General features: G+C 39.8%; 3 protein-coding genes, 1 non-coding gene and 1 pseudogene across 17 annotated transcripts in view; all 5 read right to left on the minus strand.

Moving 5' to 3' along the window:
* SNRPE (small nuclear ribonucleoprotein polypeptide E) overlaps positions 1–3,709 on the minus strand; it is a 5,465-nt gene extending 1,756 nt beyond the window's left edge. The window contains exons 1-4 of the mRNA XM_033092059.1: positions 3,556–3,709; positions 3,025–3,051; positions 1,865–1,927; positions 878–956 (exon numbers count right to left, since the gene is read on the minus strand). Coding sequence (XP_032947950.1) covers positions 878–956; positions 1,865–1,927; positions 3,025–3,051; positions 3,556–3,609 — 223 coding nt within the window. The 5' untranslated portion in view covers positions 3,610–3,709. The remainder of the gene's footprint in view (positions 1–877; positions 957–1,864; positions 1,928–3,024; positions 3,052–3,555) is intronic.
* Positions 3,710–13,047: 9,338 nt separating this feature from the next.
* Positions 13,048–45,652, minus strand: ZC3H11A (zinc finger CCCH-type containing 11A). 11 transcript variants are annotated; one of them, XM_033093706.1, is made up of 19 exons: positions 45,503–45,652; positions 39,621–39,674; positions 38,220–38,277; positions 32,498–32,695; positions 31,313–31,432; positions 28,472–28,595; positions 27,649–27,852; positions 27,411–27,527; positions 27,066–27,146; positions 26,128–26,238; positions 25,124–25,186; positions 23,670–23,762; positions 22,917–22,985; positions 19,090–19,593; positions 18,663–18,742; positions 17,056–17,368; positions 16,390–16,556; positions 15,936–16,003; positions 13,048–15,037 (listed from the first exon to the last, which is right to left on the minus strand). In XM_033093706.1, the coding sequence occupies exons 4-19, from the start codon at positions 32,549–32,551 to the stop codon at positions 14,779–14,781; spliced, it is 2,427 nt and encodes an 808-aa protein (XP_032949597.1). In that variant the 5' UTR covers positions 32,552–32,695; positions 38,220–38,277; positions 39,621–39,674; positions 45,503–45,652; the 3' UTR covers positions 13,048–14,778. The 11 variants fall into 11 exon arrangements, with proteins under 11 accessions (XP_032949597.1, XP_032949592.1, XP_032949594.1 ...); XM_033093701.1 differs by having other exon boundaries at positions 38,220–38,679; XM_033093703.1 differs by having other exon boundaries at positions 45,484–45,652.
* ZBED6 (zinc finger BED-type containing 6) lies at positions 40,355–45,629 on the minus strand. 4 transcript variants are annotated; one of them, XM_033093698.1, is made up of 2 exons: positions 45,503–45,629; positions 40,355–44,854 (listed from the first exon to the last, which is right to left on the minus strand). In XM_033093698.1, the coding sequence occupies exon 2, from the start codon at positions 43,768–43,770 to the stop codon at positions 40,831–40,833; it is 2,940 nt and encodes a 979-aa protein (XP_032949589.1). In that variant the 5' UTR covers positions 43,771–44,854; positions 45,503–45,629; the 3' UTR covers positions 40,355–40,830. The 4 variants fall into 4 exon arrangements, with proteins under 4 accessions (XP_032949589.1, XP_032949587.1, XP_032949586.1 ...); XM_033093696.1 differs by having other exon boundaries at positions 40,355–45,005; XM_033093695.1 differs by having other exon boundaries at positions 40,355–45,005; positions 45,484–45,618.
* A 4,731-nt stretch (positions 45,653–50,383) lies between the features above and the next one.
* On the minus strand, positions 50,384–50,487 carry LOC117015520 (small nucleolar RNA U13). Its single transcript, XR_004421752.1, has one exon. It is a non-coding gene; the product is annotated as a small nucleolar RNA U13 (small nucleolar RNA).
* A 20,880-nt stretch (positions 50,488–71,367) lies between these two features.
* The window catches only part of LOC117014898 (prohibitin-like), a 1,029-nt pseudogene continuing 307 nt past the window's right edge, over positions 71,368–72,089 (minus strand).

Here is a 72,089-nt window from a genome sequence, read left to right on the forward strand (position 1 = left end):
TAGTTGCAGAGAAATAAATTAGTCAACTGAATATTTGTGCCATTCAGTAAGGCAGGGAACACTAAAATAGCTCTAAAAGTGTGAGGCGTCGAGATGGAGTTTGATTTCAGACATGCTAACTTTTGAGAAGCCACTGAGACATTCAAGTATTCAAGTGTATTCAGAGATATAGGGCTAGACGCAAATTTGGGAGTCACTACAGTCATGCATAGCTTAACAATGGAGATACATTCTGAGATATGCGTCAATTAGGTGATTTCATAGTTGTGCAAACATAAAGAACACGTCCACAAATCTTGACAGTATACAGCCTACCACATACCTAAGCTATATGGTATACCATTATGGTTTATGCAGTCTGTTGTTAACTGAAATGTCATTGTGAGGCACATGACTATATATATATAGATGGTAACCGAAGATGTAGTCTTGAGTGCCTAATAATACTGAGTGACAGGGGGGCCTACAACCAAGCCTTGAGCAATTCAAACATTTAATGGTTGTGTCCCAAAGAATTAATATATGAAGAAAAGTCTGAAAGGAGTAACTGGAAATTAAAAATGAAAACTTAGTATCACAGAGCCAAGGGAACAAATTGGTTTAAGGCAGGAGTGGCCAACAATCCCAAATGCTGTTGAGAGTTCAGTAAAGTGAGGACTAATATTGACCATTACATTTAATACCATTAGTCTTTGGTGACCTTGGTGAGAGCTGTCTGAGTGGAGAGACAGAAGTAGAAATGGAGTGGGGTAAGGAGTAAGCGGCAGAGGATTTCACGAGTGTAACCCCCACCCAAAATAACTTCTCAAGGGGAAACTAAAATTAACATAAAGTGAATAAATTTCTAAAATTCTGTTAAGACCATCTATATCCTTACCCAGCTGTTTTCTTGACTTTGTTTTAGAATGAATCTCTTCTGCATCATCTAATACGAGGTTCATATACTCATCAAAACCCTAGAAAAACAAGCCATTGACTGTCATCTTCAAGTAAGATCACATCCAAACCATTCTAAATAAATATACCTATCTAGATACAGAAATGCCAACTAACTTCAGAGATTCACCCCTTCACTGCTCTTCCTGCTACACCGCCACCTCCCACCTTAAGCCTCCTTTTAAACAATAAAGCAAGCCAAATTTACTCCAAATTACTTCTGGAACCTTCTGGACTTAAGATTTTATTAGCTATGCCAAAGAGCCACTCTCCCCAAGATTTTATTAGCTATGCCAAAGAGCCACTCTCCCCAAGATTTTATTAGCTATGCCAAAGAGCCACTCTCCCCATCTTTTATAACCTGCCAATGTAAAGTATGTGTGTAGATATATGAATTAACTTCTGCTACCACTTGTCCCATGTTCCTCACAAAATACTATCACCACTAACCATCACTCTTGTTTTCCAACTAGTAAACAGGGATTTACTGAGGAAATCTATGATATCTAAAGCCATACCAAAATATCCTAACAATACTTTCGGCCATATTTCATCTTTCTTTAAAACATTATTTAGGGTATTCTGCCATCCTGGAAGTCTTATTTCACTAACCCCTCCCAGCTTTATCAGGTATCAACCCAGAACTAACAATCCATTAATCTTCATCCCATTCTAATTTTATTTGTTTTTCACCTCCTTTTAATATTAACATTGTTGTTTAAATAATTTTTAAAAATTAATTTCCCCTCTATTTTAAGAATTACCCAGTCTCTATTAAGTAGAACAATGAGACAAGGACAGTGGACCCTGAAAAACTTTCCTCGGGTTGTGATCTTTGACTTTTTTATACACTGCTCTGGCTGGCCATTTTTTGTGAAATCTTTTTCTATAAGAAACTGCTTTGAGATAAAATATCCTGGGTACTCACAATGATACAGCCCTCTATCCGCATATTCACTTGCTCATATAGCCACACCTGAATCCGAGATCTCTGAAATAATCATAAAAATAGAAATATTAAAAAATAAGTACACAAAATCCAATCACTTTGGTCAAACAACAGAAAAATATGGCTCCTAAAAAAAAACTTTAAAAATAAAAGCCAAGAGTTTTAACCATTTGATTCATATCTTAGAATTAGTAACGAAGACTAGTTACTTGCGAAGAAACATTCTCATCAATAAATGCTACATTGAGACTATCTAATTTGATCTCCCTGTGATCTTGGGCCTCAATCATATTTCTTATTGCTTCTAGTTTCAATCATTTAGAGTGAAAATTGATGACATAGCACAAAGTAGTAACTTCTGAAGACCAAGGGCTTCTTTCTTATCTGCTATAGCAAAATCCAGCTCTAAAACAGCTTTCTCTAGTTTCTCAGTTTTCCATATCTCACACCTACCAACTAGGGAGAGACCCTCAATTCTGGTGATTAAAAATTACAATGCTTGAGATTAATCTGTTTTTCAATTGTGTTGTCACACACTAAAATTTGTCAGAACAAGAACTACGTTTTCTTTCAGAGATAAACACTCTGCCCTGCCAACTCAGAATTTCAGCTGCCAAAAATCCCCCTCTAGGAAAGCAGGCTGCCACTAAATCCTCTGAACCTATCTTTCCCCCTTTAGTGTCTTTTCTATATTTAAGTTTTGGGAGAAAACTATTTAAGTACTTGGGAGAAGTACTAAACCCACCACCTTATTACGTGGTTTAAAGCTAATTGGATTTTTCTTCCAATGTTTTATCGTAGGGAGAAGACGGAACAGTTCCAATGTTCTGGCCATAATCACTACCGACAAAAGTACCAATACCCAAACACCAGTCCTGTCTACCAATAATTACTTTTTGAAATTACTAATTTTGGTCTTGCAAAGTAACAACACAATTCTTCACATACTTGCAGTTGGCATGGTTACATATCATTTTATTACGTTAGAGCCTTCCTTGCACTCTTTCCCTTCAAATACTCCTTCATCTCCACAATTTCATCTACTCTTAACTCTAGAACACAGTGATCAAACAGGACAAAACAACCAAATAAATTAACTTTTTACTTAAAAAGTACGAAACAACAAACAACTTACGTACATTTTGCAAGTATCTGAAGATGAGGTTCTGCACCAATGGTTAAGGAAAAAAAAACACGCATAGACTCTGCTTCCTGAAACTGGTCAATCCTACCGCCATCGCACTTTGATTTCGGAACGCAAAGTCTGGAGCCTGCACCACGAAAATGGCCTAACTAGGGACTCATCAAGGGACCTCTAAATACTCTGGAGGAATTCCCTCTCACTCTTATTCTCTCGGAGTTTCCCTGGCGCCGCCATCTTCCTCCTCCCCGAGACCGATACCTCCCGATCGCACTCGGTATCTAATTAGGGTAGTGCCCCTCCGCTCCCCACCCCCTCGCCGCCCTCGCCCATTCCCCAGGCAGGAGGCCTCAGCCCGCCTCCCACCCATCCCCGCCTCAACGGTCCGCGTTTTGTCCCAGCCTCGGATGCCCCGGGGGCTCACGGGATGTGGGTCCGCACTGTGCTCCCTCAGGCCTGCTCTCTGTTCGCTACTTAGCCCCCCTTTTCTAGCCCGAACCTCCGGGTCCAAACTCCACGCGTAGGATACGATGGGCTGCACCATCACCTTCTGCACTTTTTGGCCCTGGCCACGGTACGCCATGGTGGAAGCTGACAAAGACCACAGTAACCCGCACGCTACCTCAGAAAGCTACTTCCGGAAAAAGAAACGGAAGCGGAAGTGTGCGGTGCTCGCGTGGCGACCTGGGAGCCTCCTGGTAAATGCTTCTCTAGCCACGGGGGTACAATTTTTCTTGGTGTTCTGTAGCCTCCGGGGGAGGCCAAATTGAGGGGACTGCACTTTGGAATGGGGGTCGGTCCTACAACGCCACCTGGAGGGAGGCGGCGGAGATGCCGCGGCACCTTTGCGTCTCCATTTCCTGAGCTGGCTTTAAGAACCAAGTCGTCCCGTTGCGTACCTCTGTCTGTGAAATGTTTAATGCTTTTGTAACTCTTGCTTTCCTGGAATTGAGGCTTGATGGCAGCGTTGTGGTGGAGAGTAGGGCGGCAAGAAGCCCAAACGCAGGACTCTCACTCCGGGTACCGTCACCCACAACGTATCTGAATTCAAAAGCCAGCCTCTGTGGTTTGCTCCGTTAACGATTTAACTCTCATGTTTGTGGAGGTTACTGTAAGGTGGCGACAGAGCATAGCTATTTAGAGTGAAAGCCCTGAAATCTGATTGCTGGGCTCAAATCCAGCTCGCTTATGATCAAGGATAAGTTCGTAAGCCTTGCTACATCTCGGCTTAGTTGTCACCAAAATGGAAATAAAAACATTCCTTCCTCATTGGCCTGCAGTTTCAGTAAAATAGTACTATACAGTATGTGTGTGTACACATCAAGTCCGGAGTGTTTTAACAGATCGTTTCCTGGGTAACACAGTTGAAAGGGGAGAAGCTGGAATTTGTTCGGTTATGTCATGGGCTCTTGGCTTCGCAGAAATTTAATTTAATTGGAATACCCATTTTATATATGAGGAAACTGAAGGTCACAGTTGAAGGAACTTGTATAAAGGGGACAAGTGGCAAGTGGCAGAAACATAACTTGAGGTCTTCTGTTTAAGGAGGATAATGCTAATGCCACCTCATAAAGGTGTTGAGATCAAAGAATATGAAAGTGATTTTTAAACTATAGAGAGCTAGAAAATGCATAGGATAATTATTTGTTTTAAGAAATTTCCCTGCCCCAAACCTAATAGAATATCATGTGCACAGAGGAAACTCGAGTTAGATTTGCTGAATTTAAAGATAGCATGGATAGAGCTGGTATACCTACCCCATCTCAGATGCAGAAATGCTTAGCTCCTTGCTTTTGCATTTTCCTGTTTCTGAAATGATTTCTAAACTTTGGGGGATTGATCTCTATAACCGATTTTGACTGATTTGATACATCGCATCAGAAGTGATTTACTTTTTAAAAAAATGATTTTGCTTTTTTACATTGAAGTCTTTTAATGAGATTTAATCTACAATATATCCCAGTGTATGCTAGAACTGATACAGCTTTTAGAAATGATGGCTGCCCAGTTTCCCATCATTACTAAAAAAATATAACTCTTTGTTCCCATTCAATTTAAAATGTTACATTTATAAATATACCAAGTATACGTAGGTGTGTGTATGTATACAGTGCATATTTTGTTCAATTGATCTTTGTGTATCACTGTTGTAAGTATTGTAGATTTATAATGTTTTGTTATTTGGTAGGACTAGAAGTAATAAACATTCATAATACACTAGAAGTAGTCCTACCAAATGGAATTTTCCTAGCTATTCTTGGTTATTTTTCTTATGAACTTTAGAATTAGCTTATCTCATTAAAAAATCCTTTTGGTATTTTTATTGTGATTATGTTAAACTCTAGAACCTTAGAATTAATTTTTTAAAATCTAAATACATGATGTCTTTCTACTTGTTCAAATTTTCCTTTAAGTCTTCGAGAAATTTTTTATATATACATATATTTTTTAATGGCTATTCTTTTTTCTTTTTTCTTTTTTTTTTAAGGGGAACAGAACTTTACTGGGGAACAGTGTGTACTTCCAGGACTTTTTTTTTTTTTTTTTCCAAGTCAAGTTGTCCTTTCAATCTTAGTTGTGGAGGGTGCTGTTCAGCTTCAAGTTATTGTCCTTTCAGTCTTAGCTGTGGAGGGCGCAGCTCAGCTCCAGGTCTAGTTGCCGTTGCTAGTTGCAGGGAGCGCAGCCCACTATCCCTTGTGGGAGTCGAACCGGCAGCCTTGTGGTTGAGAGCCCACTGGCCCATGTGGGAATCGAACCAGCAGCCTTCGGAGTTAGGAGCATGGAGCTCCAACCGCCTGAGCCACCGGGCCGGCCCCAAGAGAAATTTTTGTTTATGTTTTAGTTTCTTTTTTCTCATTTATCTAGTTTAATCATAGATATTTCATCTCTTGTCCTTAAAAATTATCTTTTCCTCAATTGTAATAGCTGTTTTTAGAAGAAAATGATAAATTCAATTATATAAAAGTTATAGTTTTGCATGTCTAAAAAGCCACCATAATAAGCAAAGTCAAAAGATATAGGAAAAACATATTTGCCCTATATAAAATATATTTGCACTACTATAGCAAACAAATGGCTAATTTTACTAATATATAAAGAACTCAAAAAAAAAAATGCTGTTCTGATTCTCTATTGCTGTGTAAGAAATATTCCAAAACTTAGTTTAAAACAACTGGTTTCTTGTAATTCATGATTTTGTGAGTCAAGAATTTGGGCAGGTTCAGCTGGGTGATTTTGCTGCTCCAGAAGATATATCTAAGGCTTTGGTGTGTGTATTTGGAAGGCTGGCCTCAGTTGGGACCCTCTCCATGTCTGTCTAGCCTCTGGCCCTCACCACATGGTCTCTCTGGAGTAGTATGCTTTTTCATATGGGGGCCCAGGGCTCTAAGAAACCAAGGCTGAAGTTACCCTTAAAGGCCAGGCCTAGAACTAGTATAGTATTCACACCCCAGATTCAAGGGCTAGAAAAACAGAGCCCACCTCTTGACAGAACGTGTGTTAAAAAATTTGTAGCTATTTTTAATCTGACACAAAGACCCAAAATAAAAATTGGCAGTGTATATGAACAATCAATTTACATCAAATGAAATACAAACGTTCTTCAAACATATGAAAAGTTGCCCAACTTCACTCGTAAGACAAATGCAAACTACACTACACTGAGAAAGCATTTTCCCCCATTAGATTGGCAAAGATCAAAAAATAGTGGTAATGTCAATTATTAAACTCTACTTGTAGGTATTTAGTTCTACAGATAAACTTACGTGTGATATAACTTAATAATTGCAGCATTGTTTAAAATAGCAAGACAGGAAACAACCTAAATGTCCATCAATAGGGATTTGCTCAGTTATTGTATAGTCAGTGTAATACCATAGACAACTATAACCAAGATTGAAGAAGCTCTTTGTGTCCTGATATGAAATTATATCCAATATACAGTAAGACAAAAAGCAAGCTGTGATATGTCTGAGACTTACTTCAAAATAATCTAGTGGAGCCAGCAGGGCTGGATATCAAATGGGATGAGCCTAAGGAACAAAATTTAAGGAGTCACACTCATATCTGTGAATACAACCCCAAGAGTGAGCACCTCCTTGAATTGCGCCCAGGCACCTTGCTTACTTTACCCTAGTCTCAGCCTTGGGGGCCAGATAAAGGGATGGATAAGTTGGTACGGTGTGGGGACAGAGCCCCAAAAAGCAGTTTCCAGGCTCTCGGCCTCACAAAGGTGCTGGCTCAGGTAGTAAATGGCCATCGACTGTGATCAAATGGCCATCAGCTGTGGCTAGTTGGCCGTCAGCTGTAACCAGTGAGCCATTAGCCATGAATATAACTGCCGTGGCTAGGCTAGCAAAAAAAGGGGGAGCTAGCAAGAAGATGGTGGCTGAGTCTGCAAGCGGCACAGTGAGGGTTGAGAATTGTGTTGCTCCTGGTTCCTGTGTCTCCAACCCAGCTGCCAGCGAGAGTGTAGTAGTGTGACTCCCCTGCCTATGGCTCCATGGGTGTTCCTTTTTGGCCTCTCCATGTCCTGCGTTCTTGTGTGGGGAGTGGGAGCAGAGACCCCGCCAGACACCCCTCACGACACATGGCGAAGTCGGCAGGATCCCCTGCACTACATACGGGTACAGATGAAACAGGATTTGTAATGAATTTGTAATTCACAATTTAAAACTATTCAGAATAAAAACATAATAAACATTCGTAATAAACAAATAAGGTGCAGAATATCATGTGTTTTATACATGATATTGTATGGAAATATATTTGCTTATATAGCAGATACTCAGATAACATAATTTCTTTCAGCATCATTTCATTATAACATTGATGAGATGTATAAGAACTTAATTTTTGTTTATATCAATTAGCTTATGGTAAAATTGGTTTCGTTTTACATTGTTTTGCTTGAAGTGCAGACCCTATTGATGATGTTAAATAAGGACTTACTGTATATATGCCTAAAATATCTGTGGAAGAGTATATGAACAACTGATAACGTTGGTTTTGGACAACTGGGTAGCTGGGGCAGGAGTAGGAGGGAGGAGGAATACCATTATATACATTTTGAATCTTGAAACTTTTGAATGAATATATCACTAATTGAATGAATTCATTGATAGTGGAAAATACTATGAAACATTTGTTTCCTTTCTTTATTGCAACTAATCAATGTTCTTGTAAAATTTGAGATTTTCATGTCATTCCCAAGGTATCTGCAAAATAAGCTTGAGAATTACTGGTCCAAAGAGATACACCCTGAGAAGGGGCACCTCCAGGCTTCGCAAACATTGAAGAAAATCCTTCCTCTCAGCTTGCAGTTCCTTCCATCTCAACCAGAAGCCTCATAATTTGCTGAATAGCTGCGATTTAGAAGCACACCAAAGAATGGGGATGAGAAAAGACAGGGGCAGTCCAGCAAAGATCAACAGTCCCTAAGTGGGTCAACTTTTTCATTTATTCAGCAAATATTTATTGAATGCCTTCTGTTATGGGTGAAGTGTGCCCCCATGAAGCTTGTATGTTGAAGCTCTAAGCCCCAGTACCTCAGAAAGTGACTATATTTGGAGATGGGCCCTTAAGAGGTAATTAAGGTTAAATGAGGTCATGTGAGTGGGCCCTAATCCAAGGTAACTGGTGTGTGGGGACAGATCCCCAAAAAGCAGTTTCCAGGCTCTCGGCCTCACATAGAAAGGTGCTGGCTCAGGTAGTAAATGGCCATCGACTGTGATCAAATGGCCATCAGCTGTGGCTAGTTGGCCGTCAGCTGTAACCAGTGAGCCATTGGGCACTAATATAACTGCCGTGGTTGGCTAGCTAGCAGAAAAATGAGGGCTAGCAAGAGGATGGTGGCTGAGTCTGCAAGCGGCACAGTGAGGGTTGAGAATTGTGTTGCTCCTGGTTCCTGTGTCTCCAACCCAGCCGCCAGTGAGAGTATAGTGGTATGACTCCCCTACCTATGGCTTGGTGGGTGTTCCTTTTTGGCTTCACCATGTACTGCGTTCTTATGTGGGGAGTGGGACCAGAGACCCCGCCTGACACCCCGCACGACATGGTGTCTTTATAAAACAGATTAATACCGGTGTCTTTATAAGAAATTCCTGTGCATGCAGAGGAAAGACCATGCGAGGGTATAATGAGAAGGTGGCCATATGCAAGCCAAAGAGAGAGACCTCAGGAGAAACCAAATTTGCCAACACCTTGATCTTGAACTTCGTCTTCTGAACTGTGAAAAAATAAACATCTGTTGTTTAAGCCACCAGTCTGTTGTATTTTGTTATGGCAGCCCTAGCAAACTAATACACGCAAACTAATACACCTTCTATGTGCCAGGTCTGTACCAGGTGATGAGAATATATAGGTTAGTAAGAATATCTGTCTCAATGAGTTTATACTCTGCCAAGGAAAATGTACAGGTAAACGATTTTAAAACAGAGTATATGCCTAGGGGACAGGCACCAAATCAATTTGGAGACAGAAAGCAGAGTGTTGGGAGAGGTAGCCTGGAAGTCATAGAATGTGTAAGGAGTTAGCCAAAAGAAAAGAGAAGAAAGAGATTTAGAAGACAGACAGCATTAACAAAGGCAGAGGGCTAGAGAGAGGTTAGTGTGAGAGAAGTCAACAGCGAGAAGTGTTGCTGGAGTGGAGAGCGTGAAGGGTGAGTGGCAGGAGACGAGGCTGGTAGTAGGGTCTTACAAGTTATGCTGAAACCTGAATTTAATTTTTAAGGGAAGGGGAAGTCATTGGAGGATTTTAGGAAGCAGAATGACTCAGATTTGCATTTAAAGTCTGCACCTTTAAAAAAAAAATCAGTTTATACCTTAGCCAAGAATAGTTGACAGCAAACTGAAAGAATGACACAAGGCAAACTCTGAGTACTAACAGGATGGTCAGAGATCACTAAAAACAAACCTTCTAAATACCTGCTAAATTTGGCCTTCTTTGCAGCTCAAATCATCTCCTTTGCTAAGCTACACAAAACTCCAGCTGTGACACTTCAAGGAAGCTTTCCCTGGCATCTCAAACACATTTTCATTCATCCCCTCTATAGCATCATCCACTTAATACCTGCACCTACTTTCACTCCTGTTACTTTCCTCTTTAAAGTATGAGGTGTGATCAAACAATACAGTGAATGTGTAAATTTAAAAATTTTATTACAGTAAAAGACATTGCCATTAATCTCCCTCAAAATACCCTCGCTTCAAACACTTACCCATCATTCTTGCCACGTCCTGAAGCAGTTTTGGAAGTCCTCTTTCACGAGTGTCTCTAGTTGCACTGTCATTGCTGCCTCAATATCCTGAATCATTTTGACTTTGGGGAAGAGCCAGAAGTCACATGGCACCATATCCAGTAAGGTGGATGAGGACACACCGTAGTGTTTTTATTTGACAAAAATTGCCATATACCAGAAGCGGTATGTGACACGGAGCGTCCTGATGGAGGATGATTTACGGCACACTTTAAAACATACCTTCTCTCAACCATAGCTCACACCCGACTGACTGCACCAAACAAGTTGGAATTTGTCACAGTTACTAAGGGTTCGACGTGCAGTTTCCCGTATTGAAGATCCCTGCCTTCAGTCGGCAGCAGCATTCACTGTATTTGTTTATCACACCAGAAAGGCTGTCACACATCGCTTCTGGTGTGGCAATTTCTGTCAAATAAATAAATTACGGTGTGTTCTCATCACCTTATTCACTGGATCTGGCACCATACGACTTCTGGCTCTTCCCTAAAGTCAAAATGACCATGAAAGGTAAACGTTTTGAATCGAGTCAGGACATCTAGGCAGCCACGGCAGCACAACTGAACACACTCATGAAAAAGGATTTCCAAAACTGCTTCCGAACGTGGCAAGAACAATGGGATGTGTTCTAAGCGAGGGGGAGTATTTTGAGGGAGATTAATGGCAATGTGTCTTTTACTGTAATTTTTAAAAATTTAAACATTCACCATGTTTTGATCGCACCTCATATTTCCTCTGTTATTTCAAGGGGAGGGGGGTTTGCCTTATTCCTATTTATCCCTAGTTGTCAGTGGTGTTTCATGGTTAGAATTCCTAATGCTCTACGGTAAGCCTCTTCAAGGAATGGCAGCAGAAAATACTGTGGCAGGTTTGTTTTCTTTCACATTTCCTCACAGTAGCTTGTCTAGACTTGACCACTCTTCTTGAGCTCCTAACCCAAATAAGTGACCATTCACACCTATTGGGTAAGGGTTCCTTTCATTGTTTCTTCCCCTTGACATTTCTTTTTGAGTGCTCTCAATCCATCCAATTTCCTATTTCATTTCTACTTACTTATTCAACAGAGAGGAGTCTTGAGCATTTTTCCTTCTCTGCCTTTTTCTGTCTGAATCTTGGCTGTTTACCCTTATTCTTAACTCTGTAGGACGTTACTTTACTCCTGAGGACAAACCAGTCAGTCTAAAGGCAAAAAACCCCTAAGGACAAGCAATACCAAGTTTTAATAAACTGTTTTTTGCTCATCACCATAGATTCAAACTCAGTAATACCTTAGCAGTTAAACCCAACCAAACCTAAATACTTTAATAGGCCCACTCAATCTTGTGACTTCCTGATTTTTTTAAAAATAAAGTTAAAACCTGAATTGCTGTTATTTAGGGTCATTGCTATTCTTTGCCTACTTTATTTTACAATATTAAGAAAATGGTTGAGTATATTCTTTGTGCTCATGCCCTTAACTAATACCATTCTGTAAATTCAAATAAATTGAAGCGGAGTTTGAATAAATTGTTAATGCAGTCAGAACTGTGGGCTGTAGAAACTTGCATAGATTTATTGAGCAGCTTCTAAAGATGATTTAAGGCTCTTGAAAGTTTCAATGAATCAAAATCAATTACACATAATATACCTGTACTTTCTTGTTAAATCTGAACACACACTGACTTTGACACTACAGTGAAGATAAAAAGCAGTGATCTTTAATGCGATGTTAAGATTTAGTGTCAAAATGATTATGTGAATTAAGAGTACACACTAAGTACCCAATAAATGTTAGCTAGTTTAAAAGTGTTACTTTTTAAAGTAGCAACTGGAGACCACACAGTTCTTGTTGTTAAACTGACAAATTCAAAGCAAGTATTTTCAAGAATTGCAGAAATATTCTGGCAAAATGAAGCCAATTTTAGAAAAGGATCCTAAAACTTTAATCAATATAGAATGACCTTTATTTCTGAATCTATAATTATTAAACATCACTCTCAACTCTATGGTGGTTTCAAAGATTGGTCAAAATGAAAAATAAATTTTGCTCCAGGCATACGAAAGAGAAAACCCATTGGAATTTGAGGTTAAGGTCACAATTTTAGGGATTACTTGAGACAAATACATGAATCACAATCTATCTCAAAATTTCTGGCGTGAGACAAATACATGAATCACAAACTATCTCAAAATTTCTGGCTAAGGCCAAACTCTGAAACATGTGGGCCCCTTTTCTTACTGTTAAAATTGAAAGCCATCACTCAAAACTAAATACATAATGTTTTGCTTTTTGTGAAAAGTTGATTCAACTTGTCGGGAGTACTGTTTGGAAGAAAAAATATCTACGTTCTTTGGTGGCTAACAAATTTATATGTAATACCATAACAAAAAAATGGCACACTACTGAAAAAAACCTGGACTTTCCTAAATTAAAAATTTTATATGCCTTCATGCTTGAAAATTCTAAATTGTTGTTATCCATCTGAGATCACTTCTAAATCCTTTTAAAAAAATTAATAGCACTACTTGAGTAACAATGATAATGGCTAAGTGTCAGTGTCAGAAAAAAATCCTCACATATAACAATAACATTCACTCTTACCTAAAGCATATGTGGCTAAAACTAAGCATACTTGTGGGTAAGTCTGGAAATATACCTTCTAACAGGTTTCTAAAGCCAAATAACATCTGTGAAATTGGAGCACAAAAGACCAACAACATTCTGAATGGGGCCTCTACTGAGGCAGATCCTAGGCTGAAGTGATGTATGACTACTTAACTCACGTCAAGACTTTCCTACACCAGTTTTATTTAAAACACAAATAAGTATTTCTCTTTGTGTAATGGCAAATGGTTCAAATAATGCTGAGCATGAATCACTGACGAATACAACCGCTTTAAATATGAAAACAAAATTATTTTTTAAAAAGCAAAAGAATAAGGTTATATACAAACAAGACCTGGAATCTATAAGCTGATTCCAAAAATGAAATGAGTCAAAAATCTGTGGTGAAACCAGAACATTCCACCCCTGCTTTGGAGAAGGGCTATTATACAACATTCAGTCAGCTGTAGATGGATTGGTAGAGAGGTGTCTATACATAAATTTCAAGTCATTTTTGCTCGTGCACAATCATGAAATCTTCCCAAGACCAAATGGGCAGTCCTGTGGCTTTTTTCCTTTTTCATATTCCCAACAAGGCGACATGACGTTCAACTCTGGATGAGCCGCTTACAACAGCAGTTCCTTAGGAGCCAACATGACAGGTGGGTCAGATTTCCCTGTGAGAAACAACTGGCCACCTACAGCAAAATATAAAAACGGACAGTCCTTCTTTCGTCTTCCTTTTGATTATGTACAATGTCTCCTTTCAAGACTATTATCCCCAACATACTTGTTCCTTCAGTCTAAACCTTGAGGTGATATGAAGGAGACCAACATCAAGAAAAGAAAATTCAATTCAGAAATGACGAAAACTGGAAGGTATACAATACACCCCCAGAACATCTCAAATAATCCCTTCCACAGTACAATTCATTGTACCGCTAGTCCATAGATAAATATTGGCAGCTTGAATGAATGCATTTTTTCCCCCTCAGGTGGTTAAAGAACACCAAACAAATACTGGGCAAGAGGAGTTTGCTGGGAGAGTCAGAAATAGAAAATTAATCCAATTTTTATCCCTGTAATAATTCAATGCTAGTAGGAGGCAAGTACTAAATAAGAGACGGGACAACTTTCATACCAAAAAAAAAAAAAGAATTCCTTAATCATTATGTCACCATCTCTTATTAAGAATCCAGGGAATCCCAGAAATAGAAAATTAGTTTCAGAGGACCCCTGAGGCACTTTAAAGCCTTAAAAAATTACAGTAATAATAAATTAGCTATTGCTCTTCAGAGGCTTACACAGCAGCAGAAACATGAAAATCAGGTCTAAAAAGTTATGTCCAGATTACAGGCTTCCTGAGCTGCTCAGCTCTCTCTAAAGCTTAGTTTAATCTCCAAATACTTTTAAAAAGACATACAATTGAACACAGACTGAGTAGACTTGTTGTTGTTTAGTGGAAGTGTGGAATTTGGTCCTTAACGGTGGCAGCTGTCTTCATCTTTTTTAAACTCGGGTAACATTAAGCACATTAAGACAATACATAAAAGAAATAATACAACAAAGGGGAAAAAACGCCAAAACTGACAAACACCTCAAGGAGTCAGTCACTAAGTTCTCTTGCACCCTTCACTTGGATCTCTGTTTTTTTGTGGAGAGAGGGCTAAGACAGAACTTTTTCTTGAAGATGCTAAATAATGGCATCAAATGGACGAAATGGTTATTAAAGGGACTTTAAAAATCTGACCCCAAGGAATCCAGGACACATACAGATAATTCAGAGGTATACTTCTGATTTGGAGCAAATTCTAGACTAAAGAAATGAACATCTTGGGTAAATGTTATAATAGATGAAACTAAGTCCAGGTTTTGGCAAGTTTCCCCCCCCGCCAAATGTTCCACTACCACCTTCAGCTATCAATCATTTCTGACAGCTCAAGCAGAAGGTCATCTTCATCCTTCCCAGGATCCAGGTCGATCTCAGCTTCTAATTTGCCTCCTGAAATCTCCCATATTAGTTTCTCAAAGTCATCCTCCACCGACAGCGGGGGCTTTCCTGTTGAGGCAGAGCTGAGTCGGCGAGTTTTTGTGGCCATTTGGGATGAGGAAGGGCCAGATACTTCTGGTGGGGAGGGATCTGAAGAAGACTGGGTTGGAGGCAGCACAAGACTGTAAGAAAGAAAAGCCCCCAAAAGATTATTAGAAAACTGCCTTGTGTCACTGGTTGGCTGGACCACCTAGTCTCAGGGACACAAAGAGTTTGCAGCAAAGAGTTGTTTCTGAGAACACACAAAAGGAATTGTTTTACTAATTTAGGATAAAGCATTTTCATCCTTTTAAAGCAGAATTCAGATAGGTGTTTAAAACATTTTTTAAATAAAACAGGCAAAATAGAAACAGTGGCACCTAAGGAAAGCAGCAACCCTGAGCATCATGTTTTATTGCAATTAATTTGAAGTTTAGCAGATTTATTTAGATGTGGCTAAATTGTAAATGTTTATGTTATTCCCTAGAAAGCATAAACAATAGTGGTCTAAAGTTGATTTAAAAAAATTGCAAGGGGCCGGCTCGGTGGCTCAGGTGGTTAGAGCTCCATGCTCCTAACTCTGAAGGCTGCCAGTTTGATTCCCACATGGGCCAGTGGGCTCTCAACCACAAGGCTGCCCGTTCAATTCCTCGAGTCCCGCAAGGATTGGTGGGCAGTGCCCCCTGCAACTAAGATTGAACACGGCACCTGGAGCTGAGCTGCCGCTGAGCTCCCGAATGGCTCAGTTGGTTGGAGCGCGTCCTCTCAACCATAAGGTTGCCGGTTCGACTCTTGCAAGGGATGGTGGGCTGCGCCCCCTGCAACTAGTAATGGCAACTGGACCTGGAGCTGAGCTGTGCCCTCCACAACTAAGACTAAAAGGACAACTTGAAGCTGAATGGCACCCTCCACAACTAAGATTGAAACGACAATAACTTGACTTGGAAAAAAGTCCTGGAAGTACACACTGTTCCCCAATAAAGTCCTGTTCCCCTTCCCCAATAAAATCTTTAAAAAAAAAAAAAAATTGCAAGGTATTACCTGTCTCTAGGTTTCTCTGTCTCAGGCACAGTGACTGATTTGTCCTCAGAAAGGAGTGGGACAACAGCCTACAAAAGTAAGAGTAAGGTAATTCAGTGGGAGAGTCAGGCTTTTTTATTTGAGCATATTCACTTTCTTTTGCCACCTATTTGGAATCATGGCTATTATTCTTTAAGCCAGGGAATCCAAGAATAAATAATCCAAAGGTTGACTGTACAAATAAGCAAAATATTTTAAACACACCAAAACTAGCTTTTAAAAATACTATCTTGCCACCACTCCACAAATGTCTAACTATAAATGTAAAATACAGTAACAACCTAAACAAAAAAATATTTACGAAATGGCAGGAAATATTACACACGGATGTAGATAGAGAGCTAACAGAGAGTTAATCTTCCCTGCTTTCCTAACACACAGACTAAAACATCACTGAGTTGGGTCTGCTGCTTACCACAGCTGCTTTTCTAGCTGGGCTTTCCTGCAGGACACTGTTGGAGCTAAGTGGCTTCACAGCTGCAACGACAGCAGGGTGGACCTCCAGTGCCTTGCGTTTGGGGGCCAATTTGGGGGAGGAGACAACTTTAACCACAGATGGCTTCACATTCACTTTGGGTTTAGCTACAAGGAACAGAAAACATTTGATTAATAGCTAGAAAAATTCCTCTTTTACATGGAGAATGACTCAGAATATAAAAATTCCTTCGTAGTATCAGATATACCACAAATAATTAAAAATAAAACAAACAAAACCAGACTGAAAATGATCCACAAGTAATCTGCACTACACATGACCATAATGTAGATGTATACTCAAATGGTTCCTTTTCAATGGCTCTTAAATTCGTTATTGCTCTTCTATTCCTTGTTTTTCTTCTTCAAAACCAAAGGAAAGATACACCACAGAAAAGTTTAAGGCAAAGATTTTTAAATAGCAATTTCAAATTGAGAAAGAAACTCTTCTAGTTTTGCCTTTTTAAATAGAATTGTAAGAATTGTTACTATCCACCTGTGTGACCAGGTTACAAGGCAAATGAAATTCAACCCAACTGTTGCCAGGGAATTACTGAAATTTGTTAATTTTGAGATCCTAAGGCAACACACTAGAAAAAACACTCACCTTTCCCCCTTTTTTCCAAGGTCTGTGCTGTACATTTCACATTCAATATTGAATCCCCAATCCCTGAGGTTTCTACCTCTGCCTTCTGAGATGCTTTTGTGGGAAGCCGCTTTGTCAGGAACCGTGTAATGCTTGGCTTCTCTGCTATGTGGGTATTGCAAGAGTCTACATCTCCCCAAACAGGTGTCAAAACTGATTTTTCCTTCTGTGAGGTTCCCCTCTCTGTCTGTTTCTGTATGTGCTTTTCTCTCACGGTCTCACATCTCTTGACTTGAATTTTAGTGATGCCAACTCCTGTTGTCTCATCTGAAGCCTATGGATAAATTTAAATGACAAAATTAAAATCCAGTCCCTCTAACAACCTGTATGACAGTTACTAAGTTACAAGGCTAACATCTAGATCAAGCAATGTCACATGATCCAGAACACAAGAGCCTTTGCTCTTCATTTGATATTAAATAAAAAACACCAAGCTAAAGATGAAAGATTAAAAATGTGTGGAACAATAAAAACCCAAATTCTACAGGCTACACAATCATGACCCTAAGTCTAATACAAATGATTTCTACACAGAGACTTGCACAAAGATGTTCACTATTTTAATTGTGTGAAACAAAACCTACATGTCCAGAAATAGTCTACATTTGTGTAACAGAACACTATATGGCCAGTAAAAAAAAATGCCTTGAAGAATTATTAACATGGTGAAGTTAAAGCATGGTGCAAAATTATACACTGTAAATTCTCAATGACATTTTAAACATGAGTCAAACATTAAACAAGTTCACATACATGTGTATATAACCAAAAGGCTTGAAGGAAATTCATGAAAAAAACGAACAGTGGTTACTCATAGGTTGTGGAATTATAGTTTCTCGTTCTATAAAAATAAAAAGTCCCAAGTTTTGTACAATGAATTGGCATTCTCTCAAAGGCAGGAAAAAAACTTAAGTTTAAAAAATATTAATGGCCAGGGCTGGCCCGGTGGCTCAGGTGGCTGGAGCACCACGCTCCTAACGACCGAGGTCGCCGGTTCAATTCCCACATGGGCCAGTGAGCTGCGCCCTCTACAGCTAAGACTGTGAACAACAGAGGTTGTCGTAAACTGCCAAGAGCTGTGGCGGGCTGCTGAGTGCTGCCACAGGCTGTTGCGGGCTGCCGTGTGCTACCATGAGTGGCTGGCAGCCAGTGTGAGTGCTCAGCAGCCAGCGAGTGCTGCCAACCAACTGCCTCAGCCGGGGGGGAGTGCAAGGCTCATAATACCAGCATGGGCCAGGGAACTGTGTCCTACACAACTAGACTAAGAAACAATGGCTTGAACTGGAGGGGGCGAGGGAGAGGTGGAAAAAAATATATTAATGGCCACTTAAAAACTTTGAAAGGGCAGAGAACACTGATGATATACAGATAAGTATAGAAAACTCCCACAGAAAAATAATTCTTTTTCTCCCCACAGAAAATTATAAGCATAGTGAAAGACTACTTAGCTAATATATCAGTGAAGTGTTAAACATAAATTTATTATAAGCTAATACTAAAAAGCACATTTCACCTTTCATCTAGCCTTCACTTGCCATGGACAAAATTATAAAATGATTTTAACTCACCTCTTTAGCCTCTGTTCTAGTAACACTACTCCGAGAAGCAACTTCACTTCCTTCTTGAAGTTTCTTTTCTTCTTTTATACCTATGTTCACATTGAACACATCATTATTTCATTTAGGCTGAGACTTCGTGACAGATGAAGTTAAACAAAACTTTTCTTAATGAAAGTAAGGACAAATAAAGATAGGACAAATAAAATTGTACATAAAGTCCATTAGTCCGCATAAAGTTTCAAAATGCACATTGAAATGTCAAAGGTCTATATTGTGCGCTGTTCAGAAACAGCTTAACTTCATTTAATCCAGTGGTTTTCAAAAGTTATCTGAGTAAAGAAAATCACAGAATTCCAATGAATAAATATCCTGTGGGACACTACCCTCTGAAATATTACTTGGACACGTGGTACTACAGACCAAGCTCTTTTGTTACCTGATTTTTTGGTGATACGGAGAAGTCGCCTTGCCCCCGAGGTGGCCTCAGGCTGAGACTGGGAGCTGGTGCTGCTCTCGGGAGTCTGCTGTACCCTCAGTGCCTTCTCCAGTTTAATTTCCTCCAGTGTCTTGATACGCACCTCCTGCACAGACTTTGTTCTACTTGCAGGTTCCTCTGACTGTCCTTTGCTGGCAACTAGGGATGGTAAAACCACTGTTTTTTTAATTTCATTATCAGTCTTTAACTTGATACTCGTTACATCCTTTGTGCTTTTTTGTCTCTCTGCTTCCTGCTGCCGATGTTTCTTCTCAGCCAGGACCTCAGAGAAGGTTTTGATTCGAATACTGGAGGAGCTTCTTGTTCCTGAAGTAGAATCATCAACTTTTGAAGGTCCTTCTGTTTTGAGTTTAGTTTGCAGTTCTCCACGTTTCTGACTGGCTCTTTCAAGAAGAATTTCTTCCAATGTCTTTACATGGATCTCACCAACTTTAGCAATTCTCTCTGTTTTCATGGGGGAAAAACAAGTCACTGTACTTGGAGTTCATCTTTCAATGACTTATAGTCTCTATTCTTGCATCAGGACAGAGTCCAATAGAGTGGTATCATTTACGTAGGCAATTAAAATGATCAAAAATACATTACTTTCCATCTCAATTTTAGAATACTGCATGTTTCAGGTAGTGGCCCTCAAGGAAAACTCTTAGGGAGGCAAAAATTTCTGATTTGGATTTCCATGCAGAAATTTATTTTTGAGGAACCTGGAAGCCATTTACTAGTTGGGGAAACTTGTCATTATAAATCTTACCAGTAAAAATAGCAACAAATTAATTTTTCCATTCACTCATTGCTATAAACACGTGCTGATACTGTGCTAGAAATGAAATGCTAAGCAAAATACAATCTCTGCCCACATGTAGGTTACAGTCTAACATACCAATAATGAATCAAAGAAGTATGATAATGATAACTTTGATAAAGTAAGTATAATGCTATATAGGTGCATGTAGCAAGAACACCAATCTTTGTCTAGGAACTGTTTGAAGGAAGCTTTACAGAGGAAGTAATATTTAAGTGATATTTAAAGGATAAAAATGGGAAAGGCACAGAGATTGGCAGGCCACTGAGCTATTTTTAATGATACATTAATCATTCTACATCTCTTTAAAGCTCAAGCTGCACACTTGACAGATATGCATATTCTCATTACTAAAGGGCTAAAGAAAGAAATAATGAAGTGATGTGGAAGAAACAAGAATTTGGGGATTATACAAACACACATTTAATCACTAAATAACAGCTTTCAATGCAAGATTGAAAACAAAAAATATCCTTTTCGATTCAACCTTAAACACGCCATGTTCTGTCTCACCTTCTGAACCTCTGAATATGTGGTTCCTTCTACGTGGAATAGTCCCTACTGGTTTCTTTTCTGTTGCTTCCCAGTTAGTTTTAACTGAGTTCACCTTAGATCCTGACACCCTCCAAATCTAGTTTGCTTCTCAGATCACAGCACTGATCATACAATACCATAATTGACTGCTATTTCCAACCATACTAGACACTTCATGAGAACAGTGACTACATTTAGTTACCTGCAATATTTAAGTACAGTACTTGTTAGACAGGAATCACTTATTTACTGATTTCCTTAGGCTTTTAAAATGAAAATTCTTCCATTTCAAGATGTAGACTGATCTCAAAATTACCATTTCAAGAGAGTACAACATAAATGGTGACATGGAGACCATTTCCCTACCCTACGAAAATTTCATCAAAACTATAAAGACATTAAAAGTAGAATAAATCCACAATAGCAATGGAAAATAAGGATGTCACTGGCAGAGCATAAATCTTGAGCAATTTCTGAGACAATAAACAGATGTTGAATTTACAGAAAAACAGAAATAGATAAACTGTAGGAGTGAGATATTCTTCCCAGCAGAGCCAAAGAAAACTGCCAAACTAGTATGAAAAGCAATAGTGGGTAGAAATTTAAGGATGGCTTATAGACCCCCATAGAACAGTTGGGCCAGTCATGACTTTCTGAAAACTGCACCCTAAAAAGAGAATATGCTGGGGAAGGGAGCACATTATGAGGATGCTGGGGCTGGAGAAAAAGAAGAGCATGAAAAATTTCAGGCTTTTACAAATGCCCAGCAGGAAAAGGGAGATGGTGCGGGAAGAAAGCAAAAAGCAAAGCTAGAAAGTCTTTCTTACGGTAGTAATTGTATCGGCCCCCAAGCCTTCCAGCCTGCAACCCATACGAGCTGCCTTTTAGTGGTACGTACCCTCTCCATTTAGGCAGACATTTTAAGTCAGGTCTCAGCCAAAAGAGAGGACTACTTGGAAAAAAGACTTTTAGAATCACAGAGGAAACCTAGACCAGGTACTTACAATTATGGAAAAGCAACAACGTTAAAAACGAACCAAAATATGTAGAGTGTGATAAAGTAGAAAATATCTCTCTCACACACACCCACACACACAACTTTTTTAAAATTTAAATTAGAAACCCCAGAGCAGCTAGAAATCAGGGAGTAAAAACAGGACTGAACAATAAAAAAAAGACAAGGCTGGTTGAAAATCAGCCATCTAGAACAGGGATGGCAAACTGATCTCCATGGGACAAATCTGGCCATGGTCTGAATTTTAGAAATAGAGTTTTATTCGAACACAGCCGGTTATTCATTTACATGTTGCATATGGCTGCTTTCACACTATAATGGCAGAGTTGAGTACTTGTGACTGAGACTGTGGACTGCGAAGCCTAAAATATTTACTATCTGACCCTTTGCAGAAAAAGTTTGTCAATTCCTAACCTAGAAAATAAAGCCAAGCAAAGATCATAAAAAGTGAGACAAAAAACCCAAAGGGATGGATTGTATGAAGGCATGGTTAAGACCGGTGGAGCATGCCCCAAAACTCCAACATCTAACAAGAATTCCATAAAGAGAAAACAGAAAGGTTGTTTACAAAGGAATACGAATATGTGACATCATCAGATTCCCTTTTTATAAGTGTTGGTAAAATCTTAATCTCCAAATTAGGTAAAAATCAAATGAAAAAGGAAAAGCACAGGCTAACACCATTCATAAATATAGATATAAAAATTAAAAAGCATCCAACTGAATCCAGTAACATATAAATAAGCTAAATAGTTGAGTACATGGATGTTCGTTTTATTATTAAATTGTACACATATATATATGCACTTATGTAGTTATATCTAGCAATTTAAACAGTTTAAAAATTAGAGTACAGGAAGAATATGAAGAAGAAAATTAAAATTACTTAAAACCTTAATACCCAGATAAAACCAACGTTAATATTCTGGTGTATTTTTTTGCAGTGTTTTATCTAGGGATATATTTTCAAATCGAAATCATCTTATACATATGGACTTCTTCCTGAGAATAAGTTTCTATTATAAGAAAATAAATTTCATAAAAAGAATAAAAATTTTTTAAAACCCCAAACCTCTTATTTTACCCTAAGGCAATGTGTTCTTTTACAACTCTTTTTCATTACTGTTCAGAACATGACTTTTCATGACAGTAATTATTTTAGTACATTAACTACCCTAATTTAATTCTTTTTTGTAGGATATTTATGTTGTTTCTAATTTCCTATTATCAAAGCTATGATGAACAATCATTATGCCATTTTTAAGTACAAAAAGAGAATTCATACCAGAGTAATCAATTACTTAAAAAACAAACAAAACCACAAAAACCATAAATCACAAGCCCTAACTTAACTCAAAAGGTAAACAGGAGAACAGTAAAGATTTTACAGCAAGGAAAAAATATATCAAAAACTGGTACCTGCTGCCTCCTCATTGTTTGGACCAGCTGATATGCCTAATCGTTCCCTCAGAGACTTGGAAACTTGAGCTATTAAAAAAAAAAAAAAAAATTAAACCAAAAGTAGAACAGAGGCTTTTTATAGGTCAAATATCTTTTTCAAAGGTCACAAATTAGTCTTCCAATGCAAATGCTTTTTTAAAATGTCTCCAGGTCTTAAACTTTTCTTTCTACAGTAAGATCTATGGAAATCATGGATTCCTTAGAGCTCTCTGGAGAGCTTAAAAATTTCTCTTTCTTTAGATCTGAAAAGCAAAACTCTGAATTTAATAAAGTAATTTTGTTACTACATAACCTTCTAAAATCTTATTGGCATCAAAAGGTCTTCTCTCCCAAGATCTATTTGAATATGCTCTTTAGTTATGAGAGTCTTCAATATAATTGATAGGCAAAGAGCAAGGGAAACTGGCTACAAATTTTGTGCTTCCATAAACACTGTGTACTTTTCCTGCCACAGAATTAATCACAATATATAAGTATTCCTATCTGCCATTATACTGTAAGCTCCTGAGGATTGTGATGGTGTTTATTTTATCCAAAGGTGTTTACCTAGAATCTAGAACAGTAAACACTCAAATGTGTGAATGAATAAAATGGATACCAAAAATAATCTAATTTATCTGAACAAGAGTAACAAACAATACCCATTAACACTACAGGACACAAGTGTCAGGAACACACACACACACACACAGTGCACTGCAACAAAGGTACCTTTCTTTGGTGTTTGGTCAGTTTCTGGAGCGTCAACTTTCTTCCCTAGCCTCTGTGCAAGGCTACGCTTTAATGGAGGATCACTGTCGCCACCTATAAACAGAGGAAACTTAGTTTAGGAGTTCAAGTCAATTTCTAGCAAGGTCAAGAAATATAGGCAAAAACCTACAATGTGAAATACTTCTTTAAGTTTTCTGCATTTATTAATATATGGTGTGTTCATTCACTTGCTTCCTTAGTACTCAGTGTTAGAGAAGCAACAAAAATGTCCCAAAAACAAAGAGGTAAAGAAAGGGGCAAAAATTAGAATGTACAAATTAATATTTACCTAATAACTGACTAAAACTACAAAAGATTTATAAGTCCTGGTTAAGGCTGAAATTCAGAATTAGGAATATATGAAAAAAAATCTTCATGTACAAAAAAATCTTAACTGGCCAAATGATGAATTCTAGTTAAATTTGTGGTTTAATGTACCAGGGATGATTAAGAGGACAGTAAAAGAATCACAAAATTGAAAATTTTTCTGTGAAATGAAGACTCTGAAGGCCAAACAGCCCTCAATTACAGATGAGAAATTTAAAGTTATGAAAGATTCTGTATCTTAGCCAATTAACCAATTAGCGATGGAGCCAAGTCCTGAACCAAGTTTCCAGACTCTTGGGTTCTTATATTAGACTGGTCAATACAAGTTGTTTAAATGTCATGAGTTGTTAAAACTTTGCTGGATTCCTTGACTAAAGATACAAACTTCGCAGGGTCCCATTAAAAACGCTACACAGGGAAATTGTAGCGTGAAAGACGCTACACAGGGTATGATTTTCTCTCTCCTCTCATTTATAATTTAAATATGAAACCCAAAATCACAAAGTTTACATCTATGCTGATATTAAAATAGCTTATTTCTATATATTTTTTTTTTTACCAAAATTTCCCAGGCAGTGAGAATGGTATCAAAAGAAAACACAAAACGTAAGATTTCATATTTGTAAGCACATTTTAAAAGAGTATAAAGGAATCTATGTCAGAGAAGATTTTCAAAGTAATCCTTTTCAGACATACTAAAGTAGATACACAACTATTCAGTTAATAGAATAAAATACTTTTCTTCTAAATATGAACTAGCACTAATAAATTCAGCAACTGATTTATAGTAACTGGATATTTCTTTCCCCTCTAAAAACTCAAATTTCAATTTGTCCGTAGAAAGATATTCTTCAGTTTTTTAAACCTAGTACTTTCTAAAAAAAATTGGCCATAATCAAATAAATTATAACACTATAAAATTTTATGACTTTAATGTAAGGTGTAATAATGCACATGTGAAAAACATGAGGAAATTTTATGAGTACTTTCAGCCAAGAATACAGGGCATTTGTATAAAGAGAATTTTGGAGAGGGTATCATGTTAATACACAAACAAGCAGAAAACAAAGGTAATGCACAAAACTTACCTACTGAAAATTTTCGTTTCCCCAGTCTCTCAGTGAGACTCAATCTTACCATGGGTTCTTCTCCTAAAATGGCGAAAACAGAATTTCGCTACCATTAGCCAATTTTTCTGTATTCAGTACGTACTGATAGTAACATAAATCCACTCAGGCAGTCTCATGAAAATCAGATCTCAGTCTTAAGGTAGATTATCACATTAAAGATAAAAAAATTTAACCTATCAAATAATTTAAATAGCCAAATGCACAGCCCAAAGGGAAGCAATAGCACAGTACTAATTATTAATAGTAGCCAAGTATACAAAGACAAGTATACACAGACCACTGGACAATTACAGGCCAATCAGTCTCTCTGTTCCTGTTTGCCCACAGTGACACAGTGTGATGATGGGAGAAGGGGAGATAATCTCTATTTCCTATTTACCTTGGGTATGATGTGTAAATAGAACATAAAATTGATTCTTCTAATCAATTGTTTATAAACTCAACCTATACTTTTGCTTGTGCACTTCGATATACTAAGTAAAATCTTACTCCACTGCTAGCTAACTCTCCTATATAACCTTCTTTGATCACTCCAGAAGTGAGCTCTTTCCTCTGATTCTTTGTTGCCTGAATGGCACAAACATTTACCTGTACCTGCATATGATAATTACTTGTGTCATATTCCTTACTAGATTTAAAACTATTAAGGGAAATATTTCTGTAACTTAAAGGGTTTATTATAGTTCTTTATCCACAATGGGCAGTCAAAAAATTATGTTGAGTGGATACAAATAAACAGTAAATATAAAAGTTAAAGATACATATATGTGACAACTGCATGAGTTAAGAATTTCAACCTTTTAAATAGTCAAACGCACTAACTTCTTTTCATCCTTCTATCTGACCAACATACTGAACTCTTCCTGCAAATACATCAAAGGTAAAATAGACACAAGGATTTTGCTCTCCCAGTTATTCAAAACACATAGCCTGACAAACCTTAAGACCAACTTATACCTCACCTTGTTTGTTGGAAAGAGTTACTGTCCTCACCACAGTCCGGACATTCTCTTTTTCGAGACCTGGAATGGGCTGAGGTTGGAGTAAAAGACTGGAAACTCCTGAAGAACCTTCTAAATAAAGCAAGTCAAAAAACAGCGAATAATTTATGGAAAATAAAGCTATCTCATGTCAAGAAATTTTGATTTGTGACCAGGCAGTCCAACACAGACCACTGGACAACTACAGGCCAATCAGTCTCCCTGTTCCTGTTTGCCCAGTAACATAGCGTGGTGGTGGGAGAAGGGGAGATAATCCTTATTTCTTATCTTCCTTGGGTATGGTGTAAATAAAACATAAAATTGTTTTGAGTGACTTAGGCATTCAATCTACTTTTATTTACCAATAAGGCTAACATTCTAAAGTTAACCTCAAGAAGCACACCAGCTATCAGGTGTGTCAATTCAACTTTTTTTCTTCGAAATTCAATCATCTGCAAAACACAACTCCTATACAACAAGCTTTACCCAGAGAGTACTTAGAAATAACCACTTGATTCTCTCTAAATACTACTTTTCACACTGTAATTTTTAGGGTTGTAAATATATAAATGTATCAACAAGACTGAGGCAAGCTCCAGAAGAAAATCCTTGAGAAGAATTCATCTACTAAAAAATAAAGTTTTTCCTCGTTTAATATGGTTTATATACTGCTCTTTAGAGTTGTATTTCTCAAGATAAAGTTTTGGATTCTTTATTGCTTAGCTCTGGATAGTTAGGAACTGAAACACAGCTTTAATGAATTAAAAGAGCAATCATGATTTTAAGTAAGTCTGTGTTTTTTCTTCAAACCAGCCACAGAAGTCATTTTGGCTGATGCCAAGGGTTCTTATCATTGGAAGTGTCCTAAGTATTTTTTTTTTAGCAACACTCAACGATCTATGTCAAAACTGATTACTTACCACCTTGCTTCTTGGATTTTTCCTTCATTTTCTTTGACTTAATTTCCTCAAGAGTTTTTATTCCAAAATTCAAACATTCACCTGAGAAATGCAAATAGCAATCATATGAGGAATTAGCACCTTTCCACCTTTGCATTTTATTTGTACATAGCAGGCATTCAGATGTTTTCTAAATGAGTAAGACGAAGTATGTGTAAGAGTGTGTGTGTGGATAGGTGTGTAATGGGGGCAAGGAAGAGGGAGGTGGTGGTGATCGTGAACTATATTTCACAGGTAGTTTGGATACATTCAATACTGCTGTAAGATTTATGAGTAGGAACCTGCATCAATATATCCTCTTCTTACCTTGTTTTAAATTGACCCCAGGTTTCCGGGCAGAAGCCACTCGTAATCCATTATGAATTTCAGGAGTTGATTGCAGGGTAGGTGTTTTGGTTTCATCACCTTCCTCAGAAAACTGATCTGTATTATCAATATTTAAGGGAAATTTGCAATCAAGAACAGGCCTAGAGCTTTAATCCTGATTCTAATTCACTAAGTGACCTGATCACTTACTTGCCTTAAAGAAAGAGCTAAAACTTACCATCATCATCTTCATCATCATCTGCAGCATTGATTACAACTGGTGGATGTGTGGGACTAGGAACATTTTCTGAACTTTCTACTTTCATCACACTTCGCAGCTGAGGGGAGGGATTAGACTGGACAGACAATTTGTTCTGTTGAACTGTGAGCTGGCAAGCCTTCACTTCCTCTTCTGGTGACTCAGGCACAATGGGCAACACAGCTAGACATACAAAATTGTCATGCATCAACAAACTTTCTGTAAAAAGCTGGACAGTAAATATTACAGGCTTTGTAGATCTCTGTCTCAAGTACTCAACTCTGTAGCACAAAATTTGGCCACAGAAAATATGAAAATGAATGGGCATGGTTACATTCCAATAAAACTTTACATAACAGGTGGAGGAACAGATTTGCCAACCCTTGGCCCAGAGAATCAAGTTTCTTTCAAAAACCTCTATGGGTCTGATAAGAAAATAGGAATGAAGTAAGCTACAGTAATCTAAATTGTCATGCAAAAAACACTTGTGAGGCTGCATGGCTTTTGGCAACAGTTTCAATCGTGACCCTGCTACTTATCGGTTTATGAATGTGTATAAGTCATTTAACCTTAATAAAGTTCAGTTCCTTCATCTGTAAATGGAAATAATACCACTCTCTCAGAAGAGTATAACAAGGCAACATATATAAAGTACTTTGAACAGTGTACATAGTAGGTGTTCATTATATAGTAATTATTATTTTTAAATGAACAAGGCAACATATATAAAGTACTTTGAACAGTGTACATAGTAGGTGTTCATTATATAGTAATTATTATTTTAAAATGAAAAACATCTCACTTTTGCTTGGAGGTAGGAAAAGACCATCAACATAACGTCCTCTGTTGTGATGGAAAGCACAGTTTAGTTTTTGACATCCCATTGGTTGATTTTCCCAATAACAAGGAATCTCACTGCGTTTTTTCTGTAAGGGGAAAAACACATTGTTTTCAAATTAAAAAATGAAGTGCTGTTTTCTGGACAAAGTTCATATATGGTATTCAAAAATCTGAAACATGAGATGATTTTGAGCAGGAGGAAGAAGGGTTGCTGAAAGTCACAAGCTCTAAGCATGATGTAGAGATGAAGGGAGCTGGGAAGTGACTTATCTACTATTCTTCACTCCTTGCCCTCATCCTGGAACTCTAAATATCTACACTTAATTTAGAGATGCAGGATACTATCGTAGCTAAGATCGTGAAATCAAAGATAAGAGGGTTTGAATCTCTACTATGCTACTTATTGGCCATGTAATGTTTGACAATTTAGTATCTCTAAGTCTCACTTTCCACAGCTACAAAATGAGAGTAACAGTAGTTCTCTATTGATTTCTTATAAGTATTAAATGAAATAATACACATGACACATTTAGCACATAGAAAGGACTAAATAAACTAGTTATTATTTGAAGGTTAGAGTTCAAGGCTTTGAGAAAAACTTTCCCATTTGTGACTTCCCACAGTAAGGCACATGTAATACACTAAGGATGGTACTTTTCCTTCCCAAGCTACCTCACTCTTATGAAGGGAAACAAGGTAAAAAAGAAAAAAAAGAATGTCTGCGCATCTAGAATAAACTGCTACATTACAGCATATATGTCCAACAGAAATACATACATTAATTCTAATATATATATTAAATGTGTATAAAGAATATTCAAAGCAATACTATTTATAATAGCTCCAAAATGGAAATCCTAATGTACACCAACAGCCAAATGGATACACTGTAATAACTTCATACAATAAATGCTATCTGGAGCTTTGCTACACTTAATACCATAGAGGCAGAGTGAAAGAAGCCAGACACAAAAGAGCATATACTGTATGATTCTATTCACATAAAGATTAAAACAGGCAAAACTTCTCTACTCTATGGTAGAGTAGTCGGGATGGTGATTAGTTCTGGGGGTTTGGTTAGTGATGATGAAGGGGGAACACAGAGTGTTGGAAACGTTCTATTTCTTGATCTAGGTCAAGTACATTATTCACTTAGTGAAAACTCTTCAAGTTGTAAGATTATGATTTGTGCTCATTTCTATACATACTTTAACAAGTAGTTCAATAAAGAAAAAAAGACCTGATAAGCACTTCTGAAAAGTAACTATCCTGATTAATAATCTGCCTTATGTTGGCTCTCCTACCATAATAAGCAGCCTAGGGTTTAAAATTCCAGGAAAGAACCGCAGCATTGCTTCAGAAATTTTAAAATATGGAGAAGAGAAACAATAACCATTACAAGGAGACCCTTAAATGTATAAAAAGGGGCTAAGATCAAAGTCTACTATATTGATATTTGATAATATGCTGTGTTGGTAGGGATATGGAAGAATAACGTATACTGATAATGGAAATATAAAGTAGCTCAACAGCTTTGAAAGGCAATTTGGCAAAAACGATTTTAAAAATGTATGCCCTGAGTTTACTGCCACATGTATGGTTACCTACTTTTAAAAAGTAATCAAATACCTTTACCTTTCAAAGAACAAGTAAAATTTATTAGTTTCCTGTTATACCCCCAAAATAGGTATAACAGCTACCATTGTTTTTCAGATAGAAATAACAATTTCTCAATTCCTCTTTTTTCAAGGCAGAACCTAATGCCAATCTTCCTTACTCCTAAGTTTGGCTTTGCTTAAGTTTTTACTCCTTCCTGAGAAGCAATTTTCAAATTACTGGATGACTTCTATAACAGCATCCTCCATACACAAGGGTCACATGACATTTATTTGATCTGTTTAATATACTTAATGGATTTTGTTTCTAAATGAAAAGTAATGCACATATAATGAAGACGACTTGGAAAACAGAAATAAATGCCTGTTATACTATTACCCAAGAGAATCACATACTTCAGTATAGAATTCTTCTACTTAAAAAAAAAGAAAAAAAAAATTGTGGGTGCCCAGTTGGCTCAGTTGTTAGAGCGCAGTGCTCATAACACCAGTGTCGCCTTTTCGATTCCCACATGGGCCAGTGAGCTGCACCCTCCACAACTAGACTGAAGATAACAAGCTGCTGCTGAGCTGCTGGAGGGGCAGCCAGATGGCTCAGTTGGGAGCTCTCAACAACAAGGTTGCCAGTTCAATTCCCATACATGGGATGGTGGGCTGCGCCCTCCGCAACTAAAGATTAAAAATGGCAACTGGACTTGGAGCTGATGGGCCTTGGAGAAACACACTAATTTATTTTATTGTTCCCCAATAAAATAAAATTAAATTAAATTAAAAAAGAAAGAAAAAGAAAAAGAAAACGACTTGACTTGGAGCTGGAGCTGCTGCGCCCTCTACAACTATATTGAAAAAAAAACAATGACTTGACTTGGAGCTGATGGGTCCTGGAAAAACACACTGTTCCCCAATATTCCCTAATAAAAATTAAAAAAAAAAAAAGAAAAAGAAGAAAGAAATGCAAATACTCCCCAAATATGTCATTTTTACCAAACTGCCTTCCAGAAAAATGATACCAATTCATAATCCCTAACATCTAGATATTAAGTGAGCATTATAATAACGAATGACATAAATTTCACTAGATCATTTAAAAAAATTTAACTCACGTTATATAAAATGTCATTTCCCCAATATTTTTTTATTAGACCATCATAACACCAGACTAATTATAATACAAATTCAAAACTTACATCAATCTCCATGTGCCGAAACCTGCACACCTGTCGAAAACAGCGCCCTTCTTGCCATAATGTGCAAACAGTTTCATTTCCTAGTGCAGCTTCACAGTGACGGAATGGACAGCTGTCACCCTGTAAAGAAAGAAGAAAGAACTGTGGTACCGAAATAGAACCCAAGTAAAATGTTCATTATAACAGTTTCCTGTCACCTAGACAAACACAAAGGAGTAAGGAGAGCAAGGTAGAGGACAACTGAGATGTAGTAACAAGAATAATCAGCGATCAACAAATTTCTAATTTCCTACAACCTATTTCCTAACAGCACCCTTCATCTGATCTGACAAGAATGATACAACCTGAAAGATGGGGTTGAGAAAGACAAATGGGAGAATTAGATACTCTTTAAAAATATATTTTACAGTTCCTCTTCAATACTGTTTCATACATTCCAACTTGTACAATTAGCTTTTGACAGAAAATCAGAAAAGAAGTTAACGGATTAGGATTTAAGTATAATCTCATGGTTCACTATATACTTTATACAATGGTGTTATCTGAAACAAAAAGCTACTGTTGTGTAAACCTTTGCTCAAAACTGGTCATTTTAAACACAGCACCAAGATTATTTAAGGAAAGTTTTATTTATAGAACTAGTCATAAAGAAACAACAAAAAACAGCAGATAAATCTAAACGGAGCTATGGTAGAATCAAGCAGAAAACCGGGAAGTTTTGACAAAGAAAAAGCAAAAAAGCTACAAAAGCATTTAGAAGATGGCTTTAGTATTCAGCAGGCAATCTGAAGAAATAAGTCAAATTCAATCCATGATAGTTTCTAGAGTTACAGTACAACCCACCCATTCATTTAATACGATAAAAACAAAATTGCAAGCCACACGCCAAAGTGCCCCTAATTCCAAGGGCACCCTGAACAGATTAATTACAGGTAAGAGACCACTGAATGATGACTAAATGCTATGGACCTCTTCACTTTCATAGAACAGGAAGCACATAAAATGACAAGGGAAAAAAATGAAGAATGAATTATCCTAGGAATGCTATCCTTTACTAAAAAAACTGACAACAGATAAACAGTTCAGAAAAACAAAACAAAAACTTAGTATGCTGGGAAAATCTTATCCAATTTTATTAGGGCAATCATAGAAAAAACTGATTTAGTTAGAGATTCCAATTCTTACTTTGGTGCATGTAGAATAGAAAAAAAAATAGCAGTCTTCTCCTTGATTGGGCATGCTGGTTAGGTCCTTAGATCAGAGGTGGCTTCTTGAAAACAAGCCACTGCTTCCACAAGGCGAGGACCAGCTTCAAGTCCTCTTGAAACGGGTTAATCTTCCAAAAGACAACTCAATCACAGAAATCGTCTTTAAAATGTAATCCTAAAATGAGGAGACAATGAATTGAAGCATTTCAGGTAAATTTCTTCCAACTTCCTCCTCCAAATCACCTGAATAATTAAATCACATTATTAAATCCAAAATTTAATAGTAATAATATGTACTTGCCTATACAGACCCTTGTGAACAGATTCATAGTTTATTCTTATGTGATACTGTACATTCTCATCTACACTGTAAAATTTTTGTTAAGGATAGCCATGCCCTTTTTTCTTTTGTAGTCTCTGGTGCTTTTTACACTGCTTCAGCATAAAATTAAATAAGCATTGCTAACTCAACAAATGATCTATATTTTAGATTATAATGGGACTTAGATTATTTTACACAAAATACTTGCTAAATCTACATTTCTGACATGTTAATTTCTTTCATCTGACAAAAATTTCAGTATTTTCACGAGCATTTTTGTTATTTCAAAAATATATAATTAGAAGTAGGTGGATATAATCATATGTAGGTGGATAAAACCTCTTGAATGACTGGTGAAGCAATTACCCCTGAAAACATCTGTAGAGCTAGCTTATATAATGAAGATGGCCAAAGAGTTGCACACCATTCACAAACAAGGAGCAAAAGAAGTCCTTGGAGTTCTTCCTATAAAATATAGTTGGCTCTTGAACAATGCAGGATGAACTGCGCAGGTCAACTTATAAGTGAATATTTTCAATTGACCCTCAGGGTTCAAACTCACGTTATACAAGGGTCAACTCCAAGGTGGAACACCATGTATGCAGAGGGCTGACTATAGTTATAAGCTGATTTTTTACTACAAAGGCAATTTTCATGGAGAAAGGATAGTCTTTTCAATAAATAATGCTGGAATGACTGAATACCTGCATGGAAAAACTACATCTAGACACAGACCTTACACGTGTTACAAAAATTAAAATGGATCATAGAGCTAAACATAAGATGTGAAACTACACAACTCTTGGAAGATAACACAGGAGAAAATCCAGATAATCTTGGGTGTGGCAGTAACTTTTTAGATACACCAAATGCACAATCCATGAAAGAAAAGACTAAGTTGGACCTCACAAAACTCAAAAACTTCCACTCTGTGAAAGCACCATTAAGAGGATGAAAAGACAAAGTCACAGACTGGGAGAAAAAAAAAATCTCTGCAGAAACGCGTAACTGATGAAGGACTGATATCCAAAATATACAAAGAACACTTAAAACTCAACAGTAATTGTTAATTTTTAATAAAAAATGGGCAATAAAAGATCTAAACAGACACCTCAGCAAGGAAGACATACAGATGGCACATAAGCATAGGAAGAGATCATATGCTTGTCAATGTCAACATTGCATGTCATTAGGGAGTCAAAAATTCCTTTTAGAATAGCTAAAATTCAAATGCAAATGCTGGTGAGGACGTGAAACAACAGGGAAGAAATCTGGGAGAACATACACCAAAACAGTGGTTACTGCCAGGGTGGTAGGATTATAGGTACCTATTTCTTATTTTGTTTAATGCTCAGAATAACATTAATTTTTTTAATATAATGCAACATACACATAAAAAAATTTAAATCTGCCCTTACTGGCCTGACCATCACTGATCCACTACAGAATGGGTCATGGGTTGGACGTTTAATAGCACCTCACTGATCCATTAGCAGGATTCCCCTGGCCCCAAACCCCAGGGAGGTTTCTACATTCTTGGGTACAGGAGGCATTCTACATTCATGGATACACCAAAAGGTATCAAGTCTTTAAGAGATAGTGGAGTAACACATACCAAAAAGGAAAAGTAGATAAGAATGAAAAAGTTTTACAATAGAAACATTTTTTAGAAAAGGAAAGAAAAGACTTAGAGATCAATTTCATTCCTGAAATCAACATCCCAAAGAAGATACATGAAGGAAGACCCCCTTCCCAACATGTTAATCAAACAACAAAATGGTACTTATGAAATAGCAACAAAATAGCACATTTGGGTTTTTATTCCTTCTTTTTTTTACAAATTAGGCTCTGCAAAACTCCCTCAGAGATAGGCAAGGCATGGCGAGATTGAATCCTGAGTGTATGGGCACTCCCTTTCTAATGTTTTAACAGTTCCTTCATATATCTGTTTTACACATTGAGCTTCTACAACTTTCAGTAGGGGTAAAGAAGGAATATAACTGCTATTCAAGAAAATGGCAAAACAAAATCTAGAGATTAAAAATTGACAGTAATCACTACTGCCCCAAATAAAAACCCAAACCAAGATGCATACTGATATATTTCTTAAGTTTTAAAAGGAAAAATACATAAGTATCCAGGATGCCAAGAAAAACCTGATTACTTTTGAACAGAAAATAGCTGTCTGAAAGGCCAAGATGACTAATTGGCCCTCTCCCACCCCATCCCTGAATTAATGTAGGAAAAAAGAAATTCCTTTAAAATCCTCAAGCTCTCAGAAAGTTTTAAAAAACATAGTTTGATACAAATGAACACATCATTATGACAAAAAAGAGTGGGAACAAGAGAAAGCTTAAAAAGAAGAAAACTCAAATTTCTTTCAAAATTTGAAAGAAGAAAACTCTCTTCTTTCAAAGATTTTCAAATTAAAGAAATTTTGAAAGTCGGAGAAAGACAAATACTGTATGATCTCACTTATACGTGGAATCTAAAGAACTGAATAAATGAGCAAAGTAAACAAAAAAAATTTTCTTTTGAAATCTCTTTTCAAATCTAAAGGGATAAACATTTATTAAAAAAAACACAACAAATTAATTACAAAATATCACCGTCAGGTCATCTCCCAAAATACAAAGAGATATCAATACGAAATGAAAGGTATATTAACATGAAAATAATTCCAGAAGATTCAATTTCTATACAACGGAAATTCTAAAAGGAAGGAATGGAATTGGTAGAGATAATAAAAAATACAAGAAAATTCCCCTAAACTGGATGAAGTTGAAACTTTTTAAAAAGGTGCTCATCAAATGCCAGGCAGAAATTTTCTTTAAAGACATCTCTATACCACAGATATGTTAAAAGTTTTGAATTCCAATGATAAAAACAGAATCATACAGACTTCTAGGGAAAAAAGCAGACTGATGACAAGGGGGAGGAAAAAAATCAGACTTAACGTTTGACTTCTTAACTGAATCTCTAAATGTCAATAGACAAAATGCTAAGCATTCAGAATTTAAGGGAGAGATTATGACTTTAGATTTAGCCTTTCCAACTACATTGCTAGATTTCAGGACTTGGAAGAAGTTTTTAGACATGAAAGAGTCTCAAAAAGCATATGATCTATGTACTCCATATATTTTTGAACAAATTAACTTAAGGAACTAGTTTAATCTGAGAAAGAAAATTTAGAAAAAAACTCAGTAAAAGAAAAAGAACAAAACCATGTCACAGGCACTATTTCACTGCTTTCTAAAAAATCTTTAAAACAACTGCTTTGGATATCCGATTTATGACACAGTTGATAAATCTTGATTAAAGCAAATTGAAGCACAGTATATTAAGAGTAGCATCACATTATCAAAACAGGTTTATTCCAGGGCTAAGAATGGCTTAACATTAGGAAATTCAATACATGAATAGAGTAAAGGGGGGTAAAAACAAAAACAGTGGATGTATCTTAAGATTTGAAAAAGAAAAAAATGGTAAAAAAGGAAAAAAGCATTTAAAGTGGTTTTTTTAAATTAAAATGGCTGGAAAAAACCCAACAAACTAAAATGCAACATCTACTGCTGATAAAAACTCTTAGTAAATTACAAGTAACCTGCTTAGCATAAATGCACTTAATCATTAGGAACCATCAGCACAGGCAACATGATAAAACACTAGAGGTAAGGCTCACTCAAGGCAAATAAAAAAAGAACACTGTCTCCACTATTATTCAACACTGTTGCAAGAGAGTCTAACATAAACAATACGGGGGGGGGGGGGTATAATGACTATAGAGGATGAGGCAAAAATTTTAGTATCTGCAGATTATATGCTTGCAAACTAGAAACTCTAACAAGCAACCAAAAAATGTTTAAGATGATAAAATCAGTAAATTTTCTAGATGCCAGCAACAATCATTCAGTAAGTAACAGCGTCCCATTCACAATAAAACTATAAAATATATAGGAATAAAATGAAGAAGTATACAAGACCCACATTAAATTAAAAAGAAAACCAAAAAAATCAAAAAACCGAAGACCTGGATAATGGAGAGATAATGGCTTAAAGAAGTTTACTTTACCCCCAAATAATGTATACATTCAATGCAACTCAAGTCAAAATCCCAATGAGAGTTTATTATTGAAACTTGACAGACTACAAAAATCACCTAGAATAACTGAGAAGAATAAAGAAAATTTAAAAAAGAATAAAGGCCTTACTCTACCTGATATTATAGTAGAGGTGAAATACAACATTTAAATGTAATACTGGCAAATAAATGAGTACAAGATCAAGAATTCAAGTGAGTCTATGAATAAATGTGATTCATGAAAAAGTGGCATTTGAAATTAACAAAAATTTGGCCACCAATTTGGAAAAAAAATTCTATTCCATACAAAAACGTTCCAAGGGAATAAAAGCAAGGACTACAAATTGGCTTTAGCTCACTAATTAAAGCACTATACTAAGACTGGATTCATAACTGCGTTCAACAAAAGAGCAAGCTATACTTGACATTGTCTACTATGCTTCTGTGAGGGAGAGGCAATGTCATACAATATAATCCCTAGGTTACATTTTAAATATAAAAAATACAACTATCCAAGCACTCGGAAAATATGTACGGCATTTTTTTATACTAGGAAAATATGTATGGTATTTTTTTCATAAGATCAGGATGATAAAAAACCTTTCCTAGCATGATACCAGTTAAAAATCTTTACAAAATTGGTAGATTTGCCTACATAAAACGAAAAACATTTATATAGCAAAAGATCTATCAGCAACATGGCCAAAGATTAGTATCTTTACTAAAAGGGAGTGTCAAGAACTTTTACAAAACAAAAAGACCTCATTAATTATTCAGTAAATTGGTACAACCTCTTTAGAATGAATTCTAACAATTCTACAAATTCACATCTGAGAACTGGTTCTAAGCAACAGTGCACATAGATGTGTGTATAGGGTTGTTACTGCATGTGGGGCTATTTTTGTTTTTAATGGGAAACCCAAATGTCTATCAATGAAGGATGTTAAATTATGGCACCGCCATATAAAGCCACCCCGCACAGTCATTAAAAAAAGATGAGGCAGGGCTATATGTATGGACATGGAACTATGGGTGACAAACTATTAACAGTACTTTTCTCTGAGGAGGTGGAATTACAGGGAGATTTCACCTTGGCTACATTTTTACCTTTTTTATAATGTGCATGTATTACCAAAAAAAGAGGGATATTTCTATCACAAAACCAAATACTTGTAAACAATTACAAGAAAAAAATGTCTTGACAATGGCTAATTTCTTACTGATCCAGGAAAATTACGTCTTAAATTACAAAAATGTTCACTCCCTTAATGAGGAAAAACCCATTTCCACACTTACATTAGCTGGTTGCTCTCAACTGGAACGTCTGTCTTCACTGAGTTCCAATCTATCACGCCTGTAGGTCGAACCAACACTCAATCCATGAATTAATAATAATGAGGCAGAAAGAATTTTCCTCCTCACATTGCCAAGGAAACCTCTCAGCCACAATTCAAACACAGGACGTGTTTTTAAAACATTTCCCAACTACTGGGAGATTAAGTCCATTCGAATAACCTTTGTCAGACTGGAGACAGCTAGGGCTAGTTATCTCCTCAAAAACAAAAACAAAAACAAAAATAAACAAAAAAAGAGTTCATTTAAAGATGAACTTGAGAGTCAAAGGATTATTTTTTTTTAAAAATCCATCTTCCATAGCCGAACAATAGAATTTAAAAAGAAAAAAAGAAAAAGAAAAAATTAAAAAGAACATCAAAATTCAATAAGATCCAATTTCTGGTCTTCAAGATTTCTTCACCTATTAAGAAAAAAACAGAAACCTTCCCCCATCTTTATTATCTGTATAATAAAAGCATACTTGTATGTAAAAATATAAGTGTTTTATGTATATAATATACATATATACTAACTGGCTTATACACACACGCACACATACACAAATGTGCAGAAATAAAACATTTGGGTAAGTTTCCCCTTTTAAAACACACTACAAAAGCCTTTAGGTTTGGGTTCATTATAAAAGTAGTGAACTTATACCAAAGTATCATGAAGTATATTAATATATTACACAAAATTTTGCCCAGCCCACAAAATAAAGATGAAAGGAAGTCCTTACACATATATCAACACGTATAATATGGATGTATGGATATCATCATCTTTATCATCTTCAGGGAGTGTTTAACCAAAAAAGATAGAAACGTATAATTACAGAGTAACTACAGAGTGGTGCAGCAAGCTGTAGAAGGCAGAGCAGCATTATAGCCATACTGAACTGGCACTGTCAAAATACTGCAAGTTTCTATCTAAGTGCAGATTTTTTTTCTTTTATAGTAACACCAGTGTCAACTGGCATGAAATTCAATATTGGCCCTGCAAAGGCTTGCTTCTGCAGACTGTTTCAAATTCTTACTAGTGATGGCTACAACTAAAGTTGTTGTAATTATCCATTTACTCCAGTTAGTAAAAGGGTAAACTTTTGAAGTTGAAATTTCATTCCACAATGGTACATTTACCATTTAAGAATTTCAAAAACAAAAAGGAAAAAAACCAAAAAAAACCCAAAAACGATTTTGATACATAGAAATGAATTCTAAATTTTGAAACCAGTCCAGTAACAAAGCAATTTTGATTCTCATGTAAGAAATACTACATTATTTCTAGGCTAAATCTTGCCAAATACTATCCAAGACAAAACTAAAATCAAAACTTAAAAAAAAGTGGACACCTTTTACTCACACTTAATACTAGTCAATTTTCCAGGAAATTTTTGGGCAGGGAATATCCCCAAATCTAAAATGAAAAAAAGGAAAAATTGGGATCTTACATTAGTTATTCAGTCTGAAACTTTTAATAGACTTTTACTAAAAGTCATCAATTTCAGGCCTCCCACTCAATCACAGAAATATACTTTCAGAGTGGAAAGGGACCTTAAAGATCACTGAGGTCAGTTCTCTCATTTTACCAGTGAGGAAATGATTCCTAACACATGAAAATATTGATTGCTTGTTTTTAGTTAAGAAGAGAGTCCAAACAATCTCATAGTTAAGAATACAATATTATGGATCATTCATTCGGTATATCTTTTAAAGACATTTAAGAATACTTAATATTAGAAAAACAGTCTTTGGAAAATGGATACTGAGTTTGTCAAAGTATGCTCATGGATGGGGCTTTCATTTCAATTACCACTCAATCTTTTTCAATTTTGTGAACTTTTGTTATGTCATTTACCCATAATTAGGCAAAAGTACCTACACAATCTTGTTTTTATACTATTTTGTAAAGGTTAAAATAAAGGCAATTAAAAGATTAAAAGTAATTTTTCCTAATTGTTTTCTAATGTTTCCCTTTTATATAGATCCAATCCTAAAGGATTAACACTATCACACTAAGTAAACTAAAATTACAAAGCTGACCAGTATGAGGAGGCAATTAGAAATTTCCAAATATAAACAATTTTGTGAGTTTTGCTTTTGCCAAGTTGTAAGTATGAATCAGGGTTTTTAAAGAAATAGAAAAGTGGGAGTTGGGGAAGGAATACCATCTTAGTATATTTTTTTCTATCGATTTCAGAGCAATCAAAATTTCCATGTTTGGGGAAATTTTTACTTAAAACCAATTACTAGTTCAGTCTACCAGTCAGAAATAGCGTAAGGCCTTTCAATGCTGCACTATATTTTTTAAATTAAAAAACATCTTTTCTCCCAACTGGTATAAACAGAATTTCAAGTGACAGCAACTTTGTTACTACTGTGAAATCATTAATCTTTATACTCTGTCAACATTATATTATCTCTGAGGAATTTTTAGCCCTTTTTGTTTTTCAGGTTTCCCCAGATTCATGTATAAAGAATAATTAGTATAACTATATGCAACAACTGTAGCAGTTAAGATACAGTAACATAGCAATAAGTTGCCCATTTTAAATGGAGAAAGGAAAAAGAAACTAAGATAATATTTCTTTTTCATTGCTTTGAACAACTTCATTCTCAGGATCCCAACTCAGAACCAATGTAGAATAATCATAGTTAACATTTTTTAAGTTCATTTTCAGAAACATCAGCTGTTCTATATTGTCAAAGTCCAGGCTCATAGTCTGCTTTGGATGAAAGTGGCTATTTGCAGTAAAGATACATTCAGATTGCCAACTACACATGGGGCAGCTTAAATACTGAATGGCAACTTGGGTCAAAGCTGGCCATATGCTCACCTTCCTCTGCCAGTAAATCAAAGGGTCATCACCTCCTGAGATCTCTGAATACTTCTCTTTGAAGTATTCATCCACTACTGCTACAGCAGAAGGAAACATGAAGCTTCTGCCTCCAATGGCAACATTATCTGCAGCTGAGCTATCAATAGACCCTGAATTGGACGTGCCTTCTCTTATAGATGAGGTAAACGAATCAGCTTCTATAGCTGACGGACCAGAAGCTTCTGAAGTTGCAATATGGCAGACCTCTGGTGAAGATTCCATATAATTACAAACTTCTTCTGCAAGGATCTGCTTATAAGTTTCTAAATCAGCACCTTGAGGGAAAAAGTCTTCCAAATTGTTTTTAAAGCAAGGATCTAACAAAGCAGCCAAGATACAGGGTTTAGATTTGAGCATGGCACTTAGTAGGGTGTCAGTTTCAAGTTTCAGAGATAAACTGTCCACCAGATTGAGTGCCTGTGTAATACCTCTGACTTGAAAATCTTCTCTGAGTTTCTGTAGGGAAAGAAGTAGATGATGGATTAAGGGTAGCACCTGATTCAATCCTGTGGCCTTCACACTCACTTTCTGGGTGGCTTCCTCAAATGGTTTAAGAATATCACAAACATAAGTCATTAGAGTCCACTGAAGGGAGGTGAGTACAACTCCACTGGCTCTACCAAGACTATGGTGAACTGAGTAGCAATGTTCCAAGAGCCATTTTAACATATAAAAGGTAGAAATCCAATGGCCAGTTTCATCTTGCTTCAAATTCTTCCATGGAAGTTGGCGATCATTTTGGAACTCTTGCAGTATCTGACGGGCCTTGACTGAATGACTAAAATGATGACAGGTTTTCCTAGCAGCCACTAACATATTCTCAATGCTTTTATGCTCACAGAAAAAATCCTGAATGACTACATTTAAACAATGCAGGAAGCATGGCACGTGGGTAAAACCACCATCTTTGATTGCATGTACCACATTAGAAGAATTGTCAGAAACAATGAAACTAGGGATGAGGAAATTAGGAGAAAGCCACAGACCAATCTGGTCATTTAATTCTTGTAAAATGTTGGTTACCAAACAGTCTTTGGCCAAACCTGTTACACAAAGCACCGCCCATTTTCTAAAATTGGGGACCCTGCCATTATTGGAAGGTACAGTTTCCAAGGAGACCCAATGTACAGTCACAATAAAATAGTCAGTGGATGGGTCATGGGTCCATATGTCCACAGTCAGGTGGATCTTTTGGCTTTGAACATTCTCCAAAGTTAAGAAAATTTTTTCTCTGACCCAGTCATATAATTGAGGTACAGCCTTAGTAAAGAAGTAAGACTCAGATGGTAACCTGTAGTCAGGGGCTACAATCTGCATGAACCTCTGAAAGGCTGGGGTTGAGAAGTAGTTGTAAGGATGCATATCCTCCACAATCATTTGAATAATTGCCTGACTTATTTGACTTGAGACTGAATTTTCACAATATGTTGTTTCTTTCTCCTGGGCATGCATCAGAGTATCTTGCTCTGCAACAGGAACAGGACTCTCAGATTTCCTATTTTCAATCTCTAAGACAGGAGGTTCATCTGAATCAGAGTCACTAAGATCCTCAGCTGTTAAATCTTGGCTGCCTGTAGACTTCTCTCCATGCAAAGCATCGTTCAGGAGATCATCTCTCTCAGTCTCAGCCTCATCTAATCCATTTCCAACTGCACCACTGTCTTTGTTGGCAACAGCCCAATGGATGGGATGTGTGGCCTGCAGGTGTCGCTGAAGTGTTGAAGTTCCTAAGTGAGAACCTGGCCTACCTCGGCTCACACTTCTTTTACATATGTTACACACAGCTCTTGAGATGTGTTGAGGATCAGTATAAAAAAAATTCCAAACTGCAGATGTCTTGGCTCTTGTTCCAGGAATTAAGGCATGCTTGACAATGTTACTTTTGATGAGAAATCTCCCCCTTTCCGCCCTCAGGGCATCAGATACTGATTTATCACGTTTCTTACCCATTCTATTATCATCTAATGGATCAGTAGGAATATACTCAAAGCTTCCGTTGCTTCCAGCAGAAGAGGGAGATAAAGGTACATCCAAAGTAAAATCCTCCTCCCCACTAGTGACTCCAAATTTGTTGGCCCTGGTCCAGTGAGGTGAATGCCTTGCCTGCAGATGTCGTTGAAGAGTAGATGTCCCGAGATGGCTGCCTGGTTTACCCCTGCTAACACTTTTTTCACAGAGGTTACAAATAGCTCGCCAGGTGTACTGGGGGTCAACATGAAAAAAGTGCCACACAATGGAGGTCTTGGCTCTGGTACTAGGTAGGTAGATCTGTTTTTCTATATTGCTCTCAAAAAGATGTTCTTCATCCTGCTCAGGGGCACTGGAAGCTAACAAAGCAGGGGCATCTGCAACAGGCCTCCCAGATCCCAAATCCTTACTAAATTTTTTCACAAGGATCAGTTTCTTTCTTCGCCTTTTCCCCTTAATTCGCAAACCCTTCTTTCTTTTCTTTTTAGCAGGCAATTTTGCCTCTTTATCCATTCCTTCTGCCACCATTTTTCTCTCTACCACATCTTCTTTATCTGTATTTGAATTACTAGGAACACATCCCAGAATCCCAGCACCACTAAAAGTACTGCATCTTCTGCCAGAAGAGAGTGATGAAACTGGTACACTCAGGGTACATACACTCATTCTCTTTAGGTCTCCAAAATTTGTACCGGAATTTGTTAGTGGGTTTATTATTCAAGCAGAAATACAGCTGTTCCTCTTTACATGCATTATCTTTTCTCCAGTTTCTATGGGGAGTCAAATTCCCTTTGGACCAATGACTTCCAAACCAGCTTATTTTTGGAGGAAAAGTAACAGCAACGGAGAACATTCCCAAACTCTTTCTCAGAGGGCTTTAAGTTCCCTTCCAACTTTTTGTGTTCTGAATTCAAATTGTCCAATTTCCTCATGTTACAGAAAAAAGAAGTGAGGCCCAGTTTCCCAGAGTCATAGAGTTGGTCTGTAGCAGCTAGATGCCAGGTTTTCCAAATCCCAGGCCCATGTTCTTTCTGCTTCATCAAAAACTGTATCTGCTTGAAATGCTTTCAGCTTTTAAAACATGTATTTTTATGATGGCTCACAACAGCAACATCAATTTCCCTTAATTCTGAAATTAATTATTTTCAGGAAATTTAATTTAAACAAAAACATAGTGCATCATTTAACATTGATCACTTAGGACTGTGATTTGCCAATAAAACCCAGAAAGTAAATTCTGGAAAACTAAATCAGACTCCACATACTGGTCATTAACAAATGCTAGCTGACCCCTTTCAGTTCTAATGAAAAGTAATACAATTTTTAAAAATGTGGGTGGCTTTAAAAAAAAAATGCTGTGAGAGTAAAATTAAAAAACAAGGTCACAAGATGCATTTTTTATTTGTTGTTTGTATTGAGAACTAATCCAAGTTTAATTTTCAGTCATTTTTTAGACTGGAGAAGCTTTACCGCCTGTAAATGAGTAACTCGGAAGTTGGAGTCTATCTAAGCAGCAAAAACTAAAACATGAGCTTTAAACCACTTCCATTCCTTCTTGGTTGATCTCTCCCCTTCCCCCAATACCTACATACATTTATCCTAAAAAGCATCGCTATCACTAGTTCCACAGCCTCCTCCTCAAGGTCCAGAACCAAGGCCTGGAAGATGTCAACAATATGGGCCTTCCCCATAGGAATCCACACCGATTATGGGAGTTTAGGGGGTGTTCTTCATTACGGTTTCATCAATCCTACAAGGAGAACATAAGTGTCCCTGTTGCTCTTGACTCCGATGCTGGGTATGGGAATGTAATTAAGGTAGGGGAGGGGTGTAGGATACCAGAATAAGGTCGGTGGCTTTCTGTGCGTGGAGTTTGAGAAAACCTCCAAAGTAGTGGGACCCTGGAGAGGAATGAGAGTAGGTAAATTCAGCTCCTGGCACTCGGGTTAGACAGCGGGGGACCGCTAAACTAGGGAAACTGGCCCCGAAAGCAATCTAGTGTCAGTTCTGATTCCAGGAGTCGGAGCACAATTCGGCTTTCTGGGGCTGCTCGGGACTCCTAGTTTCGCCAACGCCGGATGTGGGGGAGGGGAGCAAGGTTGGCTGGGAAGGGAGCAGGCGCCGTGGGAGTGGGGTGAGGTGCGCTGGGGGTGGGGGTAGATGGTAACAGTGAGCGGGAAACCGAGGCTCCTGGCCCGCCCCGGCGAGGGCAGCGGCCGGGGGAGGGGGTGTCGTTACCGCGGGGCTGAAAGACTCGCTCTGACTTCCCGGGCTAGGCCGCGACCCAGGGGCGAGGGGAGGCCGCGGCCACTCCCCTCGCCCTGTCCCCCACTTCCCCGGCCCCAAGCCACCCGGGAATCAAAAAACGGGTCTAGTTACCAGAGAACAGAAACTTTACCGAACCGACGACACTATCCCCGACTCCCGCTTGCTGCCACGTCTTTCTTCTTTCTTAGTCGCTGCGGTCCGCCGTCTTCACAGGAGCAACACCAGCAGAAATCCAATACTGCCAGCGTCAAAGATGGCGCCGGGCTACAGGCTCAGCTCTAAGACCGGGGCGGTAAAAGTGCCAGCACGACGCAAGCATGAGGATTCTGGGAGATGTAGTTTCCTCTATGAGGCGATGCTTAAGATGGCGCCCCCGTTCACAGGGTCACGTGAGAGGGGAGGTGCTAGGCTACCCGTGCCACCGTTTCCGAGAGACGAACGCATTTTAGAAAGTCAGGAATTTCTTGAAACAATTATTGATTTTTTTTGGGGGGGGGAGGAGCTTGAATAATAGAAATTTATTTTCTCATAATCCTGGAGGCTAGAAATCCAAGATCAAGGTGTTGTCAGGTTTGGTTTCTTCTGAGGCCTCTCGTCTTGACTTACAGATGTCCTCTTTCTTGCTGTCCTCCCATAGTTATTCCTTCATGTTCCCATATTTGCTTTTTCTTTTTTTAAAGGTTTTTGTTGTTGTTTAATCAAATGAGGTAATAAGTGAAAAAGCCGTAAGAACTGTGTCTACCAAATAGTAGACACTCAATTTATTCTCACCAAAAGTGTTTGTTTAATGAATAAATCTTCCCAACCGTGTAGACATCTGATTTAGAAATCAACTACTTTTCCCATGCAATGTTGAAGGATTTGCGCGTGTACTTTTATTTGAAAAAGTGAAGTTGGGCTGTGGGGGCTTGCGGGGAAATTTATATTTCTTTAAAAAAAAAATTGTATTGGAAAAACAATTCATGCTCACTAAAAAGTTCATGAGGGTTGGGGCATGAGAGAGAAGAATATTAGCAGAGGCCTCCCCATAATTATTAACATTAGCCTGTATTTTATCTCATTCCTGAGAAATAATCTCTAGCATATATTCTTTAATTTTTTGTATACAAATATACTTAAATATATTACACTGATAAATTAGGAGCCTAAAATCCCCCCTCGGTTATAGGATCAACAGAACTTGCTAAGGTGGTAACATTTTACTGAATTCTAAAGGACACAGTTCTACTAAGAAAGGATACATTTGATGGGAAAGCAAATGGGACATCAAGCACTGTTTATTTCCTCTTGGGCTTGTTCCACCAGCAACCAGCTTGGTGAAGGAGTCCAGCCAGTCCACAACTGGGTACTTACTGAACCTCCTCACACTTGGGCTTTTATTTTCTTTCAGTGTGAAAAGTCTCACAACAAATTTCTAGACCCAGTCCCTATATTCTATAATTCCTATACAAATTCCTAGACCCATGTCAATATTCTATGATTGCCATGTCAACCAGAACTGACAAGCAGGTTCCTGGTAACCAATTTCTGTTTGTGCCACAACACCTCTTTTTTTTTTTTTTTTTCTTTTCATTTTAACACAGGGCTTTCCAAACAGCTGAAGCGTTTTCCAGCCTAGGGATTCCCAAACTGCAGTCCTGGTCTGACTGGTATGCTATGTATAGTTATATTTCATCAAATCTAAGGTATCATTGTAAGATACAAAGATACAGTACTTTCTGAAAGAAAAAAAAGACTTACAAATTAAACTCTGACAGGCCATTGATCAGAGATGGTAAATTTGGAAAGGATGTCCATCTTTGAATGAAGGAAATACAGTATTTTTAAGATAAGAATAAAGATAAAACTATGCATATTGTTTGTAATTTGCTTCCCCACCACACACTTTACAATGTATTTTGAATTTCTTTTAATGGTCATGCCTGCTTAGAAGTCTACCATGTTCTTTTTAACCCATACCACAATAAAGCTGTTTTGCAATAAGTTTCACCAGTTCCTTTTGGATGGAAATAATTATGTTTCAGTTTCCATTAGTTTCCCCAAGGGGAAAAGAAAACTAGTAGAGTAACAGGGACATTGAAGAGAGCAGAAGATAAAAACCTGGGGCTATTAAAAAGAGGGAGAACTAGTCAAGAGATCTTCTGAAGGCCAGGGGAAGCGTCCATATGGGGATCCCCCTCCCCGTATATACAAACATAAATCTTAGGGATGGATGTGGGCTTGCCCCTTGTATAAGAGGGTAAAGTATCTAGATGAAGGGCACAATGCCAGATTCCTCCTTCTCAAACCCAACCTTAAATCTGTAGGAATAATAGTTGCAATTAGAATAGTTCCAAATTCTAATAACATCTAAATGTTCATGGTTTGATGGTTCAGCCAAAATATTTCTTGTGCAGAACTTAATTTTTGAAAAATGAAGGCATGATCGAAAGTTAATACACTAGCTCATGTGACCATGCCAATGGTTAGAGGAGGAAATGTTTCTCTAATTGCAGCAATAAACATTCAGGGAACGGTGTGGCATGAAATAATTGCACATTCTATTGTTACTTCAAATATTTTTTGCAAATTTCTTCAGAGATTATTGCAGAAATTGGATGAAGATAATCTGGAGGAAGTGTGGTTTCGTTTTGGACAATGTAAGCCTCCACAAAACCCAGGAAGTACATGATCTTGTTGGTCAGACAAGTCACACTTTATTATTTTTACCACCAGTATATACTCTCCAATGATGAACCCCACTGAAGAAGTTTTTTTCAAAAATTAAGTTCTTTGCAAGAAATATTTTGGCTGATCCATCAAACCATGAACATTTAGTAGATGTTATTAATTATTCCATTGCAACTATTACTCCTACAGATTGTCATAATTATTTTATAAATATGTATATAAAATTACCACGAGCAGTGGTAGGAGAACCATTACTATAAATTAAGCTATAAGTAAATAAGTATTTCTGATGTTAAACATTTTAAGTTTATTATTAAATACATGCAATAAAATATTTAATTTTAAAAATAACAACATTGGGTTTATTTTTATTACAAAGATTAAGAAAACATTTTTGTGGAAAAATTTGATCTGCAAAAGGATGAATTTGATTTGCAAAAAGGTGAATTTGATTTGCAAAAGGGTGGATTTAGAGTGCAAAACCTGTATAGGCAGCTGGCTTTCTCGAGAGGGAGAGAGGGAGAGAGAAAGAAGGAGAGACCAGAACAGAAGCTGTAAAAGCAATGCTTTTTATGATCTAGCCTTGGAAGTGGTTCTTCCAAATTCTACTGATCACATACATCACCCCTGACATAATGAGGAAGGGGACTAAACAAGGGCGTGAATAACAGGAGGCAGAGATCATTGAGGTCTATCTTGGATGCTGACTACCATGCCAGGCATTAGTGATAACTGAATCCTCCACTTAAAATTTTACAGGTATGATGCTTGAATTTTTCACAGACTTCTGGCTCCAAACATTTCATACCTTGTTTCTGCTCCACAATCTACATGTCACTTATATCAAGATGTAGAACCTTTGGCCTTACAACTTTGGGTCATAATGCCAGATGAATTCACCCAGTAGGTAATAGGGGTGTCATGCGGGGACTCTGTCCTGCTCCCCGCCCCAGAACACAGGATATGGTGAGGCCAAAAAGGAAAACCAACGGAGCCTTAGATAGGGGAGTCATACCACTATATTATCATTGACGGCTGGGTTGGAGACACAGGAAGCAGGAGCCGCAATCTGCCGTCTGCTTCTCTACCAACCAACCGACAACCCCCTTGCCAGTGTAGCCATGGCTGTTATATTAGTGGCTAATGGCTAACCAGTAACAGCTGATGGCTACCCAGCCACAACAGATGACCATCTGTTTATAGCTGATGGCCACCTAATAACTGAGCCAGCACCTTTCCACGTGAGGCCGGGGGCCTGGAAACTGCTCTCTGGGACTCTGTCCCCACACTCCACTCCTCCAGGATTGTCTTGCCTCACAACCTATGCAACAAGTGTCTTCCACGAGGGTCCCTGTGTCAGGAATCCAGCTCACGAGAAAAATTTTCAGTCCAGTTCAAGTAATGTCCCAGGGGGTGTCCCTCGATGTCCACCTATTTCTGGGCACAGCCAGGGTTTCTCAGGGTACCACCAGTCTTTCTGGGCACAGCCAAACTTTCTGGGCACAGCCAGGGTCTTTCAGGGTACCACCAGTCTTTCTAGGCACAGCCAGACTTCCTAGGCACAGCTAGGGTTCTCAGGGTACTGCCAGTCTTTCTGGGCACAGACAGACTTCCTGGGCACTGCCACGGTTTCTCAGGGTACTGTGCTGGAAAAATAGTGGCTCACAGCTAAGGTGCTTACATATTCTCAATGGCGGCCAGTCGAGACATAGGAAACAAACATCTACCTGCACCCCAACAAGGGGTCTTCCTGCACCACAGTCTCGCTGGCGGCTGGGCGAGACACAGGAAGCAAACATCCACCAGTTCCACTACATGGTGGTACGTTCCCAAGCAAACAGTCAAGCGGTCCACCAAATCAGGGATGGAAGGCAATTCCCAATAGTCCACAGTTCAGCAAGCACTTCCCAACCCATACGGCCACAACGACCTTTGCCTTCTCCAGCCTATGCTGGTTGGAGAACCATTCACGTCTTCCCACCCCTCCACAGGGGTCCAGCTCTCTGGCAGCTGCACGACTTTTCCTATGCTGGTTGGAGAACCATCCACATCTTCCCACCCCTCCCTTCATGGGGGTCCAGCTATCCAGCAGCTGATCCTCATAGGCTTCCTGGGACTGAGCGCTCACACTCACAAACCACCCTTCAGAGAGCGTTGGCCGTCACCATACCCTGCTTGCTGGGCCACGTGTCATGCAGGGACTCTGTCCAGCTCCCCACACCAGAACGGAGGCCAAAAAGCCCCTCCAAAATAAATGAACAAACAAACAAAAAAACCCCAAAAAACATGGCTCTTAAGCATTTGCTATTAAAATGTCTTACTTTTGCAATTTAGTTTTTCATGTCAGACGGATAATGTGCCCATGTCGTAACAAGGTTTGAGGGAGGCACATCTCACACAAGAGTGTGAACACCCAATCATCACACTTATGAACTACAAAAGGATCTGCAAATTTTATAATGACCACATGAACACATTACTAAGACCCTATCCAGAACCTTGAAGAAGGTGTCATGCAGGGTGTCAGGCGGGGTCTCTGGTCCCGCTCCTCACATAAGAATGCAGGATATGGTGAGGCCAAAAAGGAACACCCACGGAGCCATAGATACGGGAGTCATGCCGCTATATTCTCGCTGGCGGCTGGGTTGGAGACACAGGAAACAGGAGCCACACTGTCTGCAACCCGCCGTCCTAACTGCAATCTGCTCTTGCCAGCCACCATCTTCTTACTGGCCCCCATTTTTCTGCTAGCGTAGCCACAGCAGTTATATTAGTGGCCAATGGCTCACTGGTTACAGCTGACGGCCAGCTAGCCACAGCTGATGGTCATCCAATCACAGTTGATGGCCATTTACTACCTGAGCCAGCACCTTTCTATGTGAGGCCGAGAGCCTGGAAACTGCACTCCTTGCTCTGTCCCCACAGAAGGCTTGTGAAGGGGTGTGGGAACAGAGTCCCAGAGAACAGTTTCCAGGCTCTCCGCCTCAAGTGGAAAGGTGCTGGCTCGGGTAGTAGATGGCCATCAGCTGTAACCAGTTAGCCAATTAGCCACTGATATAACTGCCTTGACTGCGTTGGTTGGTTGGCAGGCAGAAAAGTGGATGGTGGATTGTGGATTGTGTGGATCCTACTTTGTGGATCCCAAGCCGCCAGCGAGACTGGGGTGTAGGAAGACCCCCTGTTGGGGTACTGGCAGATGTTTGCTTTTGTATCTCCAACACAGCCACCAGTGAGAATATAGTGGTATGACTCTCCTAGCTATGGCTCCATGGGTGTTCCTTTTTGGTCTCACCATATCCTGCATTCTTGTGCGGGGAGCAGGAGCTGAGACCCTCACATGACACACTGCATGGCAAGGGGCGCTGAAGATTAAGCTTCATTAGCTTCATGGTAAATCCTTCTCTCTTCATGTAGTGGTAGGGTGTGGGGACAGAGTCCCAGAGAGTAGTTTCTAGGCTCTCAACCTCATGTGGAAAGGTGCTGGCTCGGGTATTAGATGGCCATCAGCTGTGACTGGTTGGCCATCAGCTGTAACCAGTTAGCCATTAGTCACTAATATAACTGCCGTGGCTACGCGGGCAGGGGAGTTGGTTGGTTGGCAGAGAAGTGGACGGCGGATTGTAGCTCCTGCTTCCTGTATCTCCAACCCAGCCACCAGCGAGACTATAGTGGTATGACACCCCCATCCATGGCTCCGTTGGTGTTCCTTTTTGGCCTCACCATAACCTGCGTTCTTACCTGAGGAATGGGACCAGAGACCCTGTATGACATAGGGTGTGTTGACAGTGAAATCATATGATCTGGATTCAAATCCTGACCTATCCCTCACCCTGAAGCTCTAACTTTCTGGGCTCCACATTGAGAGTAGCCCCTGTTTGTACTTCTCCACATTAAAGAATAGAGTGGAAAGGTAAGTCCCACATGAGTAGAAGGCCCCTTTTCCAACCAAGTATCCATCACCACTATCCATCATCTATCGTCTTTGTATTCTGGCCTTTGAATCTCAGCTGTCTGACATGAGTGAGGAAATAGGGACCAAGAGAGTGTTCCAGCAAGAAGCTCTGGATAGAAGTCAGAAATACCTACTAACTCCTGAATAAATTACAAACTTCTTGCTCTAGCTGCAAGAGCTAGTCTGATATCCCTGAAGTCAACCTTCTAGTTATTGCCTTCCCCTTTTCACTCCCAATGCTTTCTTAGGCTGTTTGATTTCCTCAGGTAGAATATTTTTTCTTGGTATTTCATTTTGAAATGCAGTAACTCTAGTTTTATTGGGTGATGAGTTAGTTAAGAAAAGACAGACTAGGTTCTCATTATCAACATCATCATTTACCTTACACTAAGTATTCTCCTATTAGGTGGTTCTGCTAGGCATTGTGGGAAATCCCAAACAGGCATAATATATGGAAATGCCCATGTGGAATTTTCCTGGAAGACATGATAAATATAAAGATAAATAACTACCAGGTAGAGTACATCAGGAGTCCAGTCATGGTTTAGACCTGGGGTTACAAACTCAAATGCTTACATGAGCCAGGCACATGTGTATATGAGTATTGCATGAGGGGCGGCCTGCGAGGTCTCTGGTCCCGCTCCCCACATAAGAACGCAGGATCTGGCAAGGCCAAAAAGGAACACCTACGGAGCCATAGGTAGGGGAGTCATACCACTATAGTCTCGCTGGCAGCCGGGTTGGAGACACAGGAAGCAGGAGCCACACTCTCCGCAACCCGCCATGCTAACTGCAGTCCGCGCTTGCCAGCCACTATCTTCTTGCTAGCCCCCATTTGCTGCTAGCGTAGCCACGGCAGTTATATTAGTGGCCAATGGCTCACTGGTTACAGCTGACGGCCAACTAGCCACAGCTGATGGCCATCCAATCACAGTTGATGGCCATTTACTACCTGAGCCAGCACCTTTCCACGTGAGGCAAGAGCCTGGAAACTGCACTCCTGGCTCTGTCCCGACAAGTACGGTGAGCCAGAGGTAAGAATAAAATTTGAGTGCACGCCCTAGCTAAAGGGCCAGCTGTTACCAATCAACTCCAGCCCATTCTTGCCAGGAGGGAATATAGACCCAGTGTTACCACATTTTTTCATTTTTCAAGAGAAGCTGGAAATTCAGACTTTTATGTGAAAATTTCTGACTGTAAATTTGGAATCTAACTCAAATAAAACAAAACAAAAAAGATCACATTGTGGGTTGCTCTGCAACCTCCACTTAAGGCCTAGGAGAGTTAGAAAAAAAAAAAAGGAGGTCATTGAAATGAGCAGTTTCAGGAAATACTTTCTGAAGAGAATGAAACTTAAATTGACCTCAAGTAAGACAGAGGTGAGAGGTTAAGTGAAGACAAGGAAAGAAGCTATGTTAGGGAGACCCCTACAGGGCAGAGGGGAAAATGCAACTAGAGAAGAGTCCACAGGGCATGGAAACAGTAAACCTTGTAAAAGTAAGTTGGAGCAAGATTATGGAGAGCCTTGAATGGGAAGGTGTTTGAACAATATTTTTGGACAATAGGAATTCCTTGAAAGTTTCGTAACAGAGACAAAAAGGTAAAGGATGCGACATTTTCAAATTTGTGTTTCAGAAAGGCTGAAGAGTGGTAATATGGGGCAGGAGTGACTACAGTGAAGCATCAAAGAATGGTCCCCTCCTTGATCCTAACCATTATTTTCTCTGTCTCTTGTATTTTTAACTTATCACTCTCTAGTTGTTTCCCAAAGTCTAGTAACGTACATGACTCCCCCATTGAGCGAAAAAAAAAAGTTGGAGTGGGGGGGGAGCATTATGCTCGATTCCTTGTTTCCTTTAGGCACACCTAATTTTCCAACTTATCTTCATTGCCAAGGTCGTTGGCTACTTTTTCACCTCTCATATATTCTCAGTATATTTCATTTAGGTTGATATCCTCATGGCTTCTCTGAAATTACTGTGGTAGGGGAGTTAGTTTTAAATTGGATGGATCGTTTTCAGTGCTTATTTTTTCTCTTGTTATTAACCAGCCTTTATTGACACTTTATTATGTGCCAGGTACTGTGTTAACAACTTTACATACATTATCCAATTGAATCCTCTCAATAACTCTATTAGATAAATATTATTATTAACCTCTTTTTACAAATGATTATAAAGTTCCAGCGATGTGTCCAGGTGTCATTGCTGGTAAGTGACAAACTCAGGATTCACCCCCAGGTCTGCCCAACTCCAAATCACTGGCCCTCATTCACCATTTTCTCTTTCTTTAAATTCCCCCTCCCATGGTTCAAAGGACAAAATTCTATCTTGGTTTCCTTTTAAATTCGCTAGCTGCCATTTCTCTAGTTCCTTTACAGATTCTTCTTCTCTATCTCTCACTCAAATTGTTGCTATTCCCCAGGATTCACTTCTCAGCCCTCAATGTTTCTTACTCTACGTTCTCTCCTTGGGTTACTTCATCCATTTCCTTGGTTTCAACTATGAAATAATTATATCTGGTGACTCTCAGATCTGTATCTCTGACCCAGATTGTTGTCCAATTGCCTATAGGGATCTTCAGTTGGATGTTTCAGAGGCACTTTAAATTCAGCTTACCAAAAACTGAAACTATCACCTTATCCCCAACATCTCTTCCTCCTCCTGAAGTCTTTGTCTCAGTGGATGGCGCCACTAAACATCCACTCAGTTATAAGGTAAAAAAATCTGGGAGTTAACAAGGACTCCTCTCTTTTCCTCATCTACCACCTCCAAATACTTATGAAATCCTATTGAATTAACCTCCTAAATATCTCTTGAATCTACATTTTTCTTTTCCATTCCCCTGGCTTTTGCTTCATTGAGGCCTTTATCACTTGCTGCTCATTTTCCAGATTGCTACCACAGCTTCTTCTTTGGTTTTGCTGCCTCTCCATCTTGCCCTTCTTTAGTCTACCTTCCAAATGACCACAGAATTTCTCTTTCTGAAATGCAAATAAAATCTAAACAACAACAACAACACCACACACACACTTGCTTATGCATAAACAGTTTTCTGGAGAATCTACTTAGCAGTGGTTAACTGAAGAGAGTTGGGCTGGACATCTGAAGTGGAAAGGAGACTTTTTATTGTATGTTTTTGTACTGATTCAAATTTTTTTAATGTATGTGTTACTTTTAGTATATAAAAACTGATTTTTAAAAAAGACACCTCTACACTTTGACCCAGCAATTCTAAATCTAGAAGTTTATCCTGTACTTACACATGAGCAAAAATGATATACATATGTGGATGTGCTATAACCTAAATGCCCATAACTACTATAATGCTAAATAAAAAGGAGTACAGTCAAGCAAAAAAGTTCTATGCTGCCATGAAGAAGAATGATGTGCTTGGTATTAGGTACCTCTGGGAATTAATATGTGCAAGCATTATAAAATGTCACCATCTGTATATAATAGAACATCTCTAGAAGAGTTTAGAAGAGACCTGAACAGTAGTTGCTGCTGGAGAGGGACAACGAGCGCAGAGAATACTGCTAGGTGGCATGGGGAGCAGCTTAATTTTCACTGGCTTATAGGGTTTGACTTTTATACCATGTTTATGTATTTATCTGCTCAAAATGTTTTCAAAGCACATAATTTTAATCTATTTTATGAGAAGAGGAATAATTCACTTGGATTGTCCCATATTGCCTGGAAGCTTTCTTGCTTCTTCAAGGTTGTCCATCACAGTGATGAATGAGTTAATACTGATTCTTTGAAGATACACAGTATTATGCAAAATGACGAGAGGTTATACTAGTAATGGCTTAAGTTTTGCATTCCCTGATAGGCTGGCTTAATATTGTTTTATATAGGATAGATCCTGATATATACACTATAATTGAAACTATACTGGTCACTCCTCTTAGCATTTCGTCCATCTTCACAAACACATGATCTTTCTGTATTGTAAGATGTTTAAAATACATTATAAACATGTCCCTTAATTTGTACTTATTTACAAATTAGAACAATTGCTAACATGCTTAGTAATATTAAAATTTACTCCCCTACTAAAAATCCTTCAGATATTATTGCCCATTAGCTTTAAGATACATTCTGGGCTTCTGTTAATAAAGCTTCTATTAATAGCTTTTAGGATAAATTCTAAGCTTCTATTGATATCTATTAATATTGAAAATCTTACTCCTGCCTACCTATTTATCCTGAAAACTTACCACTCTACCCCCTTCCAGTTCTTTGCTCTGTCATGTATAGTGACCTTCAGTGACCTGAATGTGTCCTACTTCTAAAGCCCCTGTGCTTTCACCCAGGTAGTTTCTTCTGCCTAAAATGCCTCTTCTTTACCCTCAATCATCCTACTGATTTGACTGGTTACCTCTGGGTTCCAGCAGCCTGTGCCTTGTCACATCGTTTAGGAATTGACTTGTTGCTCATTTGCTTCTTTTTATATACCATGTATCTCTCATTGAGAACAGCAATGTCTTGCTTATCTTCAGAGGTCCAGTGCCTGAAGGCATTCAACATGTGTTTGTATGAATTTGGGGGAGTAAATGCTGAGACTGGGTAGATAAGGGAGCAGGGTTTGAAGGGCAGGGATAGGAGTTTGGATGACTACAAGTAGGGAACCATTGTTTCTTGCGTAAAGGAATGACATGAAAAAATGGACAGGGTGTTGGGGGAGTGGAGGACAGAGATGCTGGAGGAAGAGAGGTTAAGTAATCAGAAGTTGGGAGTAATCTGGGTGTGAAGAAATGAGGGCTAAGATTAGAGCTGAGGCCCTGGGATGAGTAGGAAAAGCCTGAGGGGAATCTGGTTTGGGGAGAAGGATGAGATTATAGGACAGAAACAGGTAATAATAGTGACAGCCATCATTTGTTGAACTTCTGTCCAATGTATGTGCTAAGTGTTTTGCAGGCCTGGTCAGGGCCTTGAACTCTTGCGGAGAGAAATTTAACAATGCCCTCCCCCAGTGTATCTTTGGGGCTTGCTTGCTGTGGTTGAGTGGATTCTGGTAGAATCCCTTGTACCTTTTTGCAGCCACAAATTTCTTCAGAAACTGACCCATTGCACAAAGCAGAGGGAATGGGAACTCTGACCACACGGAGATTTAAGGCTAAAAATCATGACTGATGGATTGGGAAGATTTAGCCAAAGTAAGATTTCAAAAAAGAACAATCAGTTTCCCAAGAACAAAATCCCTATAAGCGAAAATGGATTGGGGGCCAGTGACCCAGACTCAACTCAAAGACCTAAGGGGGAGACCCTTTAACAGTGTATGTTGTATGCCCTGAGTGTGAGTTGAGGTGGACGCGGAAGGACGTGACTCTGGAGGAATGTATGTGTGTAAGTTGAATGAGCTTAGCACTCAGAGAGCCAGGCAGCTTTGCCGTGGGACAGCTCTGACTGGGTTTAACGGAGACGGATACATTCCCTTCCTAAGGCCTTTAGGAATAAGTAGACTAAAGTCTTATTCCTTCAGGATTTCTGGGATTTAAGCCAAGAAAGAGACACCAGTGCTGTTGACAAGATTTCAAGCTCTATGGTGTGGTAGATCTGTGGCTCTATTATTAGCAGTGGCAACAGGTGCCTGGCTGCCCATGGCTGGGGTACAGGCCAGTGGACGTGGGTGACTTTTTGAGGGGCTCTTAGGGACCAGGAATTGCAGGGCCCAGCTCTAAGTGTACTTCAGTCTTCTTTTCACTGTGGGCTGAAGTAGCAAGCAGTAACCAGGGCTATTCATGGACACACAGGTGCCATGGGGAGTCTCAAAAATAAGAGCAGAAGGTAACCCCTGGGAAATACTGTAGTTTTCTATTTGTCAAACAGGTACAGGCTCAGCAACACCTGGAATATTATTAGGAATGCAAATTCTCAGGCCTACTGTCAGAAAAACTGTATTTTAACAAGCCCTCCAGGTGATTCTAATAAACATTAAAGTTTGAGGATCACTGACAGAGCGTTACTGCAAAAGTAAAATCATTTAAACTCAGGCTAATGAAATCTTGGATATAAATTCTCTATAATCTATAATCCTCAGAACTATCCATTTTACTGATGGAGAAACTGAAGTCACTATGTCCTCCATGTTGGCAAATCCAAGAACATGTCTGTGGCTCTTCTCACTCAGCCTCTCTGCATTGTTGGTCATGGATGACCCTTCATCTTGGAAACACTCTCTTTGCATGGCTTCTGTGACAACACAACTCTCTTGGTCTCCAACCTACAGCATCAGGAGCTCAGTTTCTTTTTCCTGGCTCTTCTCTCCATATTTTAAATGTTAGAGCCTCAGGCATGGGACCTGAATCTCCTTTCCTCTGTCCTGATTCTCTCCCTAGGGGACCACTTGTAGGGGACCACTTTTCTTTCCGTGCTTTAATTGTTCATTTAATTATCTACTCAACATCTCTACTCGGCTTTCCAGTAGTCTCTCTCTCTCTTTCTCTCTCTCTTTTAAAGCACTATTTGAAATAGGCTTATTTTTATTTTTTTTAATTACTATTTTTTAAACTTTTTTTCTTTATTTACGTGTGTTTTACCAGGACCCATCAGCTCCAAGTCAAGTACTTTTTTCAATCTATTTGTGGAGGGCACAGCTCACAATGGCCCATGTGGGAATCGAATCGACAACCTTGTTGTTAAGAGCACCACGCTCTAACCAACTGAGCTAACTGGACGCCCCTCTAGTAGTATCTCAAATGTAATGTGTTTAGGGATGCCCGGATGGCTCAGTTGGTTAGAACGAGAGCTCTTAACAAAGTTGCCGGTTCGATTCCCACGTGGGCCAGTGAACTGTGCCCTTCACAACTAGATTGAAAACAACAGCTTGAGTTTGGAGCTGAGCTTCCAGTGGGTGACCGGTTTACTCAGTGGTTAGAGCATGGTACTCATAACACCAAGGTTGCTGGTTCGATTCCCACACGGGCCAGTGAGCTGCACCCTCTACATCTAGATTGAAAAACAACCACTTGACATCACTGTTCCCCAATATTCCCCAATTAAAAAAAAAAAAGTAACGTGTCCAAAGCAGAGCTCTTAAGTCCCCACTCCCAAGTTTCTTGTCAGTCTTCCCCATCTCAATGGACACACCATCTGTTCACCATCTACTTGCTTAGGCCCCAAACCCGGAGTCATCCCTGATATACTTTAAGGCTTGTCAGTTCTACCTCCAGAATATAACTCAAACCTTCCCACTTCTCTCCATATCCATAGCCTCAACCGCAGTCTGAGCCACCATCATATCTCTCTTGGATGGCTGTTCAAGCCTCCTGACTGGTTCCCCTGCTTCCTTATACTCTGTCCCTTTTCAGTACATTCTTTATATAGCAGTTTTAAAAACAGAAATCAGATCACATAACTGTCCTGCTTAAAACCCTTAAATGGTTTCCTATGGCAATTAGAATAAAATGCTAATCCAGACATCTTTTGTGTGGCCTAAAGGTGCTGCTTGACCTGGCCCCATCTCCATCCTCCTTTCTCATCATTCTCCATCATGCACTACACTCCAGCCACACTGGCCTCCTTTCTGTTCCTCAAGCACATTGAGACACTTTCTGCTTTGGGCCTTTGTGATTCCTTCTGGAATGCTCTTCCTGGCCACCTCTTTTTCATCCTTCAGGCCTTTGTTTGTAGTTCACCCACTCAGAGAGACATTCTCTGACCACTCTATCTAAAGTGGCTTCCTCAGCTACTCCATTTCATGATTCTCTCATTTCCTTCATAGCACTATAACAATTGTCACAATCTGTATTCTGTTTGTCAATTATCTGCCTCCCAACTAAACTGTATGCTCATTAAGGGTACAGTGACTTCCTGTCTTATTCAATTTTATCCCCAGAGTCTAGAAGGGTATCTAGCACAGAGTACACACTATGTAAATATTTGCTGAATGAATGAAAGTTATACCTTTCATACTCCAGTTCTATATCACAGTTGTAAAGATATCAGCCATGTAGAAGAAAGAAGGGAGTCCTGGGCATTTGTAACTGAAGGTCTTATTTTGAGTATTAAAGATGGGACTTATTTTAGTCAGTTTGGGTTGCTATAACAGAATGCCATAGACTGGGTGGATTATAAACAACAAATATTTGTTTCTTATAGTTCTATAGGCTGGGAAATCCAATATCAAAGCCCTGGAAGATTTGGTGTCTGATAAGGGTCTGCTTCCTAGTTCATAGAGAGCTGCCTTCTCACACTGTCCTCAGATGGTAGAAGGGGTAAGGGAGCTGTTATAGAAGGGCACTAATCCTAGCATGAGGGCTGCACCCTCATGACCTAATCACCTCCAAAATGCCAAATACCATCACACTGCGGATTAGGTTTTAAAATGTGAGTTTTAAGGGGATACAGATGTTCAATCTATAGCAGGACTTGATGTAGAAATCCTCTTTACTGGACTTTGCATTTTAGGTCCTCCCTTATATAGCAGGCATATCAGAATGCTAGGAAATCTGTTGAGAATATGCACTCTGCCAACGGCAGAGGTTTCCTGGAAAACTTTGAGCTGAAGGTGGAGACTTTCCTCACAATTAAGAGTTTCAAAGATCTTTAGTGATAAGAATGGAAAAAAAAAATTTCTCCCAAGACCACTACACGTGTTGGCTGTCAATTTTCATTTTAGACCAAGCAGATTTTTCAACGTTGAAGTGGCCCAGTGTCATCCAGAGTCCCCAAGTTGGCATCTAAAGTCTTTGCCCATGAAACAAGATAATATTTATGAAAGTGCCTACCACAGTGTTTGAGGAAGTGTGAAATAAAGCATAGAGGGGGCTTGAGACTGCTAAGCCACACTCCAAGGCTACAGTAGGGATCTATCAGGAGCTGTCTATCTAAGCACTCAGATCCATCCATATATTGCCAAAGTGTCACATGGAAGAGTGAGCATTGGATGACATATCCAGTGCTGGTGGTGTCTACTGATTGAATTTGATTGATGGATACATGGGAAGTCTTTTCCTCTTCCATTGATGGGGAAACTGACTTTAAAATGGTTCCCTGCCACGTGGAACTGAGCTAAAATGGTGGCCCAAGCGGAGAGAGAAGTCCCCAGCGTAAGCCCCAGCCCACTGCCTCATAACCCCCTCCAAGCCACACCTTGAGCCAGTCACCAGACAACACCTACCACTTCCTCAACTCAAGGAAGTCCCCAACCCATAAAAACCTGCTGAAAACCTTGCTAGGGGCTCAGTCTTTTGGGAAGGATCCCGCTGAGCCCGCCGGCATAATAAAGTTGACTCTTCTAACTCTCTGAGTGCCGCTTGGATTCTTTCCGGTCTTGGATTCTGCAACATTTGGTTCCCTGACTGGGAACCCAACCGCGCTGGCCTCTTGAGCCACCGGTTTGGGCAGAGTCGGGCCACAGGGTGGCAGGAGAGCTCAGACAGGGCTAGACACACTCTGCTGATTTCGGCAGGCCCAGGACCAGCGACCTCCCACCAGCTCTGGCCCATGGCTCCCTGCTGGACCTCAGTAGGGAGAAAGGACGGACAGCTTACCAGGACATCGGACACGGTAAGACCCCGGGTCCCGGACCCAGTTAGGCCTGCCTAATAAGGGCAGAAGGGGAGCCTGATCACCTCCCACTGAGTCCCACTTCGGACTCCAGTTAGGGCAATTGCGGGGGAGGTTGTCTTTCCACCCTGAATGAGGGTGTGTGTGCTTGATTCCCAATGAGATTCTGTGTGGATCCACAGCCTGTCGGCTACCCAGGTGAGTCCCAACCTGCGTTTCCGTGGTAGCGTCGTAAGGCATAATGGTGATTCACACTCTCGGGGTGCAACCTGGCCCGGAGTTTATACGGGCACACCTTAGCCAAGATGCAACCTAAGTTCTCGCGAGGGAAATGGCCAGGTGGGCACCTGATTGAAACCCTTCCCTTGTCCGCGCGACACCGAACATCATGGGAGGGAAACACGGGAAGCCCACGGCCTAGCTTGCATGTACAAGAATTTCAGGAAAGGTTTTGGAGGCGACTACGGGGTCAAAATGACCCCCCGGACGTCTCCGTGTTTTATGTGAGCTGGAGTGGCCAGGTTTTGACGTGGGATGGCCCCCAGAAGGTACTCTTGACCTCCCCACAATTCGCTGAGTCTATGTAGTTGTCACCAGGACCCCAGGACATCCAGACCAGTTCCTTAAGTTGACTCGTGGTTGGTAATAGCCTGAACCCTTCCTCCTTTGGTACGGTTCTGCTCCAATAGTAAGGGACATCCAGGATCTACGTTGCATGGAACCCACGAGGCTGTGCCCAGAAAGATATGGCTAAGGCCATTTACCAGGGGGATGCCGACGAAGAGCCGCCACCACCTCCCTACGCAACATGGCCAACGGCTGGCGCAGCCCCGCTGCTTCCAGACACTCTGCTTCCAGCCTTGGCCTCCCCATGGTCCCAATCCAATCAGCGAGGAGCCCAACTTCATAGGATTAGTAGGAATTGAGTCAGACTAAAGAGGACCGGGCTCGTTCGAACTCAGCCCCCACGAGCCCACGTTTGACTTAGATGTAGGGGGCCAAACAGTGACTTTTATGGTAGATACTGGAGCAGAACACTTGGTAGTCACCACACCGGTGGCATAGCTCGGGGACCGCAGAGTCACCATAATGGGAGCCAGCGGGGATCAAGCTAAAAGCCGAATGTTCTGCCAGGCTCGGGCTTGTAAATTGAGAGGACACACTGTGTCACATGAGTTCCTCTACTTACTGGACTGTCCAATTCCCCTCCTGGGGCGCGACCTCCTTACCAAGTTAGGGGCCCAAATCTCCTTCGAACCATCAGGCCAAGCCACCATGTCTCTGCAGCCTCCGGCAGAAGGATTTATTCTGTCTATCACCACCCCGAGGGAAAAAGAATGGAGACTTTATGGGACCAGCAGTGTAGAACAGAACCCGGAAGCATGCAGGGCTGATTTCCCGGAGGTTTGGGCTGAAGATAACCTGGGCTAGCAAAACATAAGGCCCCAGTTTTGGTGGAACTGAGACCCGGAGCTCAACCCCAATGGCTACGCCAATACCCCATCTCCAGGGAAGCTCGGGCAGGGATTCAAAAACACCCCACCCATCTCAGAGCAGCAGGGATACTCGTAGAGTGCCAGTTGCCATGGAATACGCCGCTTCTGCTGGTAAGGAAGCCTAATGGAGAATACCGGCCAGTACAAGATTTGAGAGTGGTAAACCAAGCCACAGTCTCCCTATACCCTGTAGTCCCAAATCCGTATACTCTCCTCAGTCAGCTGCCCCTGGAGTCCGGAGGGTTCACCTGCCTGGACCTGAAAGATGCATTTTTCTGCATTCGGCTGGCACCCCAGAGCCAATCACTGCTCGCCTTTGAATGGACTGAACCTGATACTGGCCGGCAGCTCCAGCTGACATGGACTCGGCTCCCACAGGGCTTCAAAAAATCCCCAACCCTCTTTGGGGAAGTGCTAGCCTCAGATTTAGCCACCTTCCCTCGAGAAGAATACTGCTGCACTCTATTGCAATATGTGGATGATCTGCTCCTAGCCTGTGCCACCGAGACCGAGTCCAAACCGCGACACAGGCACTCCTGTCCCACTTAGCCGAGATGGGGTATAGAGTCTCCTGGAAGAAAGCCCAGCTCTGCAGAGACACCTTAGGCCAAAGACTCATAGTTAAAGTACCCCATTCGGTCACCACCTTAATGAACAGTCAAGGACCCTGATGGCTGTCAAATGCACAGCTGACTCAGTATCAGGGGCTACTCCTGGAAAACCCTTGGATCTCGTTAGAAACTGTGCATGCCCTGAACCCATCCACTTTCTTGCCAACCGAGGAAGGGGATCCAGAACATGACTGTACAGAAGTTATCAACAAAGTCTAAGCCACCAGACCTGACCTCCGGGACAGCCCACACCCTAACCCGGACCTTACTCTGTATACTGATGGCAGCAGCTTCCTGAGGGACGGAAAACATCACGCGGGGTATGCAATAACCACCACAGATGAGGTAGTCGAGGCAGGGGCACTTCCATCGGGATAGTCGGCCCAACGGGCAGAACTAGGGGCACTAATAAGAGCCCTTACTCTATCCGAGGGCCGAAAAGTCAACATCTACACTGACTCTCGGTATGCATTTGCTACCATCCATAGCCATGGGGCTATATACAAAGAAAGAGGCCTTTTGACTGCAGAGGGAAAAACTATTAAAAATAAACAAGAAATCCTTAAGCTCCTGCAAGACATTTGGCTTCCCCAGGAGGTAGCATTTATCCATTGTCGGGGCCACCAGAGGGCCAACGAGCCCTCAGCAGTTGGGAACAGGCTCGACACCACGGCCAAATCAGTGGCGATGGGAAGCCTTAGTGACTACTCTTGGTCACCGACACTACCACCACGTCCCTCCCGTGGTACACAAAAGAAAAACTCAGATGGGCAAAGTCAGAAGGGGCCACCAGATTGCCACAAGGGTGGTGGCAACTGCCCGATGGAAGACTCTTCATCCCAGCCCTGTTAGGTCCTCAAGTAACCGCCTCACTTGTGCAAAGAACAATCCAAAGTCCAGCCCTAGCCCCATCCCCGGGATTCAGAGAAGCGGTGCTGCACCTTTTGAGGACCTCAAAGTCGACTTCACCGACATGACAAGACGCCGCGGCATTAAGTATTTACTGGTCTTGGTCTGTACCTATTCCGGGTGGGTCGAAGCTTTCCCCACTTGGATTGAAAAACACAGCAAAGTAGCTAAGGTTCTCCTCAGGGAAATTATTCCCCGTTACTGGATTCCACTTTCCATACACAGTGACAATGGGCCAGTCTTCATAGCAGTGCTTCTCTAGACAGTAGCCAGAGCTATGGGCATCAACTGGAGGCTCCATATAGCTTACAGACCACAAAGCTCAGGGAAAGTTGAACACATGAGCTGTACCCTCAAGGAGACATTGGCTAAACTCCACCGGGAGACCTCCCTAGGATGGGTGGACCTCCTACCGCTAGCCGTCCTTTGGGCGCGCTGCACCCTGGCAAATCTGGATTCTCTCCCTTTGAAATTATGTTCGGGAGGCCCCCTCCCCTGCTAACCAGTCTCCCTGGTGACATTCCCCAGCTGGGCTTCTCCAGCCTCCAAAACCATATGGCCACGCTAGGCAAGGTCCTCACAGATGTATGTGCTTACATTCTGGAAAGGGCCCCCATTTCTCTCGGGGCCCCGGTACACCCCTTTACCCCAGGAGACCAAGTCTGGGTCAAAGATTGGAAGCGTGAGCCCCTCCGACCCCGGTGGACAGGCCCTCACAGTGTTGTACTTGTTACTCCCACCGCTCTTAAAGTTTCAGGCATTGTCCCCTGGATCCATCACACCCGGGTTAAAGGAACCCAGCCAGAGACCGACACCTGGACCGCCCGGCCTGTCCACTCCGTCTGACCCTCAAGAAACAGCCCAGATGAGCCTCGCCGTCGTCTGCCCGGCCTTCGTCTTTGCTGTTATTGGACTCTTATTGTTTCTAGCCTTTGCTGGTCTCATTGTATCCTCCCCACCGAGCTGGTCACCACTGGAAAAGGGACTGTTAGGTTCTACTTCCTGTTCTGGGCTGCTTGCCTCCTCTCCCTAACCTGTCTTAGGCAGCAACCATGATTTGGCTTTTGCTCATACTATCTCTTCCCCGGGAAGGAGTCACGACCTCCCCTTCCTGTCCCTCAGGCTGCCGGGAAAAATTTGCTGGCCACCCAACCTTCTCGTACTTACGTTTCATAGAGACCTCCGTCACCCATCGGGCTACAGCCCAGATCCTTGCCCTACGGGGTTATAGTCCTCTTTGCTAATATGATGATCTCTAAGTTGTTACCACTTACGATCATCAATGGGGGGACATGGGGGAAACTGACCTTAAAATGGTTCCCTGCCATGTAGAACTGAGCTAAAATGGTGGCCCAAGCGGAGAGAGAAGTCCCCAGCCGCATAACCCCCTCCAAGCCACACCTTGAGCCAATCACCAGACAACACCTACCCCTTCCCCAACTCAAGGAAGTCCCCAACCCATAAAAACCTGCTCAAAACCTTGCTAGGGGCTCAGTCTTTTCGGAAGGATCCCGCTGAACCCGCTGGCTCAATAAAGTTGACTCTCCTAACTCTCTGAGTGCTAATTGGGTTCTTTCAGGTCTTGGATTCTGCAACACCATCATCTGCCTTCCTTTCTTGTATCTGAGCAGGTAAAGAATCCAGACCTGAACATAGGCTAAGAGTAACTGTGCAAATGCATAAAACAGGTTCTCTTCCTTACATGGGCTTCTGGGAGTCAATTAAAGATTAATGAATTAATTTTTTGTTTGTTTTAAGAACTGCGTGGTGTCCCCAGGCACACAAACAATGCATCCTAATGGGTCTTAAGATACAGTAAACTGGGGAAACAGAATTTTTAAATTCTCTAATTAAGAAGCTAATCTCACTTATAATGGCATTAAAAAAAAAATCAACACTGGCCTAAAGAATGTGTTTCTGGCTAACGGTGTGGCCAGAATTAACTGAAGATGATCTATAGCTTGTCAGAGCAGTTTGAGGCAGGACATGTAGCCTAGGAAACTGCGAACTTGTTGCAATGATATTGCTAAACTTTTTTGATATCAGAGGGATTATTCATTATGAATTTGTACCAACTGGACAAACAGTTAACCAAGTTTACTATGTGGAAGTGCTGAAAAGACTATGTGAAAAAGTTAGGCGACCTGAACTTTTTACCAACAATTCATGGCTCTTGCATCACGACAATGCACCAGCTCACATGGCACCGTCTATGATGGAGTTTTTAGCCAGTGAACAAATAACTGTATTGGAACACCCTCCCTACTCACCTGATCTGGCCCCTAGTGACTTCTTTCTTTACCCAAAGATAAAGGAAATATTGAAAGGAAGACATTTTGATGACATTCAGGACATCAAGGGTAATACGACGACAGCTCTGATGGCCATTCCAGAAAAACAGTTCCAAAATTTGAAGGGTGAACTAGGTGCTTGTATCGGTGCATAGCTTCCCAAGGGGAGTACTTTGAAGGTGACTGTAGTGATATTCAGCAATGAGGTAGGTATATAGCACTTTTTCTAGGATGAGTTCGTGAACTTAATTGTCATGCCTCATGACATAAGGTGCTTCACTGGTTACATCAGTAACAAAGTGAATGTATCTTGTATAGCTGGAGAAAAACAAGAACCAACTTTTCCCAGCTCGGCTGATCCCTATGACCAGGACCTGACCTTTAGCTAATTATAATGTCATTATAATCTTATTTACATCGTGGTTACAATGGGACATTACCAAAATCTGCCCACAAGAGGCATTAGTACTCATGGTCAGGACTTCCTCGGCATGACTCTCTCTGTGAGACTCTTCCCTGAGTTTGGCAGCACTTTCCTGTCAAGTGTGTACTTTCAGTTTCAATAAATCACATTTGCTTTCCTGCATGTCTTGCTCTTGAATTCTTTCCTGTGTGGAGACAAGAACCCTGTCACCACTGCTCTGATTGAGTCCTGTCTTGGGCATACCTGTGAGCCTCTGCTGACAAATAGATCTCAACCCTTCTATGTGACATCTTAACCACCATATTTCAAAGAATCTTATCCAACCCGCTTTAATCTTGGGAGAAATTATATCTGACAGAAGACATAAGAGATTCCAAATGGACTCTGCATCAGGATAAATAAATCAGAATATTCTTATTTTTAATAAAATAATTTAAACATAAAAAATAATAAAACTGAGGCTTCTGGTTCTCTCCAAAATGGAGTAGGTCCACTACAGCCTCTGTCTCCTATGGATTACAACCAGAAACTCTGGATACAACATAAAAAACAACTACATGAGGATCTTGAAAGTAAACAAAACAAGATAAATTGTGGAAGGAAGTCAAAATTTAAAGAAAAGAGCCATGTAGAAGTGAGTTTCTTGTTTTTTTGCCCCTCTCTTTTCTCTCATAGCTTTGACCTGAGGGTAGGTACCTGTTGCAAAACTGTATGGTGAGGGAACAAGAGGTGAAACCTATGGTAGAAACTCCATCTTTCTGGAAAGAAGAACCAGGAAGAGGGGACTGAAGTGTGTGTGTGTGTGTGTGTGTGTGTGTGTGTGTAATCCTCATATTTCTTTCCCCTCTCTCAACTTTTGTCTGAAGGTGGGCCCTAGTTGTGGAGCTGCACTTTGGTGGCAGCGTAGGCAACTAAAATTTCAACTGAAATCCCACTTATCTGGCCAGAGGAAGCAAAAAAGGTGGCCCTGAGGGCCTAAGAGTGTGAAAGGACTCATGAGGAGAAGAAAACTGAAGAAGGGGTCCACCTAATTCTGTGCATGAGCCCATACACATCATAGGTTTACACTTGAACTGGGCATTCATGGGACAGACCCAAAACCAGCACAGCAAAGACTTTGAGGACAGAACTAGAAGGGAAGCTATTGCCCACAGAAGGTAAAGCAGAACTAGCAGTGTGAATGTAACTGGGTTCATTGCCTGCTAGGATGGAAAAAAAAAATTCTTCAGAGGACTTTAATTGGACCCAGCGCTTATACAACATAATATTAAATATGTCTAGGATACAATCTAAAGTTACTTGACATAAAAAGAACAGGAAAAAAATCAAATCATTATGTTGTACACCTGAAACTAATATAATATCATATGTATATCAATTATATCTAAATATATAAAAGGAAAACAAGAAAGCGTAACCAAGTCTCAAGGGACAATTGACCAACGCCAACCTCAAGATCACCCAGATGTTAGAATTATCAGACTTTAAAGCAGGTATGGTAACTATGCATCATGAGCTAATGGTAACCATACTTGAAATGAATGGAAAGATAAAATTCTTGGCAAAGAAATAGAAACTATAAAAAAAAGAACCAAATAGAAAAATTTTAGAACTAAAAAATAAAATATATGAAATTAAAAGTTAATCTGATGGGCTAACAGCAGAATAGAGATGAAAAAGAAAGACTCAATGAACATGAAAATAGATTAGTAAAATGTATTCAATCTGAAGAACAAAGAGAAAAACAATTGGAAAAAAGTGAACAGAATCTCAAGGATCTGACGAACCATATCAAAAATTTTAATATTTATGCCAATGTAGTTCTGAAGAATAGGAGAGACAGATTGATGCCGAAAAACGTTAGAAGAAATAATAGCTAATAGCTAAAAGCTCCCCAAATTTAATGAAAGACATAAATTTATAGATTCGAGAAGCTTGGTGATCCCCAAACAGAATAAACTAAAAGAAAACTACATGAAGACACATCATAATAATTAAACTGCTGAAAGCAAAAGATAAAGAAAAATTCTTGAAAGCAGCTAGAGAAAAATGAAATATAGGGTACACATAGGTGAAAATGATTTGAATGACAACAGATATCTCATCAGAAACCATGGAGGCCAAAAAACAGTGGGATAAAATCTTTAAAGTGCTAAAAGAAAAATCTGTCAACCCAGAATTCTATATCCAGCAGAAGTATTCTTCAGGAATGAAGGCTAAATAAAGCCATTTTCAAATCAAAGAAAACTAAGAGAATTTGTCATGAACAGACCAGTTCTAAGAGAATTGCTAAAGGAAGTTCTTCAGAGTGAAGGGAAATAATACCAGAGGGAAACTTGGAATGTTAGGAATAAAGGAATAGAAGCAAAAGTTGTAAGTAGCTAGGTAAACATAAAGGTCTATTTTTCTTAAGTTCCTTTAAATATGTATAACTAAGTAAAAGCAAAAATTATATCATTGTTGAAGTTTTCAAATGTACACTTAATACATATGACAGCTATAATATAAAGAAGGAAGGGTAAAGAGGCATGTATGGTTAAAAGCGCTACATATTAGTTGAGGTAGTAAAATATCAACTCTGAGTAAACTGTGAAAAGTTAGTTGTATACTCTATATTTCCTAGAGCAACACTTGTAATGATAATCCAAAGAGATTTAGCCAAAAAATAGTGAAGTTAAAATGGAATAATAAAATATATTCAAATAAAAGGGATGGAAACGTTATTTCAGGAAAATGAAAATGGAAAAAAAAAAAAAAAAAGCTGGGGTAGCAATAGTCGTACCAGTCAAAATAGACTTTAAAACAAAGGCTATAACAAGAGACAAAGACAAACCCAGTAATCTGACTTCTGGGTATTTATCTGAAGATCCAAAACACTACTTCAAGGGGACATGTGCATCCATATGTTCATTGCAGCATTATTTACAATAGCCAAGATGTGGAGGCAGCTTGGGTGTTGGTTGATGGATGAATGGATAAAGAGGAGGAGGTACATATATTCAATGGACTATTGCTTGGCCATTGAAGAAATGGGTTCTTGCCATCAGCAGCAGCATGGATGGACCTGGAGGGTATTATGCTGAGTGAAGTATGTCAGACAGAGAAAGACAGATGCAATGTGATTTCACTTATATGTGGAATCTAAAGAACAAAGCAAACAAACAAATAAAACAGATACACACTCATAAATACAGAGAACATTTTGATGGTTGCCAGATGGGAGGGGAATTAAGGGAATGGGTGAAAAAGGTGAAGGGATTAAGATGTACAAATTGGTAGTTACAAAGCAGTCATGGGATGCAAAAGAAAGCATAGAGAATATACTTCATAATATGGTGATAGCTATGTATAGTGCCGGGTGAGTATTAGACTAGTCAGGGGGAATCATTTCTTAAATTATACCAATGTCTAACCACTATGTTGTATATCTGAAATTAATTTAAAATAATATTGAATGTTAACTGTAATTGAAAAATTAAAAGGAGGGGGAAAGGAGAAGGGGAATAAGAGGTTCAAGTCCAGGTATAAAACAAATAATTTGGGGCCGGGCTGGTGGCTCAGGTGGTTGGAGGACCATGTTCCTAACGCTGAGGTTGCAGGTTCAATTACCACATGGGCCAGTGAGCTGTGCCTTCTACAGCTAAGACTGTGAACAACAGCTCTCACTGAAGCTGGGCTGCCGTGAGCTGCCGTGGGCTGCTGTGTGCTGCTGCGGGCTACCATGTTCTGCCCAGCTTGAACCGGAGGGGAAGAGAAGGCAGAAGAATGGGAGAGAAAAACAAATAAGTCGTGGAGATGTAATGTACAGCTTGGGGAATACAGTGCAAGATGGTTGCTGGACTTACGGTGATCACCCCTTTGGTTATATAAATGTTGAATAACTATGATATATACCTGAAACTGGTATAATGTTGTATGTTAGCTACATTTTTTTGGTAAAAATATTTAAAAAATTAAATAATAAAAGAAAGCAGGAAAGGTGGAACAAAAACAAGAAAAAAAAAACAGAAAGGAAAAGCAGAATACAAATGATAATATGATAGCCCTAAATCCACTCATATTAATAATTATATTACATGTAAATGATCTAAATACACCAATTAAAAAGCAGAGATTGTCAGATTGGATTTTTTTTTTTTTGAAGTGATTTTACTTTTATTTCCTTCACTTGAAGCCAATCATGAAATTTCACAGTGATTCTGGGGTGGGGGCGGAAGGAAGGCGGTGTTAAGGATCCTTGGGCTGTGGCCCAGATGGCCCAAGGAGGTGCAAGCAGGGCAGGCCTCACTGGGGCAGCTGGAGGAGCACCGACTGCCCGGCCGGCAGGCAGGTGATATTCCGAGACCGTGAGAGCTGGTATGCAATGTCCTCTGCGGCTTCCAGCTTGCGCAGCTCAATGAGGCCGTCGCCTGCAGTGGCAAGCAAGTTGGCGATCAGCTCAGCGGCCTTGGAATCGCCCTCGGCAGAGATGATGGCCACCTTCTTCTGCTGCTCGGCCTTTTCCACCACAAATCTGGCCCTCTCCGCTTCCTGCTGGGCCACCTGTTTGGCTTCTACTGCTTCTGTGAACTCCTTCCCGAAGGTCAGATGCGTCAAGGACACGTCATCCAGGATGAGCCCGAAGGTTGCGGCTCGCTCTGTAAGGTCGTCGCTCACCTGTCTGGAAACCAGCTCTCTCTGGGTGATGAGTTCTCCAGCATCAAAGCGAGCCACCACCGACTTGAGGATCTCCGTCGTGATAGAGGGCAGCACTCGCTCGTCATAGTCCTCTCCGATGCTGGTGAAGATGCGGGGAAGCTGGCTAGTGACCAGCCGGAAAAGTAAGCGCAGGGTGATGTTGACATTCTGT

This window comes from Rhinolophus ferrumequinum, chromosome 22, assembly GCF_004115265.2.
Source record: "Rhinolophus ferrumequinum isolate MPI-CBG mRhiFer1 chromosome 22, mRhiFer1_v1.p, whole genome shotgun sequence".
Lineage (NCBI taxonomy): Eukaryota > Metazoa > Chordata > Mammalia > Chiroptera > Rhinolophidae > Rhinolophus > Rhinolophus ferrumequinum.

Excerpts from the sequence above, each read along its gene's own strand:
- ZC3H11A (XM_033093709.1), bottom strand. The coding sequence starts at position 32,551 with ATGCCCAATCAAGGAGAAGACTGCTATTTTTTTTTCTATTCTACATGC. Across the intron at positions 28,596-31,312 it reads TTCGGCACATGGAGATTGAT|AAAAAACGCAGTGAGATTCC; the intron begins GTAAGTTTTGAA and ends TTCCCCTTACAG. Across the intron at positions 18,743-19,089 it reads CCGTATCACCAAAAAATCAG|GTATAAAAGAAGAAAAGAAA; the intron begins GTAACAAAAGAG and ends ATGTGAACATAG.
- ZBED6 (XM_033093698.1), bottom strand. The coding sequence starts at position 43,770 with ATGAGTGTATGTACCCTGAGTGTACCAGTTTCATCACTCTCTTCTGGC.